The 72089-nt window shown below is 33.4% G+C and overlaps 1 pseudogene; it reads right to left on the bottom strand.

Moving 5' to 3' along the window:
* Positions 1-53821: 53821 nt before the first annotated feature.
* Positions 53822-54570, bottom strand: LOC141519210 (E3 ubiquitin-protein ligase RNF146-like; annotated as a pseudogene).
* Between the last annotated feature and the right edge of the window lie 17519 nt (positions 54571-72089).

Here is a 72089-nt window from a genome sequence, read left to right as displayed (position 1 = left end):
TTAATAAAGATATATTAAGAAACTACTGCAAATGAAATACAATGCTAAAGTCTGGGAGATTATAAAAATAAAAATTTAGATTAAAAATATTACTGCTTACTCAGGGATTGATATCAAAGAAAAGGAAAAAAGAACTATGCAAAGATACATATTAAAATTATACCTAATAAATAAGCACAAGGAAAACACTAGGAAATTATGTTCTACCTAATTGAACTCATTTTTATCATAAATATATGTTTTAGGCATGGAAGTTAGTCTAGTCTTTTGATTTTGCAATTAAGAAAAAGAAGTCAAATGGTCAAAGGATATGCAAAGAAAATTTACAGATGAGGAAATCAAAGTGATCCATAGTCAAATGAAAAATTGCTCTAAATCACTACTTATTAGAGAAATGCAAATTAAAGCATCTCTGAGATACCACCTCACACCTCTCAGACTGGCCAATATGACCAGAAAGGACAATGATCAATGTTGGAAGGAATGTGGGAGATCTGGGACACTAATACATTGTTGGTGGAGCTGTGAATTCATCCAACTTTTCTGGAGAGTATTTTGGAATTATGCCCAAAGGGCAACAAAAATGTGCATACCTTTTGATCCAGCAATAACACTACTGAGTCTATACCCTGAAGAGATTATGAAAAAGTGTAGAAACATCACTTGTACAAAAGTATTAATAGCAGCCCTGTTTGTGGTGGCAAAGAAATGAAAATTAAGTGAATGTCCTTCAGTTGAGGAATTGCTTAACAAGCTGTGGTATATGTATGTGATGTAATACTATTATTCTATTAGAAACCAGGAAAGATGGGAATTCAGGGAAGCCTGGAGGAATTTGCATGAACTGATGCTGAGTGAGATGAGCAGAACCAGAAGAACACTGTATACCCTAACAGCAAAGATCAACCTTGTTGGCCTTGCTCTCCTTCAGATCAGCAATCAGGCACAATTTGGGGGAATCTGCAATGGAGAAAACCATCTGTATCCAGAAAAAGAATTGTGGAGTTTGAAAAAAGACAAAAGACTAATACCTTAAATTTGGGAGGGGGGAGTTATCTTATTATGTAATTTTGCTATCTCTTATACTTTATTTTTCTTCCTTAAGGTTATTATTTCTCTCTCATCACATTCAACTTAGATCAATGTACAGCATGGAAATAATGTAAAGACTAGCAGACTGCCTTCTTGGTGGGGGGAGCAAGAGTAGGGAAAAAATTGTAAAACTCAAAATAAATAAAATCTTTCTTTTATTTAAAAAAAGATAAAGAAGTCAAAGCACAATTTGGTGAAAAATACATATCAGATAGCAAATGACTACACTTAAAAGCATATGAGGTGTTTAAAATGAATAATTTACATCTGTTATGAAGGCTTGCAAGCCATTTTGGGAATGCTCATCTACCTTTGGTATCTACCTTACATTTAACACTCATCTCATCTAAACAGGTTACAAACTCATCTCTGAGATTGGGGGAATGTGGGCTCTAAGCATAGACTGTACCTGCAAGTCCTGGTTTAGTCTTCTGATGAGACATTTTTACCTAGGTCCTGCTGTGCCTGCTACAGATGCTTGGAACCTCAGGTGACAGTTTTGTGAAATGTGGACACAAAATGTGGATGAGTCAAAGTAGATGGCCTAAACCAGGTTAAGGTTTATCTGAGAGACCAGAAACCCATCAGTGAGGTAGGGCACATCTACCTAAAGCAGGTGAAGACTTTTCCTGGAGGAATGAGAAGAGAACAATATATTCCCATGGCCATTAAATGGCTACTAAACATATAGAATTTGGTCAAATATTGAAGACAGCAACATCATTCACTAAATTTAAATTTTAAAATTTCTTTCAATTTATCCTGAATTTTTTTGTTAAATTGTTTTTAAACTGTGTCTAGCTCTTCACAGTCCTATTTGGCACTTTCTTGACAAAGATCGTGAAGTGGTTCGCCATTTTTTACCATCAAACCCAGGTCTTTTCCAGTACTTCTGATTTCTGTCTTAGCACTAGACTTAAATGACTTTGGAAGACACAGTGAGGCTGATGATGTTACAACTCTGCTTCACTTAAATCTAACTCATATAGGAGTTAAGATATCACCTCATGATTTCTTTTGTCCTTTTTGAAAATGAACAGACAACAAAAAAACCAATATTTATAGGTATTTCATTACAGAGTAAGGAGTCAAAGCAAGATAGTCTGACTTCTAATAAGGAATTTTCTCAGTCTCTATTTGCATCTGTCTCTGTCTATATCTGTCTATCTCTCTGTTTTGGCTCTGTCTCTCTCTGTCTCTGTCTCTCTCTCTTTCATACACACACACACACATACACACACACACACACACACACACACACACACACACTCACATACAGATATATACTCTCTCATGCTAGACCCCTACAAAATGTGAGGCATTTTTAATTTTCTAGAATTACATATAATTCTTTTTTGCATCTTCTCTAGGTATTCAATTAGTTAAACTGACTCTGATTTGAAGAATAAGAAAGAGTACAAGGACATGAAACTTAAATTATCTTCATTTCTTCCCATATTATTGATTAGAATTCATTAAAATGCATATAAACCAAAAGTTCTCATATATATGATATATATAATATATTATTTTATATATATGTAATAGAACAAATTAGACTACAAATTTAAATGTGACTTTAAAATGTGGGTTTTCTACCTTTTAGCCACAAAAAGGACTTGCCAATTTCTAATATTTCCCAAAGTGGATTGTGAAAATGTCAGTGAGGTTATATGTTCTGCCTGCTTTCCAATAGTAGCCCCATAAACACTTCCTTAGTAATAAGAAAAGTGCTATCTGGTAGAATATGAATCTTTCTATACACAGTGTATCCAGTTTCTTTTCTAATTATAGGAGTTTCTGTTCTTAATATTTCTTCCAGATTCATTATTGATCATTACATTTAATTTGAGTCAAATGTTATTTTTGTGTTGTTTACAATTAAAAGAATGTCATCAATTCACATAATATCCTATTGGTTCTATACTCTTTATTCTGTATCTCCTTTCTCTATTTCATGGTATTTTTGAAATTTACTCTTTTACTGCCTCTTATTTTAAAGCAGTATTCTATTAGTCACACATACACTAGAGACATAACAATGGGAACTGGGTGGGCTTATCTGGTCCCCATTATTTCTTCTGCCATGTGAAACTGAAATGCTGTGGTCTGTTTGAAAGTTTATGATAGCAAAAACAAGATTCAAATGCACTGGAGAGAATAATGTGGTCAATGAGATTACAGGAGTTCAGAAGACAACTATTTCCCTTTCCTGGAGGAGAGGAAGAAAAATTCATCTTCTATTTTCTCCTTTTATTGAGAAAAAAAGGGTAGTATGATGAAAAAGGATCAACTCCCTGATTAGAACCCCAATGACCTGCCAGTGTATATATTCATTCCACATGCTTATAGGCATGCCTCCATACAGAACATAATCTGATAGTTCTGTTGTCTTTTTATTTCAAAAATTACAAAGCTTGCCATTGTGATTGCTTTCCAGAACATCAGGAGACACTGGTAATCTCAGCATATTTTTAACCATGTCTCAAGAAAGCATATGGATTCCAGCAGTAAAACTCTGCTGTGCTGTGCTTCTAAGAACTAACAAGAGACATTCATATCCCATTAGACTTCCAAAGAATACTACTCTAAGCAACGTTTCCTTAAGTGAATTGATCCTCATTACAATGAATAGGGGAAACCAAAACCACTTGATGGCATTTGTATTCAGGAGCTGTGGCATTTTAATGGCATAAAATGCTTTAAAGTCTAAAATGGAACCACAGTAATTCTATCTCCACAATAAAATGCAAAACTGTTCAATTCTTTCCCTGCTTGGTTGGGCATTTTTACCTTACTAGTCTTTGTGTTAAAATGATATGAACCTGAAAAGTAGAAATTATGTGTTCTAGGATGGTTTTCCCATTATTTACATTAGAAATTATAGGAATTTAGGCTTATCATTTTCATGTTGTCATTCAATTGTTCAGTCATGATCAGTTCTTCATGACCCTGTGGGTCATGGCATGCCAATATTGTCCAAAGGTCTTCTTGGCAAAGATTCTGGAATATTTTCCCATTTTCTTCTCCAATGAATTAAGGGAAAAAAGAGGTTAAGTTACTTGCCCAGGGTACCACAACTAGTGAATGTCTGAGACCCGTTTTGAAACCAGATTTTCTGAATCCAAAATCTAGCATGCAATCTACTGAGTCTTAGATGACCCTTTTACTTCATCTTTTATTATGTCATTATACATTTGTTTGTATATACAATATATATATATATACAGATATCTTTTGTTTTATGTATGCTTTGTTATATCTTTGCGAAAAAATATTATCAAAATTGAGTCCAGTCAATTTCCAGCCAATGTTCCTTTTTCAACTTTTGCTGGTTTGCTTTGTTTAGTTCCAAGATAAGGTAATTTTTATTTAGAATTTAGGTTTATGTTGTTCAAAGGTTCATATTCTTATTCTAGTCAGAATTTATCATTCATTCTTATAAATCTCTAATGTGATACCAATGTATGTTTAAAAATTGATTCAGCAATGAAATGAAAAACTGAAGGGTTGAGGAGATTTAATATTGGAAGCAATATTATCCATTTGAAATATTCTCTGGGGAAGTCTAGAAGACTGTTTACTTAATGTCAAAGCATCTATACAGATAATTATCTGCTTAGGCAATGATCCTAAGAATTCCTTCCTTCCTTCCTTCCTTCCTTCCTTCCTTCCTTCCTTCCTTCCTTCCTTCCTTCCTTCCTTCCTTCTTCCCTTCCTTCCTCATGAATTCTCTCACATTTCTCTGTCTTTCTGTCTCTCTCTCTCTCTCTCTCTCTCTCTCTCTCTCTCAATTTCCTTTAAAGGTTTTAACACAATTGCTGAAGGTTTTTACAATTACTTATACCAGATTCAGAAACACCATTTCATTCCCCATTGAAAGCAAGAACTATCTATCTATCTATCTATCTATCTATCTATCTATCTATCTCTGTCTGTCTGTCTGTCTGTCTATCTATCTATCTATCTATCTATCTATTTAATATCAGAAGCCTTACAGATTTCACCAAAAAAAATTACCAAAACAAGTTTTCAACTCTAGAAATCATAGAGAATCTTCAGTGAAGGGCTGTCTTTTCTGGGGGGAAATGAGAGATACAGCTCAAATAGGCAGGAGAGTGGGAAAAACAATAGGAAGCTTCTAGCCACAGAACAGCCCAGGTTCTGACATCTAGAAAGTAGCCCAGGTCCTGGCAGCTATATAAAAGACCAGCAGCAAGGGCGCCAACCCTTGAGAAGGCATGAACTCTTGAACTCTTGGAAAACTGGGGCAACAGACAGGAATGGGTAGGGAACAAATTACGGCATAGGCAAAGCCTGGACATAAAGGAAGAAACAAACTTCTGCATATGCCACACCTTGGTAGGACAGGAACCAGATGCTAACCCCAACACAAAAAGCTCAGGACTACATTCCCTTATACCCCCAAAGCAGGATTCAACTAACAAAATAAACAGAAAACTCCAAAATGTGTGCAAACCATAGAATATTACTAATTTGATAGAAATGGTAAAAATGCTGTCTCATAAGAGGAAAGTAGTGACGAATTACCAACATATGAAGACTCAAAAAAACCTTATGAATTGTGCTCAAGTCCAAAATCTCATGGAAGAGCTTAAAAAATATAAAAACAAAAGAAAAGAGGATGAAGAAATATGTAAAAAAAAAAAAAAGAAATGAGAGCCACCCAGGAGAATTGTGAAAATTTTACTGAAGAAAATAAACTCTTTTAAAAGTAAAAATGATCAACTGGAAAAAACTCATCAAAAAAAATAAAATAGACCAACTAAAAAGGGAATACAATTCATCAGAAATAGAATCATCTAGCTGGAAAAGGTAAACTACTCATTTAAAAGTAAAAATTACCAAACAAAACTGAACTAAGAAAATAAGCAGTAAAAATTAGAATTGGACAAAAAGACACTATTGCCTAGATGAAATAACAAGATTCCATCAGAAATTGAAAAAAAAATTGAAAAATGTCTAAAGATTCCTTTAGGAAAAACAAATAACCTGAAATATAGTTCCAGGAGAGAGAAAATTTGTGATTTATTTACCTACTTTAAAGCCTAAATTTAAAATATCTTTCAGGAATATATCATGAAAAAAATGGTACTAATATACTACATCAAGAAGACTAAATAATCCTTGAAAGAATACACAGAATACATATAGAAATAGATCCCAGAAAAAAGAAAACTCCAAGGAATTTCATAGTCAAATTACAGAATTCTAAACTTAAAGGAGAACATATTGCAAGCAGTCAAAAAAGTAGTTTATTTTTTAAAGTTTTTTTTTCAAGGCAATGGGATTAAGTGGCTTTCCCAAGGCCACACAGCTAGGTAATTATTAAATGCTTGAGGCTGGATTTGAACTCAGGTACTGGTGACTCCAAGGCTGGTGCTCTATCCATTGTGCCACCTAGCCGCCTCATAAAAGAAGTAATTTAAACACAAAGAAAGCACAATCAAAATTACACAAGACTTATCTGTTATAACATTAAATGATAAGAGGACTGGGATACGATATTTTGATAAGCAGAAGACCAATAATCCAAGAATTAATGAACCCACAAAATTCAACATATTTTGTCAGAGGAAAAGATGGGTTTTCAATGAAATAGAAGTCTTCCAAAATTTTCAGATAGAAAGACCAGAACTGAACAGAAAATCAATCTCCAAGTACAAAACTCAAGGGATGCTTAAAAAGGTAAATTGATGGGGGGGAGGCAAAAGAAATGTTGATCAAGATTTCCCGTTAGAGAAATAGGTAGAGACTATTTAAAGATTCCATACAAAATTATATCAAGATGTGACATGACTATACTAAATATTTTAGTTAAGGTAGTTGTACAATTGGGACAGAAGATAGGAGTGTACATAGAAGGACTGAACACAAATAGATTAGGAAGTGATCTTGCTTTCATAGCGTATTAGAAATTTGGAGCAATTTGGAACTATGCTCAAAGGGCAACCCTTTGCATACCTTTTGATCCAGCATTAAAACTACTGGGTCTATACCCTGAAGAGATGATGAAAAAGGGTAAAAACATCACTTGTAGAAAAATATTCATAGCAGCCCTATTTGTGGTGGCAAAGAATTGGAAATCAAGTAAATGTCCTTCAATTGAGGAATGGCTTAGCAAACTGTGGTATATGTATGTCATGGAACACTATTATTCTATTACAAACCAGGAGGGATGGGAATTCAGGGAATCCTGGAGGGATTTGCATAAACTCATGCTGAGTGAGATGAGCAGAACCAGAAAAACACTGTAAACCCTAACAGCAACTTGAGGGTGATAATCAACCTTGATGGACTCACTCATTCCATCAGTGCAACAATGAGGGATAATTTGGGGCTGCCTGCAATGGAGAATAACATCTATATCCAGAGAATGAACTGTGGAGTTTGAACAAAGACCAAGGAGTAGTAACTTTCATTTAGAAAAAGAAAAAAAATGATGTTTAAGTGTCTGATCTTGCTATCTATTTTAATTTATGTTTCTTCCTTAAGGATATGATTTCTCCCTCATCACATTCAATTTGGATCAATGTATAGCATGGAAATAATGTAAAGACTGGTGAATTGCCTTCTGTGGCAGGTGGGGGAAGGGTAGTAGATAAGGGGAAAAATTGTAAAACTCAAAATGAATAAAATCTTAAAAAAAGAATTTGTTGTGATTTATGACTTTTGAGAAATATATTTCCAATGGGACAGAAAAGGTGTTATACTTAGAGACCATGAGACAGTGCTGCTGCTTATCAACCAAAAAAGCAATCAGTCAATCAGGTATATATATATATATATACATATGTATATACATTTAGAGTTTCTAAGGCAGTTAAGTGGCTTGCCCAAGGCCACACAGCTAGGTAATTATTAAGTGTCTGAGGCCGGATTTGAACTCAGGTACTCCTGACTCCAAGGCCAGTACTCTATCCACTATGCCACATAGCCCCCCCAGGAGTATATTTTCATAAAAGGATTGTAGTTACAAGATAGGGTTAAAACAATAAAGACATTAAAAGAAAGACTATACTAGAAGTCTAGGATAAATAACATCAGTAAAGAACCACAAAAATCTGTTTTAGTAGAAGTAAAATGGTTAGTTCTTGTCCTTCCTTATTGAGGAAAACCCAAATGGCATCACTATGTTTAAGAAAAATTATAGTGTGCCCTATTGTGGCTAATCAAACAAAAATAAGTTTGGAATGCTTTACCACAGGTTGGGCATAAGTAGTCCATGTGAACACCTGGGGTGGGTACTTTAAACTTATGGATGTCACATTTCCTTTGGGCTGCTTCAGTTATTCCTTCCTCATGGAGTGCAGTACCCTCACTGATGATAGCACACCATACTGAACAGTTCTGTGAAAGTGTCTCCCATGCTTTACAATCAATTAGAATGTTCTTCAATGAGACCTTCAGAGTGTCTCTGTATAGCAGATAGAAAGTAGGGAGGGTGTGAACACTGAGTAAGTACAATTCTCAATAAATTTGAGATAAAGAGGAAATAACATAAAAATCTTTTGCATTTAAAATTCTATCCCACTTAGAGGGAAGTAGGGGAAGGAAAAGGAAAGAAACAGAAAGAAGAGACAGATGAAAGGGAAGGGGAAGGTAAAAATAAAAGTAAAGTTAAAGTTAAAATTTAAAATAAAAGTTAAAGGGAAAAGGAAACAAAACATTGGTGAGGAAGAATAAGAGGAAAGGAGAGAATAAGAGAAATAAAAGAAAAGTTTAAATGGGGAAAGATAGCATGGAAACAAATGCAGAATTAATCATCTTAATTATAAATGGGAATGGGAGGAACTTTCCCATAAAATGGAAGTGAATAGCAGAATGGATTACAAACCATAATTTTACAATATGTTATTTACAAGAAACACATTTGAAGCAGAGAGATACACTCAGATAAAGGTAAAAGATGAACAAAATATATTATACTTAAGCAGAATGGGAAAAAGGGGTAGCAATTCAGATCTCAGACAAAACAAAATAAAACTATATCTCATTTAAAGGGATAAGGAAATAAACTAGATCTTCTTAAAAGACACCATAGACAATGAAGTAATATTATATATATATATATACATATATATATATATGTATATATATATATATATATACAAATGGTACAACATCCAAATTCTTTGAGGATATCCTGAACAAATTACAAATTATAAGGAGACATAGAAAGTAAAACTATGACAGTAGGGTATCTCAACCTCCTTCTTAGAGAATTAGATAAATCTAATCACAAAATTAATAATAAGAAAGTTTTGAAGATGAATAAAATCTTAGAAAACTTAGAACTCTGGGGAAAAAAACTGAATGGGGATAGAAAAGAATACACATTTTTCTCTGCAGTACATAGCACCTATTCCAAAACTGACTAAATAATATGGCATAAAAACCTTATAATAAAATGCAGAAAGACAGAAATAATAAGTACACATTTTTCAGATGACAAGGTAATAACAATTCCATGTGTAAAGGGCCATGGAAAGATAAATCAAAATTTAGTTGGAAACTGAATAGCATAATTTTAAAAAATGAGTGAAACAAACAACAAATCATAAAAAATATTCACCTAAGAAATGAGACATTATCCTGGCATTTATTGGATGAAGTCAAAGCATTTTTTTTACTGGGAAATTTTCTATATCTAAATGCTTATATGTATAAAATAAAGAAGAGATCCATTATATGAACATACAATTAACAATGTAGAAAAAGAACAAATTAAAGATCCCCAATTAAATACCCAACTAGAAATTCTGAAAGTCAAAGGAGACATTAATAAAATTGAAGAAAACCATTGATCTAACAAATAAAATTAAGAGTTGACTTTATGAAAAAAATAAAAAAGATAAACCTTTGGTTAATCTGCTTTTCAAAAATAAAGAATATCAAATTGTAATGAGTGAATGAAAAGAGTCAAATTCACCACCAATGAAGAGGAAATTAAAGAGATAATTCAAGGCTATTTTGTCCAACTGTTTGCGAGTTAATTTGAAAAACTAAGTGAAATGGATGAATATTTAAAAAATATAAACTGCCTATATTAACAGGAGAGGACACAAAATACTTGACTCAATTTCAGAAAAAGAAATTGAAGAAACCATCAATAAACTCCTAATTAAAAGGTATCCTGGTCCAGATGAATTTATTTGTCAAACATTTGAACAATTAATTCCATTTCTAAATAAACTATTTTATAAAAATAGGAGAAGAAGGAATTCTTTCAAATTTCTCTTATGACAACAACATGGTGCTGATGCTCAAGCCTGGAAAAAGCAAAGCAGACAAAGAAAATTATCAACCAGTCTCTCTAATAAATGATGATTCAAAAATCTTAAATAAAATTTTAACAAAGAGATTACATCAAATTATTTCTAAGATAATACACCATGATCAGGTAGGATTAATATCAGGAAGCAGAGATTGTTCAATATTAAGATAACAGGTAAAATAATCAAAAATTCCAGTAGCAAAATGAACAGAAATCATATGATTATATTAATAGATGAGAAAAAGTCTTTGACAAAATATAACATTTCCTTATTAAAAACACAAGATAATATAGGAATAAATGGAGCATTACTTAAAATCATAAGCAGTATCCATTTTAAACCATCAACAAACATTATATGTAATGGGCATAAATTAGAAAAATTTTCAATGTTTCTTATCACCATTGCTATACAATATAGTATCAGAAATGTTAACTTTAGTAAAACAAGAAGAAAAAGAAATTGAGGGAATTAGAATTGGCATTGAAGAAGCAAAACTTTCACTCTTTGCAGATGATAAGATGTTAAACATAGAGAACCCTAGAAAACCAATTAAAAACTACTTGATTCAATTAACAACTTCAGCAAAGTAGCAGGATATAAAATAAAACCACATAAATCATCAGAATTTCAATATATGAACAACAAAGCCTAAGAGCAAGAGATAGAAAAAGACATTCTATTAAAAGTAACGACAGGCAGCATAAAATACTTGGCAATCAACTTCCCAAGGCAAAACCAGAATCTGTTTGAACACAATTATAAAACATTTTCCACACAAATATAGTCAATCCATGGTTAGGTTGAACTAATATAATACAATTACATCTCTACTCAAATAAAATTGCAATACCAATCAAATTATCAAAAAAATATTTTACAGGCCCAGACAAAACTGTACCATAATTCATTCAGGGCAACAGAAGATCAAGAATATCAAGGAAATTGCTGAAAAAAATGCAAAGGAAGGTAGCCTAGCTGTCCCAGATTTAAACCATACTAAAAAGCAGTAGTTATCAAAACTGCCTGGTACTGCTTAAGAAATAGAGTAATGGATTAGAATAGTGACAGATGAAACAGAAATAAATGACTATAGTAATCAATTTTTTGATAAACTCAAAGACATTAGCTTCTGGAATAAGAATTCACTATTCATTAAAACTTTCTGGGAAAACTGGAAAATAATATGGCAAAAACTAGCTACAATCTATGTCAAAATAAGGTCAAAATGGATTTATAAATAAAGGATGATACAATAAATTACCCTTAACAGAGCAAGAAATACTCTATCTTCGGCTCTATGGAAAGGGGAGAAAATTATGACCAAATAAGAAATAAAGTACAATATAAATTGCAAAATGGATAATTTTGACAACATTAAATTATAAAAGTTTTTGTTTTAATATAATTAATACAGGCAGGATTAGAAGTAAAACAGAAAACTGGGAAACAATGTTCATGGCTAGGGGTTCTGATAAATGTCTTATTAAAACATATAGAGAACTGAATGAAATATATAATGCTATAGTCATTCCCAAACTGAAAAATGGTTAATGGATTTGAATAGGCACTTTTCAGATAAACAAATTAAGCTAAATATAAACAAATGAAAAAAGATTCCCAATCATTATCAATTAGGGAAATACAAATTAAAACAGCTATGAGATACCATCACATACTTATCAAACTGCCTATGATTACAAAAACGGAAAATAATCTACATTGGAGAGGATGTGGGAACATTAGACATAAACGTATTGTTGGTGGAGTTGTGTAGTAATCCACCCATTCTGGAGGACATAAAGGAACTATACTCAAAGAGCAATAAAAGTTATCATATGCTTTGACCAAGCAATATTAGCTAGACCTATATTCAGAAGACATCATAAAAATGGGAAAAATTCCACATGTTCCAAAATATTCATAGCAGCTTTTTTTTTGTAGTGGCAAAAAACTGGAAATTCAGGGGATGCCCATCAATTGAGGAATGGCTAAACAAGTTATGGCACATGAATTCTATGGAATATTATTGTTCTATAAGAAACTATCATGGTTGGTCTTTGGAGAAGTATGGGGTGAATTACAGGAACTAATGCTGAGTAAATGGAATATCCAAGAGAACACTACATATTACAAACAACACTGTAAGTTGATCAATTATGATGAATGCAGCTCCTCTCAGAAGTTCAGAGATCCAGGACAAACCTGGGAGAACTGTTATAGACAACTCTATCCACATTAATAGGAAAAAATAAAAAAAGAGAAAAGAATCGAAAAGTATTCTATATTCAATTTAAAAAAATTATCATATTTTTCCTTCCTATCTCATGGTTTTCTTTCTTTTCCCTTATTCCTCATACCTAAAATGACAAATATGTAAACATGTTAAATGCAAATATACACATACAACTTTTTTCAGATTGTTTACTGAAAGGAGGGGATTGGGAAAATGTATAGCATAAATATCCAAGTAGATGAATATTGAAAAACTTTCATATCATGTAACAGGAAAAATAAAATAAAATATTAATCTAAAAAATGAAATGGTTTCAATTGCATCAATACATTTTTCTGGCTACAAAACCATATTTTATTTTAAATTTTCGGCAACTCACAAAATTTGTCCCCCAGAGTCTCAATTTAATTTTAGACTATCATTTATATGCATTTGTATGCATTAATGTATGTATTTATGTTTGTGTACACACTTATTTATAAATATCTCTATATTTGTTTTAATCTGGACTATTATAATAACCTCTCAATTTATCTCTGATTATAATCTCTCCCTTTCTCCAATCTATACTCCTCCAAGTTGTCATATTGATATTTCTAAGATGTAAAAGTGATTACTGTCCTGTAATTTGACCTATAACATACTGAGAAAGACTTGTAGATCTCTTTACTTTTTTCTGTTAAAGTAACACAAGCATAGAATATCTGCAAACACACACATAAATATATATGTATATATGTATTTAAATTTGTGAATGGATATTAATGCATGATCTCATTTGAGCCTCATTTGATCCTGTAAAGCAGTAACTACAGAAATTATTTTTATAGTTTTACAGATGAAGCAGCTGAGACTTAAAAATTAAGTGACTTTCCCATATTCCCTCAGTTATTAGATGTTGGCAGTACAAATTGAACATAGGTCAATGCTGACTCTACATCCAACACTTTATAATTATATATACTGTTAATTCCATATTCTGAACAATGGTCAAGCTTATTTCAAAAAACAAAATGTCATTTATGAAAGGTATAACAAGAAGATAATGGAAGTATGCAGGTAGGAGAAAAAAAGTAAGATTATCATCCTTCATATTACTTTCAGCTTTTATTAACTAATTTTATGATTAAGAAACATACAAGTGAAAACTTTAAAATGCTGACCAAATAAAGGCTATGAATTTGTTATTGTGGTCATTGGTAAATTTTAAAGGAATTGAACATTTTCTATTTGTCTTTTGGAAAGTGTGAATTCTAATATATAAAATTATGTGTTTATATAATATATGCATGAATTCTTATATATACATAAATGACTAATATCAAAAAATCAATGAGGAAATTATGTTTCATATACATTGAAAATTGTTACAAAAAGATAGATCCTTACTTTAAAAAGCAAGTTTGTGAAGTCTCAGAAGAGTAGAATTTTCCTCTTTGAAAAAAAGAAAAATTATTTCAATATAATTGGTGTGGGACTGGCAATAATGTGTTGCATCAGTTACTCCTTGGTATATGTCTTTTTTATAGTTTTATTTAAAAGTTTGCATTTTGGGGGTATACTTTGTATGAAATATTTTTAGGAAGAAATATGTGTGGGTAGAAGTAATGATATATCATAAAATGATGTAGGGTTGAATTATGGGAAGATTTTTGGATTTCAAGTCAGGAAATTTGGATTTGACTCTCTTCTTATAGATATTTTAATATTAGAATTTATATCCATGGCTTTGCTGATTTCAAAGCCAGCATCCTCTCATTTGAATCACCCTTTCTATTTAATCTAACTAGATGTTTATTTTTGTCCCATTTAAATATGTTCTAGTTATGAAACTACATAGCTAATCATAGTTTAATCTATTTCTACAATACAACAGTCCTCCAATTCCCCCCCCACCAACAGATCTACATTACGAGGATGGTTGCACTATTTTGTCCTGATTTGTGAAGGAAAGAAACTTAATCTGTAACTTCTGGATTTTTATTGAGTGATTCCTTTCTCACAAATATCTCTCATATTTCTATATAGTCTTCTGATAGAGGAAGAGAGATTGAGAAACATACAGAGACATAGAGAGACACAGAGAGATAGACACAGAGACAGAGCTATAGAGACAGAGAAACAGAAACAGAAACAGATGGACAAAGAGACAGAGAGGCTGACAGAGAAAGAGACATAGACTAGAATCATAGACAGAGATAGAGAGGACATACTTTTTTACAATATATACTAGAAAGTATATTATAAGTAGACAAATAAATGTGAACAGATATTTTATGGAGTCCAGGTTACCTATGAGGGTGAGAGAATGAAGAATTTAAGTATGATGATCTTTAGAAATTGAGGTATTTTAATAGCTTGTCAATCTGGCTAAGATCTCCATCATTTTTTACTTCATCTATTATAATTATTTCTAAATTCATCTCTGATTCCAATTTCTCCCCTCATCCAATTTATACTCTACCCAGTCACCAAATTAAAATTTCTAAAGTGCAAATATGGCTGTAAGTTTGCTCACGGAACCCCTTCATACTCAGAGGCACCTTTAAGACTTTTCTAAAAATTAAGGAAAATAGAAATCTCCATCTTGATAATGAAAGGGTTTTACACTGACTCTACCCTTACTTTTTTTTATTCCATGCATTTCTCTTCAAGTACACTTCTTCAAGTTTAATTGATGAAATCCTGCTATCCATTTAAATGCCATCACAGTTCATCTCTCACCTCCATTATTTTACACAATATTTCCCTGTACTTTGATGGAATTCCTATCATCTAAATTTCAGAGAAAACCTAGCTTCTTTTAGCTCAAGTGCTATAAGAAACCTTTCCTGATTTCCCTGTCATACTGTTAACACTCTTTACCTGTTTGTATTTTATATTATTTTGTATCTATCTTATATTTACTTAGCTATCAAAAATTGTACATCTTCCATTAATTAGAATGTACAACACCTGGAGGACAGGTGCCATAAATTCATTATCAAGTTCAATAACTGAGTTCAATTCTACAAACCTTCATTAAGTGCCTACTCTAAGTGGGCAGTGTGCTAAGTCTAGGGATATGGTGATAATATAAAATAATCCCTGCTATTGATGAGTTTACATTCTCCTAAAAGAGAAATTAACACAGTTGATAATAACCAAAAAATAAACTTAAATGAATCAATGATATTGCTGAAACCTGAATTCATACCGATGCAGATCATAATTTATCTAACTTTGCCCATCCTGAAAGACACTTTTTGTTCATATTCTTCAATAAGCCCCAAACAGCCCAAAATGCTTTGGATTTTCCCTGATATTTCTCTTGAAATCAGGAGGAAAAAAGACTTTATTTGTTATTCCTCACTCTTGCCACATCATAAACCCATTTTACATTTTTTCGTTAAACATTTTTAGTATGTTATTTAATACCCCAATGCCCTTTATTTACTCTTAGGAAATGTTTTGTAGCATTCTCACTTACTTCACATCAGAGCTTCTACACTGTCATCTGTAGGATACTAGATTTGTTTATATTGGTTTGGATATGACATTGACTTAATTGAAGTTTTGCCTACAGATTGCAAGTTATAGAATGTTATATCATGTTTAAGTGTTATTTCTGAAATAATGCAATGTTATAGTGTTTTGTCTGAATGAGAAGTCCACTTTGATCCAGAGAAATATAATAAGCATGCAATAGAAGGTGATGTTTGGTATGACCTTTAAAGGGTATGTAGGAATCCAACTGATGCAGAACAGAAATGATAGAATTCCAGGTACAAGAAATGGAATGAGAAATGACAAGGAGGTGGGAGAATGTGACATGTGTATACTGAAGGCAGAGAATAATTCAAATTGATTAGTTAATTAAATCTGTTAATGAATTTTTATTGAAGAAAATATTTTCCTTTATTGGGCTTGATTTTTTTTTATTATATCTTACAAATGTTAAGTAATTTCAATGACATTTTCTCAGTTCTCCTACACTGATGCACAATTTGATCTCAATTAACATTTCTTTTACGATATTAGAAATTTTTTGTAGAAGACTGTCAGGATCCTTTAGCTTTTGCAAATTTACCTTCATCATTACTGTTGCTAATAAGCCCACTCACAGGCTCAACTTCCTTAACCATTATAGCTCTCTCTCCAACAGATTTTAAAACCAAATATGGGGAAAAAAATCATTCTTTTTATGAGCTCATTATATCTTCAGCTTGGGTAAGACAGCTGTCAACCTTGCCAATTATGCCACCTTTTCTTTCTTCTTCTTTTTCTTCTTTTTCCTCTGCATTATGATCATAAGTAATAGAAAGGCTCTCTCAATTTACTTTGTTTTCTAATAGCTGCCCAGACTTTTTCAAGCCATCCCATTTTGCCTTCCTCTCTAGTCCTCTTAGTTGGCAGCTAGTGTTCCTCTTCATTGTTATAATTTGTCTCTCTATCTTTGATAGATTAAATGCTCTTTATATGTCACAGTCTATGGCTAATGCATACTTCACCTCCACTGTTCAGCATGCTGTTCTACCCTTTACATCTGTAAACTCTTTTTCTATAGCCCAACCTTTTGCAGGCCTTTGAAGTCTTCTCATTTTGTGTCTCACTACCTCAGGTCACACTGATCCATTGAAAAAATGTTTTCTGTCTGCTGCCTAGGCCTTTCTTTGAAGGTATTTTTCTTTTCAATTTTCTAGACAGGTTCTAATTGGAGATGGAGAGAATGTTCATGGAAAGTAGTGCAGGTATCTTTTAAACTGAGGATTTACTAGTCCATTAGTCATATATCTGATGTATTTTTGTTTTTTTTATTGTGTATGCTTTCAAGAAAAAATATGTTTAAGAAGAGGTTTTATATTCATAAAGATATTAAAGGAGAATATAAAAAATTAAATGTAAAAAAGAAAAGTAGACATTTTAAAAAACATATAAATAAAAAACATATTCATTCTCTCTTGTTCTGATAACCAACCAGTGATTCAAACTTGTATATGTAAATTCCAAAAAATCTAGGTACTGAATTTTCACCTAAAGTTATATATTGCAACAAAAGTATAAATACTTAATTTGTTATAAAATATTTGTTATTCCCTATATATTTCACACCCAGCTAAAGTGCTAGGGTTACAGAAAAAAAAATAGAATGATTTCTTGCCATAAGGGCATTAGATTCGATTGAGAAATGAGAAATGTGTGTACATACATGACTATACACATTTTAATTATGTTTGGACTTAGAAATACATTTCTGTATATATATATATTTTGTGTTACAGTTAATTTGTGTATGTATATGTAGGTACATCCACATATATATTTTGTGTGTATGTGTGTATGTGTGTATGTGTGTGTGTGTGTGTGTGAGAGAGAGAGAGAGAGAGAGAGAGAGAGAGAGAGAGAGAGAGAGACAGAGAGAGGAGGGAAGTGAAGAGAATCCTCTATTGGGTTCATAAGGAGGTAGGTTTCTTATATTTTCCTTTTTAAAGCTAGGATCTGAAGAGACCCAAGAAAATAAATCTTACTTCTCCTTCTTTCACATGCTTCTTTGCCTTTCCATTGGCACAGGACATTAATGTATACTAATGAAGAGGGAGTGTCCCACCTCATTAGAACTTGGATTCAGCTTACCTATATTCAGAGTAATATGGAATGTAAGGACATTTTTTCTTAAGCAATTAAGTTAAATGACCTTGAATGTTTTTGATATATTGACAAAAGACATTTGTTTGGGTCAGGATATTCTTCAAATGTGGGGAAAATTTAAAGCACTGAAGCATGAAAGAAGGTAGGGATACAAAAAAAAGAAGAAAAAAAAAGAAAAAGAAGTAGCTGAAACTAGGATTGCATCTCAAGAATTAAGGTTAGTATTATTAAAAAGCATGGCATTATGAGATGTGATACACGTACTAAGGAGGCTGGAAGAAGGGTTACTTGAAGAGAGGGTTGAGCCATAAGCTTAGGAAAGCATATTGAAGCTAAGGTGCTACACTTTAAGACTCAAAAAGACCTATGGGATCAATAATTTGGTTGTTCCTTCAACTACTTAAATAACTCATTCATGGCTTCTTTGTCTGTCTATTGTCCATATCTTCAGAAAGTTTCACCCCAAAGGATTCACCCAACAAACCTGAGGCCTTTTCAAAATGTTCTTTCATTGTAAGAAAGTCAAAGAAACACTCTGACTATTCACCTGTCATCTTTGTCATTGCTGTAAACAATATATCTTCTCTTCTTAATATACATTTCATCTAAATATATGTTCATTCTAGTGAATAAAGTTATGCACTAGACAGGGTTCTCTGCCTTGATTTTCTTTGTATAGACAAAGAACCCAAGTGTTAGAGGTTGCTCAAAATTTCACTGTAGTTTTGTGGGGTTGGGTGCAACTAGTATCATGACATCAATAAAAAGGACATTTGGAAAACATCAACTTTACAAATACCTTTCTAATTTGATTTTTCTGTTGGATCTCTTCTATCACAGAAACAAATATATTTGTCAAATATTCTCCTACTTTTTTCCTTTGGAAAAAGTTTATGATCAGAACATCATTGAACAGGGTTATTTGTTTCTATGTTGTTCAGATTATCTTAATTCTTTTGCTATATTTATGGTAGACATCATGATATAAAAGTATTTTTAGGTGGTATTTTGTTCTTCTGAACAAAATACTTTTCAGTAATAGAATCTTCTAATGTCTTTTAAATGTTATCAATTCAGTTTTGTTCTGTGTGATGCTATTTTGCTATTTGTTCCTCTATGTGCTACACCAAACAAATTTTCCTTTCAAATTACTGTGATTTATAGTCATGACACTGATTTTTACTAGGTCTGCAGACCTTTGGCTTTATTCATCCCTCTTAGTGTAGCAAGCTTCTAGATGTTTCTCACCATACTTATCTTTGCATTAAGAGGATTAATACCATTGTGTATAGATTTAAATAGATTGGGGAGAAGTATTACCAAGTGCTTTTCTCAATTCTTCCAAATTGAATTTCTCAAATTCCTGTTCATCTGTAACTAACTTGGATCATAACCAGATTTAATTTTGTATATCTTGAATATTGGCATATGAAATATACAAATTTCTATAAATATTACTGACTTGTCAACTCCTGTGCCTATTGATGATTTCTTCAATTTCTTTTTCTGAAATGGGGTTAAATATTTAATTTCCTCTTCTCTTAATCTGGGTAGTCTGTATTTTTGTAAAACATTCATTCATTTCACTCAGGTTATCAAATTAATTGGCATACAGTTTGACAAAGTTGCCCCAAATTATCTCTTCTATTTCCTTCTCATTGTTGGTAGGTCACACTTTTCATTTTTGATATTTCATTATTTGATTATCTTCTTTCTTTTTTAAATCATATTAACAAAAGTTTTATTTATTTTATTAGCTTTTTCATAAAACCAACATTTAATTTTATTTATTAGATCAATAGTTTTCTTGTTTTCAGTTTTATTAATCTCTCCCTTGATTTTCAGAATTTCTAATTTGGTATCCAATTAGAGATCTTTAATTTGTTCTTTTTCTAGTTTTTTTTAGTTATATACTAAGTTCATTAATATTTTTAACTATTTTATTCATATAAGCATTTAGAGAAATACATTTTGGTATGATGACACATTATTATCATTTTCTTATATAATTATTTCTACGATTTACTGTTTGAGTCACTCATTATTTAAAATTAAGTTATTTAGCATAAAGGGGGGGAGCCAGGATCACTGTATGAAGGCAGGAATTCCCAGAATCTCATTCCCCCAAAAAACTCCAAATGCCTTCAAATTATTATGACTGTAGCCAAAATTAAGAGGGGAGAATTCGCAGAAAGACTGAATGATACAATGTCTGATTCAAGACAACTTAGAAGTTCCATGGGAAAGGTGTATTCCACCCAGACCAGGGTTTGGAAAAAGCCCTTATAAGGAGAGCTGCAGCCAGGCTGGGTACCTAGATTTATGAGGGTGCCTAGATCCCTGGGGGTGCCTGGGCCCATAGCAGAGGGAATAATTTCCAGACCTCCTGGCCCTGGAATCGCTGGGAACAAATTGAAGTGGTGGTAAGAGGACTCTGCTGCAGCAGAGTGAGTGTGCCAGCCTTAGAGCAGCCATGGGGTAAGAGCTTACAATGGGAATCTGGGAAGTTAGCCTATACCTCCAGAGAGCAGCCATAGATGATAAGGACATCTGGGAAGACTGAAGAGGTCCCTTTCTTCTTCCTGGGGAGGGACTCAGCTGTTTGCCCACACCCAAATCCAGGTTGCAGTTTGGGCTTCCATACTACCATAGACAAGCAGGAACTCTCCTCACAGCTCCAGGGCAGAGGGGAGTGCCTGTGGGCATCCACATTTCAAAGTACGCGAAAGAAAGCAGTCAGAGCATCTAATAAGACCTTGGAGGAATTAAAGTCCCAGTGGGGCATTTCAAACCTCTCCAATGCTTTGGAAGTGTGGAGAATCAGTCATAAGCTGAGGAAATGGGCAAACAATAGGAAAAGAAGAATCTGATCATAGAAAATTACTTTGGTCCCAGGGAGGCTTAAAATACATAATCAGAAGATGACAAAATCAAAGTTTTTATATCCAAAACCTCCAAGAGCAATAGGAAATGAACTTAGGCTATGGATGAGCTCAAAGAAGACTTTGAAAAGCAATTAAAGGAGGTAGAGGAAAAATTGGGAGGAGAAATGAAAGTGATTCAGATAAATCATGAAAACCAAATCAATAGCTTGGTGAAAGAAATATACAAAAAAAAAAAAATACTGAAAAAAATAATATGTTAAAAGCCAGTTTAGGCCAAATGGAAAAAGCAACACAAAAGGCAAATGAGGAGAAGGCCTTAAGAAGCAGAACTGGTCAGCTGGAAAAGGAGATTAAAAAAAGTTCTCTGAAGAAAATAGCTGCTTCAAATGCATAATGGAACTAAAGGAAGCAGGAAAACAGGAATAAATAAAACCATTCCAAAAGAAATTACAAGAAAACGTAAAATATCTCATTGGAAAAACAATTTACTCTGAAAACAGATCCACTAGAAACAATTAAAAAGTTATTGGGCCACCTGAAAGTCATGACCAGGAAAAGAGCCTAGATATCATTTTTTATTCAAGAAATAATACAACAAAATTGCCCTGAGATCCTAGAAGCAGAGGGTAAGATAGAAATTCAGGGATTTCACTTATTACCTCCTGAAACATATACCAAAAGAAAAACTTCCAGGAATATTATAGACAAATTCCAAAATTCCTGAGTAAAAGAGAAAATAAAAGCTGCCAGAAACATTTCACCTATCACAGCTCTATAATCAGGATTACACAGGTTATGGTAGCATCTACATTAAGGGTTCATAGCACTTGGTATATAATATTCTAGAAGGCAGAAGATCTTGTTTTCTTAGTTGTTGTTGTTGTTGTAGTTTTGCAAGGCAAATGGGGTTAAGTGGCTTGCCCAAGGCCACACAGCTAGGTAATTATTAAGTGTCTGAGACCGGATTTGAACCCAGGTACTCCTGACTCCAGGGCCGGTGCTTTATCCACTGTACCACCTAGCCGCTCTGAAGATCTTGTTTTCAACTGAGAATTAATTACCCCAACAAAACTGAACATCCTCTTTCAGGGGAAAAGATGGGCTTTCAATGACACAGCAGATTTTCATACTTTCCTATTGAAATAAGCAGAGATGAACAGAAAGTTTGATATCCAAGTACAGGCATCAGGTTAGCCATATAGGAGGTGGATGAGAAAGATTAACTATGAGGAACTTAATACAAGCAGCTTGTATTCCTGCATGGGAAGAAGATACTGATAATTCACATGAACTTTCTCATTTATAAGAGCAGTTAGAAGGAGTATATATTGACAAGGCACAGGAAGGAGTCGAATAAAATTGTATAATGTAGTAAAAATATTGAGTCAATTGGTGATAAAGGAAAGCACTAGGAGGAAGAAGGGGCTAAGATATTTTGCATAAGAGTCAAGAAAAAAAATTTTTCCATGGAGTGGAATGGGAGAAGGCAAGGGAGAATGAGTGAGCCTTCATTCTCATCAGAAATGGCTCAGAGAGGAAATAACATATACACTTTGTAGGGTATAGAAATCTATCTTACCCTAGAGAAAAATTGAGAAGAAAGGGAAGGGATAAGGGAGAATGGGGTGGAGGGAAGAGGAGGAGTATGTGATAGAAGAGAGGAAAGACTGTGGAAGAGGGTACTCAGATACAACACACTTTTGAATAGGGACAGGGTGAAAGGAAAGAAAGAATAGAATAAATAAGAATGGGAAGGAAAAGAGTGGAGGCAAATACAGCTAGTAATAGCAACTGTGGGAAAAATATTGAAGCAACTCCTTTGGTGGACTTATGATGAAGAAGGCAACTCCCCAGAAATAGAGTCATTGGAATCTGAACACAGACTGAAAGATATTTTTTTCTCTTTTTCCTATTCTTGAGGTTTCTCATCTTCTTGGGGGAGGGTGGATTATGCTACTTAATTTTCAAACAATTTTTGGTTTATCTTTCCATGACCCTTTTTGCATCATGGTCTGAGAAATATTCATTTATTATTTCTTCCTTTCTGCATTTGAGTATATGGTTTTTGAGACCTAGTACATGGCAAATTTTGGTAAAGGTGAACACCACCATTTTCTTAATTCAAGGTCAATGCTGGGATGATATGAGGCACTCATATGACTTTGAATATTCAACCCAAGTTGATTTTCTTTGCCCACTATGGCAAGGACATGCCACAAGGACAGTCACTTATGATTTTAATAAATGTTCCAGTACCAAATAGATGTGAATCAGTTTAGCACAACAAGAGACATGGATTTTGTTTCAGAAATCCACCAAATTCTGAAGAATTTTTTGCATTAGAAGACCAATAATCTGATTCAGGTAAGTCTTATTCTTTCAGATAGCAAGAGTAACCTTGTCCTACCTAGCCTAACCTGTATTGGTTAGGGATATAGGAGGTATGTGGAAGTGCAAGTTAGGCAGTTATAATCAGTGAACCAGGGCTAATCACAAAGGATGACAGGTTCCTTGGGGGGGGCAATTTTGTCTTATTTTTTTAGGTAAAGTCACATTATATTTTCAGTTGGAGAAAATAACTTGTCTCTTATCAAATAGCTAGTCCTATCAAAGATACTCACTAAAAAAAACAAATAAATGAACAAATAAGATTCTTTTTTAAAGTCTTTTATGCTGATTTCATTTTTTATTGAAAATGCTTGATATTATTCAGCTGTTTGACAGGATATTTGTTCAACTATCATCTAAAAAATCTCACATTTAGATTAACTACGGGAAAAATAAATTGTTAGATGGTCGAAAATTGTTGTTGCTAGGTTGCATTATTTCTGACCGTTCACACTATTTACTGTACTTTGTAAGTTCTTTCCTCAAATTATAATTGTAAAATTGAATTTAGGCATGGTCATTGTTATTTTTGCTGTTATTTTTCATTCATCTAGGCATGCCCAACCTGACTCTATGGATAATAGAATGCTGATTCTATCTGTCCTCCACTATCTCCTTATGTCTATTCAGGCTAATATTTGGTGTTTCCATGACATTCTTTATCCATCTCATCCTCTGTCCTCTTCTCCTTTTGCCTTCAATATTTGCAAACATCAGAGTCTTTTCCAGTGAGTACTATTTCCTCATTATGTGACCAAAATATTTAAACTTCAGCTTCATTTGTCCTTCCAATGAATAACCTGAATTAATTTATTTGAGCATTGATTGATTTGAATCCCCTGCTATCCAAAGGACTCTCTAAAGTCCTCCCCAGAACCACAACTGGAAAGCATTGATTATGCAACACTCAGCTTTTCTTATAGTCCAAATCTCAAAGCTATATATTACTATTGGAAAAATCATAGCTTAGTTGAATCTTTAATAGTAAGGTGATGTCTCCTCTTTTTTTTAGTATGCTGTTCATATTTGCCTCAGCTTTCCTTTCAAGAAGTGAGTCTTTTAATTTCATGACTGCAGCCAGAGTCTGCAGTGAAACTTTTTAAAAAATGTTTTAATATTTTATTTTTTCCAATTACATGTATAAAATACTTTTACATTAATTTTATTTTTTTGAATTCTCTACTTCTCTACTTTCTCTTCTCATTGAGAAGACAATCAATTTGATATAGGTTATGTATGCATAGTCATGTGAAACATATTTCTATATTAGTATTGTTGTGAAAGAAAGCAAAGACCAAAACAAAACAAAAGTATGCTTTGATCTGCATCTAGATCTATCAATTCTTTCAATGAAGGTGGATAGTATTTTTCATTATAAGTCATTTGGAACTGTATTAGAACACTGTATTGCAGAGAATAGCATCTACAGTGATCTTTGAGTCCAAGACTATAAAATCTGGCACTGCTTCCATTTTTTCCCCTTCTAATTGTCAAGAAGTGATGGAATCAGTTACCATTATCATAGTTTTTTTTCTTCTTCTGTTATGTTAAACTTCAAACTAGCTTGTAAAATTCCCCTCTTACATTCATTAAGAGACTTCTTAATTCTTCTGCACTTTCCACCATCAGAGATGTATGATCTGCATATCTAAAATTGTTGATATTTCTCCCACCAACATTAATTCAGGCTTTTGTTTCATCCACTCTGGCATTTTACATGATACACTCTGAATATAAGTTAAATAAATAACATGAAATACAAAGCCTTAGTGTACTCCTTTTCTAATCATAAACCAATCAGTTGCCCCAAGTTCAGTTCTAATTGTTGATTCTTGACCCGCATGCAGATTCCTCTGAAGACAAAACGATTTGGTACTCCCATTTCTTTACTGTGGTTCATGGAGTTAAAGGCTTTAATATAGTCAATGAAGTAGAAATAGATTTATTTTTTTCAAATCTCTTATCTCCTCCATAATTCAGTTAATATTTCTTCTGCCTCACAAAATACCAGCCTGAATTTCTGGTAGATGAGGGAGATATTGCAAGCAGATATTGTATAAACCTGCTGGCATGTGAAATGAATGCAAATATCCCATAATTAGAACATTCATTGTCACTGCTCTTCTTTTGGATTGGGGCATAAAATGTTAACATTCTAATCCTGTATGCTCTGTTGGGTCTTCCAAATTTTTTGGTATATATTGTGTGTAGCACTTCAACAACATTATCTTTTAGGATTTTAAATGCTTGAGCTAGAATTCTATTCTATTTCCTGTAATAGATTTTTTGAAGCAATACTTCTTAAAATCTACTTGACTTCTTTCTCTAACATGTATGGCCTTGCAGTTACTGGTTGAGGTTTAAATGTAATTTTTATAGTTTTTCTGAATATTTTTGCCATCTCTTTTAAGTATCTTTTACTTCTTTAAAATCCTATCATTTTGTCTTTCTTCTATTTCTTTACATTCCTCATTGAAGAAAACTTTAACATGTCCTGTTATTCTCTGGAATTCTACATGCAGTTGGCTATATCTCTTGCTTTCTCATTTACTTTTATTTTTTTTCCCCCTTAGCTATACATGAGCCTTATGAGCTGGTCATTTTGCTTCCTTGTTCTTCTTTTACTTTGAGATGTCTTATGTTGATGTCTCCTATAGTTCTTCAGGCATGCTATCTACAAGACCTAATAATTTAAATTTATTCATTACATCAAATTTATATTAGTAAGACATGTTAGTTATATCATGCCTATATGGTTTTATGGTTTTCCCTTCTTTCTTCAACTTAAGTCTGAATTTTACATGAGAAATTTACTATGTTAGGCACAGTCAGTTCCAGGTCTTGTTCTAAATGATTGTATTATAGCTTCCCCATCTTTGGTTACAAAGTATATAATTAATTTGATTTTAGTATTGACCATCTGGTGATATCTACATTTTGGTTTGGTTAAAAAGAATGTTTGCTATAATCATTAAGTTATCTTAAGAAATCTCTATTAATCTCTGTCCTGCTTCATTTTGTACTCCAAGCTCAAACTTGCTGTTATTCTATTTATCTTTTGATTTCCTACTTTAACTTTCCAATCTCCAATGATAGACATCTTTTTGGGGGGTGTCATTCCTAGAAGATCTAAGTGTTCATATAACTGAATCAATCTGACCCCTTTGGCATTGGTGAATGAAATATAGATTTGTAGTATTCTGCTGCTGAACTGATTTACCTTGTATTTTAAAAGATATCATTCTAGGGTTTTTTTGAGATTATACCAAGTGTAACTCAAAAGTGCTTTTCTCACCCTTTAATTAAAAACAAGGGCTATTCTTTTTATAGATGGAATGATCCCCTAAATCATATTTGAGACATTGATCATTAGAGCATCAGACTTTCCTTTCGTGGTCAGACACATGCACAGTTGTGATTCCTTAGGCTTAGGTCCAGTTGCTTAATTCATTCTGGATATACTTGTGGTTGTCCTCCCCACTATCCAAGAAAAGTATTAGATACCTTTTAACCTTAGAAGCTAATACTCCTTATCATTTTAATTCTGTACATGGAGTTTCTTGGCAATGGAATGGATGGGTATTTGATTCTCCAGTGGATTAATTTTTGCTATAAATGTTCACTATGACCAACCCAACTTTGGTAATCCTCCATGTGATACCTCGGAGTATCAATGAGCTACACAAGCTACTCCTGTTCAACAAACAGTAATGTAGAGGGGTATTATTATTAACCATTGCAACTGTTTGGAACTGATCTTGTGGAAAGGTTAATAGGAGAGAATGTAAGAACTAGAGTCAGAAGAGTTAGATTCCACTTGAAGTTCTGATCCCTCCAACTTTGTGATATGTGGCAAATCAATTAACTTTTCATGATTTTTTTTATCTGAAAATGGATCATATGAAACTTTATAACAAATAAACATAATACAAGTGAGTTGCTATTTATCAACATCATTAATAACTAGGGTTAGAAAGTATATTTCAATCTTGCTAGTGTTGAAGAAATTTAAAACTCATTAAGATGATTTGCTAAGGAAACTCACATTTGGGATTTTGTTAAGGGTGAAAAGTATATTTACTCTTAGTGGATTTTTGCTGGAAGAATCAATTTTCCTTTCGAACCTGAGGAGAATCCCTTCTCATATATCAATGTTGACTGCATAGTTTAAGTGAACTTTTTGACTTTGATCATTATATCTATTTCCTTCCTGCCAAATCTCTACCTCATATTGGTTATATAGAGAGACTCATTTAGACTACAACCATATATTAACATGATATTTACATGATTTTCATTTTTAAAGGTTTTTTTATTTTAGCTTTTGCCAAATGAATTGCTTTTCAGGTAGGTAATTTAGAATTGAATATGATACTGTTAATTCTGCAGTTTCTATTTTTCACAAACTCACTATGTAAATACAAGGACAGTCAAACTGGGACCTGATCGATGTGTCAACAATAAAAGTATTTAGGAAAGGTGGTCTGCAGTGGGATTTTCCCAGGAACTATTCCCAATTATCAAAGTATAAAATGTGTGATCCATGAATTGAAACTTTACTTAAAACATCTTATAGCTTATATATCATAGAATATAGCATATATATTAAAGAAAGTTCATGATTATATTTATTAATTTTTTCCTTTTATTTGTATTTTAGATGATACATTTCTCTATGCCTTCTAAGATATGGTGCTCAAGTTCATAGGTGCATTTTAAATATACCAAGATTTCCAAGAAAAGCTAGATGTCTTGCATTTAATGTCAATAAAAGTGAACTGATAAGTTATTTATGAAATTATGAAATGGGTGTAGGAATATCTCATTCTTTGGGTCCACAACAGTAAATATCATTATTGGTAGTGGAGACAAAAGGTGGCAATAGCACTTTAATAAAGCAAAAAGCAAGCAACAAAACGTAAGAAGAGATATGGAGGCACAAACCATAGAAGGGATGAATGCTGAAGGAGGACAAACAGCATAAGGATGATGATGGAGAGGGAAAGAAGCACAGAAAATCATATATTTACCTATGGATAGAACTGGAAACACTGAGCAGCAAAGAACCCATGAAAGATAGAAACGTTTTCAGGTTTTTTCAGGGTTTTTTCAGTTTCAGTATTTTTCAGGTTTTCAGAAAAGTTTCAGGTTTCATTTTTTTAAAGGATATTTTGAAGGGAAAACAAACCAACATCTATCTTGGACCATCTTGGGTTTGTTAATTAATATATCCAAATCATGTCAAAGTTATCAATAAAACTTGCAAGTTGTTATCTCAAAGTTACCTACACTTTTTGGGTGATCTGCTGTTCTGAATCTGTGGAGATCTGAATTTAATTTACATATCATAAACTAGAAGCATGTCTCTTCTACATATTCTACAATTAATTAGTTCATTAAATTGTGCTCCCCCCTGAAAAAAAATCAATATTAGTGGTTGATCTTGTGATAATGAGCGTTTCCAATCTTTCTTAGGTTTAACTTTCTATAACATGCATTTTCCCTACTGTCTCCATGTGAGAAACACTACCTCCTCATCTCCTCCTACTGACTTTCTGGTCGCTCTCCTAAGTTGCATCTCAAATTCAACCTTCTACAAGAGGCTCTTCTCAAATTTCTCCACAAATGTTATTGCCTTCCCTCTGAGATTACCTACCATCTTTTCACTGCTAGATGGCTAATATTAAATAAATGCTTGCTGACTGACTGAACGAGAAATTTAATTTGTTTCCTGGTCAGTACCCTTATGCTCTTGGAAGTCTGTGAAAAGGACTTTGAGTTCCAATGGCCTTTGGGAGGTCATGGTTACATAAATGCCATGATCTTCTACCAGTCAGGTACTTAATTGAGTAATTTGGACAGAATTCCTAAAATGCATTATTGCTTCTTGCAATAGTCATCAAAACATTAACTGTAGTCTTCACAAGTTACCATAAAACCATGCATACTCACACAAAATATCTACTTGCAAATAATTATGCTCCCTTCTGGACTCTAGGATCAATAGATTCCCTCCAAATGCTTTATTTTCTGATGCAAGATAAATCAAACAACTTTAGAGACAAAAAGATCTCAGAGGCCACCTAGTTAGCTTTTAACTGTACATGAATCCATAGCTAATGGCCATTTAGTCTGCCTAGGAAAAAAAAAAAAAACTCTAGTGAAGTCTCACTACCTCAAAAAGAAGTTTGTCATAGATTGTTTGTTATTAAAGAAGTTATATGTACATATGATGTAATTCAGTATCTAATCAATAGTATTAGTGAAAATGAGTCAATGTGCCTGGGAATAAGTTAAACACATTTATTGATTAAGAAATTCATCCTTTTGACTTTTCTGAGAATGATTTAAGAAGGCAGCATAGTTTTCTGAAGAAGCAAGAAAAGTCATTCTGAAATCATAAGAAGTGGTTCAGATTCCAATGTGATTTTTACAGTCTGTCTGACCTTGTCACTTCCTTGGTCTCAGTTTCCTTATTTGTAAAATAAAGAGCTATGACTAGAAAGCTACTAAAACCCTTTCCTATTTGAGATTTTTCATCCTAAAAGATCCATATACCTAATTTGGATTTTATAACATAATATTTGTTTTGGATCTAAACGCAAACATCAGTCAGTAAAGCAATGCTTGTTTATTAAGCTTGCAATTTGTATTAGACCCTCTGCTAAATGATGGGGGACATAAAAAAGTCAATAGAAATAAATAAGAACCTGTTTCTGTTCTCAAGGTGCTCACCATTTCAATATGGTTAAATAACATAAACAACTATATATAATATATATATATATATATATATATATATATACACACGCAAATACAGGATAAATTGAGAATAGTTAAAGAGGCATATTAGTAAAATTAAGGATCTAGGATACTATATTTATGGAATAAATATTATGATCAGAACTACAAAATCAGCAAGTTTTAGAGCTAAAGAGACAAGAGAGATAAACTTCTCTATTCCTTTTATAGATGTGGAAATTGAGATCTACCATTCATAAAACTTTTCAGATATGGAATTTAGGAATAATTTCTTGCCATTCAGAAGATGAAATTTTAGTTAAGTTGAAAGAAGACAATTAAATCAAGGAAGCAAGGATGAGGAAAGAGAACATCCCTGGCATGAGGGCAGTCAGTGAAAATACTTTTGATTTAGGAGAAGAAAGATTAAGCTACAGCAAGAAAGTAAGAAAAGTGAAGAAAATAAAAACATTCATGGAAAAGTATTTGAAAAGATAGAGATGGTATACTTATATATCTCTCACTTTTCCTATAAAGTTAATGGATTTGTTTTAATTTATGTATAAGTAATTTTCCACTAGAAAAATACAAAATCAATAATTCTGAATCCAGGTTTAATATGCATTGGATAATGAAAATAACTTTTTTAGACTGTAAATTTCTTTCTATGTGGGAGTACAAAATTATTCGTGTCTATTATCTTTTAAAATTATTTTTACCACTTCCTATGGGCTAGCATCAATGGATGTATTTTATCCATGTAGTAATAATGACAAAGATCATATTAGGACATAAATACCTCTTGCTTTATTGCAATTTTTTTTAGGTTTTTGCAAGGCAAATGGGGTTAAGTGGCTTGCCCAAGGCCACATAGCTAGGCAATTACTAAGTGTCACAGCTAGGTAGTTATTAAGTTTTCGAGACCGGACCTGAAGCCAGGCACTCCATACACTGCGCTCCATACACTGCGCCACCTAGCCACCCACTTTATAGCCATTTTAACTTCAAAGTTTTAGTGGTAATAAAATAGCACCCATTCTATTAAGAACAGAAGAAAAAAACAATTTACATATTTTCTACGATTATGAAAAATATCCAACCCACATATAATACACAAATTTGAATGTGGTGTGTGTCTGTGTGTGTGAGTGAGTGTGTGTATGTGTGTGTGTGTGTGTGTGTGAGTGTGTGTGAAAGGAAGTGTAAATCATGACAACATGAGTATAGAAATAGACAGAAGTGGTAGCTGAAATTTGGAATTTGTAGAGTTCTTTTAATGACTGTAAGCTTCTCTGTGGGAAAAAAGGTACATTTTTTAACAAAAATATTCTTCTTAAAATAGTAGGACTGTAAATAATCTGTTAGTATATTAATCTATAAAAATGATATTTAAGAAATAGAGAGGCTTATAATGAAAAAGGGAAAAAACTGTAGCAAAACATGTTTTTTTTTTAATTTGAACCTGCAATGTTATATATGTAAAGAAATCTCAGGGTGGCAATTCCATCTCCCTATACAAATGCTCTCTCTGTATGTATCATGTGGCCTTAGAAAGACATAACTAGAATTTGAAACAAGATTTTCATGACTCCACAATCATCCTTCTAGTTAGTACACTACCATGCCTCTCTAAAGAAGAAATTACAGGGGGAAAGTGTTATAAAGACATTTTTGGAGAAAAGTAATAAAGGGAGGAACAACCAATGGGCATCTAATACTCCATTTATCTCCATGTATTGTTAAGATAATTAGAAAAAGATTACCAGGATTTGGGGTGACTTGCCTTGTAGAAGTTTTATTGAAGGACAATAACAAAATTTATAAAGGATAGTCAACCATGAGTGAGTTATTTCCATTATTAGGAGGAATGTCCATATTGATGAAAGAACAAATTCTTGGAGAAATGATATATTGGTGTAGCAAATTTGTTCCTCAGGAAAGTTTATGCATACTGCCATAATATCTGAGTTGCAATAATAATAAAGATGTTTAAATGCTAGGGAGAAAAAGACCTGTCAGAATTTGAACCAAGCAACATGAATTATAAGTGACTCTAGAGAGTAGCTGATTCAAATCTTGGGGTTTCACAATTTTGATATGCATTATGCTTAATTTTGTAGGATAATATGAATATATTTATAAAGTAGTTTCATTAATTTATTTGGCAGCCTGGAAAATGTCTTTATTTTTAAGGGTAAAGCAGTCAGATACAATTATGACACTAACATATCAAATCACTTTCAGATGATTTCTCAACTAAGAAAATAGATTCTCCCACATTAGGAAAATAACCAAAAATGAAGACAGATGCCAAAGCAAGATAAAAAAGCTTAATATTTCTTTTAATAACTTTAGAGGCAGTCAATCAATTGAGGTAAACTTAGAAATGGCAGCTATTTCCCCCTCTATTTTTAGAACAACTTTTGAAGTGCATTTAAGAGTGGGCATTTTAAAAAATTCAATATATAAAGAATGATTTCAATGAAGCAGCTCACCAGGATGACTCCACATTCTTATACCTGCATACTGTGAAATCTAAACTAATTGAGCCAGCTGGAAACTATCCAACTCTCATTAACAAAGTCAAGGACAATGATGGTACATCAAAATTCAATAAAACAAAATACCTTAATCTTGGGAATGAGAGCTTCATCTAAATAGATATTCTCAATTTATCAACCTAGTTTTTGAACAATTAATAGAGTGAAAGGCACAGATATGAGTTCAAGTGGCATTTCTTGTGACACCATTCATATTTCAACAAGTTTTCGAACTGAAAAGATTTTAAAGTATCAATTTCTTTTGATTTTGCATAAAGTTAAACAGAAACAATGATTGATAATTATATAGTTTACAAAGTAGTTTATGTAATTTGTCACTTTGAACAAATATATCTATGAGACAGTCACAACTCTATTAAAATTTTTTTTACAGATAAAGAAACTGAGGCTCAGAAAGGTCAAGGAATTTCACTAGAATCAAAAAACAAGCCAATGTAGAAGTTAATATTTAAATCTAAATACCTTATATACATGTATATATACATAAAATAGATATATTTCTATCAGAACTCAACATGAGTAAGGGATTATAATAATCCAAATGGACAGAGAGAGAGAGAGAGAGAGAGAGAGAGAGAGAGAGAGAGAGAGAAAGGAATAAGGGATGAAATGAGGGAGGAAAAGAAAACTTTCAAACTGAAATATCTTTTAAAGGGAAGAACAACCAATGGGCAGCTCATAGGAAAATCAAAAATTCATGAACTGCTCTCTCTGCACAGGTAGTTTAGCTTGCTTTTAGTTATTTGCTTGTTTCTTCTCATTGGACAAATCTGAAACAAGGGAATGCCTGCTTTGTAATGCCATTGTACATCAATTGTTGATTGTGGAATTAAAATAAAAAGATCTACATAGATGTCATGTTTTATAATAGTTGATATCAAAAGTGAATATAGATTCACTGAATCATATATATGTTCAATCTCAAAATTTATTTATATTTCTCAAAACAAATGAAACAAAAGATGGGAGTACAAAGAACTTTAGAGGTATAAGTAACAAATTAGTGGTGTTCTAGAACAAACCATAGTTTAAAAAAGTAATTTTCTCAACATACTCAAAAAGCATTCTGTCAGCTTTGATTTCCAAAGAGAGAAAATTTCGCAGGGCAGCTCATTTCACTTTGGTGAAATTCTGCTTGTTAGAAAATTTTTCCATACTTCAGACCTAAAATGTTCTTAATCAGTTTTATCCATTGCTCCTAGTTGGCTCTCTAGTACCAAGTAAAGAAAGTCTGCTCTCTCTTTCTTGTGACAATCCTTCAAACACTGTATGTTTTGTCCATCACTCAGGTCTTCTTTTCATACCACTGAGCAGATGAAGTACCACTTTAACTTTTAGGGTCTCCTTTAGAGGTTTTCCCTAAAATGTGAGGCTCAGGACTGAACATAATCCCAAATATATGTCCTGAACTGCACAGAGTACAAAATGAATATTTCTTCTTTATCTCTGACAGCTAACTTTTTCTATTTATTCATTATCACATGCTACCTAAACAACCTTTAAAATAGGAAATTTTCATCAATAAAAGACTTATTTTCAGTAGTTCTTAAGACCACTTATATGATGAATACATACTGGACACCCACATACATGGAATCTAGATAGAAGAGACTCTATAGTTCAATTTTGTTATTATGCAGGGAGCTGCAGATGAAACTGAGAGCTGGATTTTTAGAAGGTCCCACAGCCACCACAGATGAAGGATTTAAACTTGTGGATTTTGAATATGATTCCCTTTGGCCATAATGCTAATTCTCCCACAACACAGCCACCAATGCCTATTGCGAAGACAAGGGATGGATTCTTTTTTATGAGATACCTTTATCAATGATTGTTTTTTTTAGAATGAAATCAGATTTTTATTTGATATTGAGCAAGACTAATAGCTAATAAAGATTGCATCATCTTGCCATTATTTCCTAACCTTACTTCCTTTCCTCAAATCACCCCAAAATAAAGGAAATCATAGGAAATGCTGTCTATAAAAAGATCTTCAGAGCTGTTGCTCCTGCCTTTATATTCAGTATCTCAGGAAGAACTTATGTCAAATACTTAAGTTCGGGCTAACAAAAAAAAATATAAGGATTGCTAACTTCTCACTTTCCTTTATTTAGACATTCTTGAATGATCAGAAGGTTGTTTAACATTAAATAAGAAAGTTTTACTTTTTCCCAGGGTTGTCCTGTAAGCTCAAGCTCATTTAAGTGTTTTCAATAACTAACTTCTGAAGGTTTTTAAGTTAATGGTAGTTCATTTATATATAAGTTTAAGATTTTCTATATGCTTCATAATTGATCCTCATCAAAAAAATGTGAGAAGACACAGTGTGGTAGATAGGATGAAATTTATTTTATTTGTTTTTTGCTTTGTTTGTTTCTTTGTTTAACATACGAAGACTTGATTGTAAGTCCTACATCTGACATATACTGCTTCAATAAATGGTGTTTCCTCAACAGATCCTCCTTGTATCAGTGGAAACACAGGTACAACTCTGTTCCCTAATAATAATGTCAGTGAGATATTGGAACAATCTTCATTTTACAATTGAGGAAACTGATCTGCTTAGAGGTTGATTTATTTGACCATAGTCTCACAGTTACACTAGCATGTGACATTTCAAAAACTCTATGGTTTCTCTCTTTCTACCAACAGAAATCTGAAAGAAAAGGATGACAAATATAACTTGAATGAAAGAAAATTACTATAGAATTGTCACTGAATAACGTTGGAAGATGTGGAAGAAGAAAGCTTTTCTAAGCCAAACTATAAAACATGTTAAATGAACATTTTTCTTATGAATAATGTCCATCAAAGTCTAGATCATTTGTACAAAAGAGTTCTATTCTTCCTGAACTCTGGCTTAAAACAAATTTTGAAAAATACTCATTTAAACAACATGGATCTTAATATTCACTTTGAAATAGAGTTCACCTATCATTTTTATTGCCTTGGATAGGTTCAATAAAAATGCTTCTCATATACTTTAAATTGGATATTCACTGAAGAAAAGTTGACATTTTATTATTCTCAATATGCTCTCAGTTCCATTCTCTATACTGGTCCAAATCTGTTCATTTCTTCCCTTAATTCCACTCTCTATAATGACTGGTCCAAACCTATTCAAGTCTTCCCATAATCCCTCTTCTACTATAAACTGAAGAACTCACCTCATCTTTCACTGAAAAAAAATTGGGTTCCCCAAGAGCTCTTTATTCTACCTTCCATTATACCCTTCTGTTATGTCTCTTCACTCATCATTTACTCTACTATATTTTCCTTTATTCTAGTTTCCAATGAAGAAGTGTTGTTGTTGAGTCATTTCCTTTGTCTCCAATGCTCTGTGAGCCCATTTGGAATTTTCTTGGCAAAGACATTGGAGTGGTTTGCCATTTCCTTTTCATTTTACAGGGAAGGAAATGAGAGCAAGCAGAGCTAAATGACTTGCTCAGGGTCATAGAACAAATAAGTAGCTGAGGCCAGATTTGATCTCAGGTCTTCCTGAGATAAAGTCTGGCTCTCTATCTACTATGTTAGAGAAGTGACCCTTCTCAGTTTCAAGATAAACACCTCAAAATTCATTTCCTTCCACTCCTCCTTTTTCTATGAAATTGCTTCTACTTTTATCCTCACTTTCTTATCTTCATTCTTTTCTGGATATTTCCTACAGACAATAAGATATTTTAACAATTCTCACTTGACACAAATAGTGCTACTACCTATAAACCTATATCTCTTCCACCCTTTAGGTCTAATATCTTTGAAAAAATTATCAAAATTTAATTCTCTACTTCCTGTGATATCTGAATTATACTCTCATCATTCAAGTTAAACTGCTCTCTTCAAATTATCATTGACTGAATTGTATTTTATCCAGGTATTTACAATTATTCTTTGCACATAACAATAACAACAACAATAATAAACATTAGTATTTATAGAGAACTCTAAGGTTTATGGAGGGTTTTATAAATATTCTCACAACAATCTTACAAGGTAGCTGCCATTATTAACCCCATTTTTCAGATAAAGAAATTGAGGCAATTTAAATGAATTTAGGGTCACATAAGTTTCTGAACTCAGTTTTGAACTCTGGTACAATTCTCTAATTCTCTAATAACTTTATCACTGAGCTGTTTCTGCTATTACAGAATGGTTGAATTAGTTCACAATTATACCAGCTATGCATTAATGTCTCATTTTTTCATAACCCCCAAACATTTATCATTTTCCTCTTGTGTTCTATTAGCATATCCAATAGGTATGAGGTGTACTACCCTTAATCTTTAAAAACTTATTATTAAAAGAATAATTAAAAAGCAAATAAGTAAACAAATATTTTTAAAAAGAAGTGAACTTTCTGGAGATCAATTCGAAATAGATTTTTTCCTAGCATTCTACATATGCTTTTCCACTTTAACAAATATGACCAATGTATTATTTTCTATAGGATATTTTAAGAAACACATTTTTGGATGCTATTTCCCTTTTGAGAAAAAGAAAAATAATATTAAGATTACCCTCATATCAGAGCAAGGAAGGTGCTGTTCAATAATTCTTTGTTTGAATGAACTTAAGCCTATATGGTCTGGTGAGGTGAGGGGAAGAGGGAGGGTTCTGACATATTTAGAAAAAGAAGTGAAGTCAGGAGATTTAAAAAAAGGCATTTGTATACTAAGAACCTGACCTATATCTAATCTTTGAAATAACTTTTACTTTTTTCTTGAAGGTTTGTTTAAAACAGATTAAAACGTTCACATGTCTCATCTGGAAATGTTTTACATAACTACACACACACACACACACACACACATATATATAAATTATAGGAAAATAATATATTACTTTAATACTGGAGGTGACTAATATGTTTGAAATCTAAAATATGAAAATAATAATATAATTTTTAAAGTTTATGATTGATAAAATATTTAAATAACTATCAAACATATTTAATAGTTATTTATATCTTTAATAGATAAATCATATATATTTATGATTTATCTGATCCTTATAACAAGCCTATGTACTTCTAATGCTGTTATACCCTTTTAAATAGTTCCCATGGGCTTGTCTACTACCTTACGAATGTTTACTCCCTTTAGAAAGTCTATATGATTTAATGATTAGATTGTAAATTTAAATTGGAAAAACCAGACTTTAAATCACCACCTTGGGCACTAAATGGATGTCTGATATGAGGGGAGTAATTTCACATCTCTGAAGTCCATTTCCTCTTCTATAAAATGAGAATAATAATCTACTGGTACTCAAAAATCATATATATGGTTGTGGTGAGACTACAATGATATAATCTAAAAGCACTTTGAAAACTTCAAAACAATTAATAAATGTGATCAATATAGTGTAGAAACAGTTAGGTGTTGTAGTGGATAGAATGCTAGGGCTAGAAATAAGAAGGCAACCTTAGGCAAGTGACTTATCCTCTCTTTGCCTCAGTTTCTTTTACTATATAAGAAGGCTAATAATAATAATACCTCCTGGAATTGTTGTGAGGATACAATGAGGTATTTGTAAAATGATTAGTACAGAGGTCAGCCTTTATTAGGTTTTATAAAAATGTTAGTCAATATTATTGTAGTTGTCATTGTTTTTATTATTATAATTATTATTATGTCACAAAAGTGTTTAAAGTTAAGTGTTGAAGCATTTTTATACACAGGTCCCTGAAAACAATCTGAAGGTGCATGTCATCCAATTCAAGGGAAATTAGTATGTTAACAATAGCTAGTCACAAATGATGGCCTAGAAATACAAAGGAAGCTCTACATGGAAATGTATCCTGTGGGCCACTGGGACATCAACTGCATGCTGGGTCAGGCAGAGAAATTTACTTCAAAAAAGAAAAAGAGAAATGTTGGTACTCGGTTTGGTTTTTTGGCACCTGTTTGTGTCCTGGTGGGCTCCAAATGGAACCCCTTATTGTTTTTCTCTAATCCATCTTCGGGATGACAGAGGTGCAAGTTGCAAGTCACAGCTTGCATGCTGAGGCAGAGGATGACAACGCTCAATAAAAACAATTATTCCAAAGCCCATGTCTCATCCATTATTAAACCTGTGAAAAGAGTTTTAATTTCCTGTGCAATTACCCAGTGAAATGTCATCCTCTGGATGAAAAAAGATTAATTGCTTTTGATCAAAAACTCTGTATTTTTATTTGACTTTTTGGGGATGGTTGTGTAACTGTCTATCATTCCAATCTCATCTGCTTCATCTCATTCAAAATTAGTATAACTTTCCATGGAAAATGGAGTTTGATTATATTTCTCTATGTCCCACAAAAGGAGGAAAAGTAAAGTATTTACTGTACTTTGACTTCCAGTACCCTCAAGTTCATGTTCACTTTTTAACATATATAGATACACACACACACACACACACACATGCACGCACGCACGCACGCACACACATTCATATGTCTCTCTGTAGAGACTTCTTTACAAATGGGCAACTACAAAAGAAGATAAATGTATCACAAGATTAGCTCAACTAACATTCTGAAACTATGTGTAGCCTCAAATTACATTCTCATCATTTTTGTTTTCTACTTACCATTGATTATTAAGCAATCCATAATAATGACCAGTCAATTCTTTTTTATTAGAAATATGACATCAATTTATTCTCTCAAAATGGATAAACCAATAGGGATGAATGTTTAGGAGAAGGAATTGTCCAAATCTTTCAAGTATCTCTTTGAATAAGTGACAGAGCTATGAAAGCCCTGCAGCGTTGGAGAATCAACTGAGAAACAGCTGACAAGAAGCAGAGTTCAATATTCAGGCGCTTTCGCAACCAGTCCACTGAATTCACAGCAGTCAGAAAATTTGATTATTTTTCTCTACTCTCATGTTCTGACAAACATCTGGATGAGAATTTCTGCAGCAAATTAATGTTGCCATTGTCCTACAAAAAAAGCAGTCTACCTTTAAATTTGGCACTGCTCAATATTCTGATGTCTGGTATGTTCACTTGGGTTAAATACCAAGTGATGGAAAAACAGAATAAATATTTATAGGATTTAAGGAAACAATTATAACATGAGGAAAGCATAGTGGCCTTTATTTGAAACAATTTAGCATGATTGGCAGGCTGGGCAATAGTGAAATATGTTGCAGGTCAGGGAGGAGGTTGATTGGCACATCTGTTTGGGGAAGCTTGCACAGCACCTCATCAGTCAAGAGCTAATGTGGGAAAAATGTAAACCTTACAACAGTATTTATTTTCATGATTACTACTCAAATAGAGGCCTGCTATTTTCAAATTGTACCAACTCCTTACTTGGAAAAAGGAAAAGAGATGAACAATGTATAAGATGACCTTTTCAGGATTATTATATAAAGGGAGAATGTGACACATTCATTCATTCAAGGAACTAAAAATTTTCCAATTCCAAATGGAATTTCAGAAGCATATAATCTAACTCTTGCTCAAAAGAAAAAAAATACTTTCTATATCACATCCAACTAGTACCAATCCAGTACCTGCTTGAATCTCTTTAATCTGGGATTCTAATACCTTCAAGGCATCCCATTTCACTTATGCTTAGGTTTAATTCTTAGGAAATAATATTTATAGTAAATCCTATTGTGGCTCTCTGCATCTTTGACCCATTACTCCTGGTTCTATTCTTCCAAAGGCTAAAAGAATATCTAATTCTTCTTATATTTTACCATTCTTCAAATACTAAAAGCTAGTTTTAATGGTTGTACTGTGTCTTCTTTTCTTCAACATCTTTTAAATGCTCCACTGTCTTCAATATTTTTGTTCTTTATAATGTTATTAATATTGTATAAATTGTTTTAATTATATTTACATGATTTTAAAGAAGCATTGCCAGTTTCCTTTGAAACTATTTATTTAGATCATTTTTCAAGTTGGACACCATATAAGTTTCTTCTTTTTCCTTTATCAAATATAAACATTTCTATTATATATTAATCCTTTTTCTCTTTCCTTGACCTCTTTTGGAATATATAATTAGTAAGAAGATTATTGGGTCAAAGGAGATTTGATCAATTTCTAGTTCTATCAGCAATGCAATGATATGCTAGCTTTTCCAAATTCATCCAATATATATCATTTTTATTTTTTATCATATTTGCCAAGCTAATATTCATGAGGTGGAATTTCAAGTGCCTCAGTTTATATGAATTTCTCTCTTAATGATTCAGAGCACATTGTCTTTTCAATTTCATCCCTAAAATGTGACCCCTATGACATATTACTTCAGATTTGACCCTCACGAATGAATTATTCCAAAGACCAAAGCTTGAAATATTGGTATAGTTTCCTTATGGTCTAATTAAAAAAGACAGCACATGAGGATTTCGAAAAGTCTTCCTCAGCCTCACTTGTAGATTACCATGCCCAGTGCAGAGTCCAAGAAGTTATGCTCAATTGAATCAATGCTGCATCCTTTCTCTGGTATGACTAAGTAAACTTTATTTTTGGTCAGATTACTGGTGCAATTAATTGTTGCAATTCTCCCCTGAAGTATCAGAACTGAAACAAATCAAATCATCAACACCTTACTATATGATAAAGAAATTATATTTCTAGTATTTAGTATCAGTGAACAATGAGTGAAAGTTTTCAGAGGCTAATTTGGGACTCAATCTAAAGGAAGAAACAATAAAGAAAGAAAATACATTCTGATGATGGCTATTTGAAAGTAAATTAGATATCTTCCTTCATCAAGTGATATAATTTAAAGCTAGAATATCATTGTTTATTTACTTGTTGAGGAATTTCCCTTTTATATATGGTTTAGATTAGTTACCACTTGGAGAAGGAAAAAGCAAACTACTCCAGTATCTTTACCAAAAAATCTCAAATGCAGACAGAAAGAATCAGATATGACTGAAAAACATCTGAGAAATAACTTCTTTTTCCTGACTGTGTTCTTCCTACAGATTGTAACACAATACTGTTGCCCTCCAACTTGTCTCTTCCTACTTCTTCTCTAACTCCAAAATTGTCCTAAATGGAAGAAGAAAGGATTTTAGAGTTGTTAGCACTATTTGAGGATTAGGTAGTAGAGGTTTAGGGTGAAGTATCTCTTTGTATATGGGAGTTGCAGTTAGAATCCATGTTTCCTTACTCTCATCCATATTGAATTTTGGCAAGTCTGGAAGTTACAATATTGGATTTTGTGAAGAAGGAAAAGTGGGGAGGAGAATCAGGGAAACTGCAACATATCAATCTGTCTCACCTATTACAAATTAAGAATATGACAATGTAAGTATCATCATATCAGCTGTGGTTTCTTTTCTTATAAAAAGTTATGAATTTTAATAGCTAAATTCAATGCTATAATAGTTAAATTTGATAGAAGCAATTATGAAAAGAAATTCATGTTTACATTTTCAGTCCACTTGTTATGTTCTGTGAACATTCAATTATTTTAATTTGTAAATTTAAATTTATATCTAAAATAATTAGGAGGAGTGGATCACTCCACTAGCCCATTCTCCTTCCCTTTCCCCACACTCATATCTGGCTCCATGGAAATACTACCTAAACTGCAGCAATGTTGCTAAATATTTCATATCCACTGCATATGTGGTACTAAGTGAATAACTAATAAATTCTTATTGAATCAAATATATGTTACTAAAGGAGCAAAAATAGTGAGGAGAAAGGAATGGGAAAGAAATTCTGATTTCCAGAACTCTATTAATCTCAAGAGTTTCACAACAAAGTTCTTCCTGTCTCTACCATTTACTACCAATATGACAAAATGCAAGATATTTCATCTTTTTTTAGTCTTTTTGTTCAAGTGAAAGATGAAGAATTTTATAGTAGATGTCACTTAATGTCCATTCTAGCTTGAAATCTATTATCCTATGAAATATTAACAAATATATGCATACCATAATGAAGTGTCTCTAACTTCATCCTCCTCAGCAACATCATTACATCTTTGCCTTCCCTTTTCAATCCCTTCTTCCCTTATCTTTCCCTCCCTCCTCCCCCTTCCCTGTAGAGTAGGATAGATTTTTAAACTCAAGTGTGAATGTTTCTTATTACTTCTCTGGGTCAAATCAATTGAATAGTATTTGTGTCCTTTTTAAACCCTCCCTTCTTAACCCCCAAATTATAAATCTTTATGTTTCTTCATTTGATGTTATTTATCTCACAAATACTATTCATCAGGTATCAGATAAGCTCAAAGTGTTATCAAAGTATTATCACAGATTGCTTGTTTGCTTGATTGTTTGACAGTAGCATTGTCTCAAAATTACTAAATCCCCTCCCTTCTTCTATCTCATTAGAAGTATACTTTTTCAAGAGTCTTGAATTACATCAAATTATAATTATTTTTTTTTACCTTTCCCCCTTTTCAATACACGACAAGGGGACACAATCATCATAAGCCAAAGTTATCATTCAAAACCAAGTCATTTAAGAGTGTTTTGCACCCCATCCCCCACACTCTCTGGCCTGCCCCAGTCACCCAGGGTACTTATCCATTTGTTAAGGAAAGTAAGGATTAAGAATCGCCCTTTCCCCCCCTCCCCCACCCAAGAGTACTTAACCCCTAGTTAAGTAAAGTCCAACTATGATTTAATTAGCTCTAAGTACCTGAAAGGATTCTAAATACTGGGAAGCTTAACTTCTCACTTAAGTACTTTAAAATTGATTGTAAATGATGGGAGACACTGACTCAGGGCTGCCCAGTTTATGATGCCCTCATCAGAGAAAGTGCTAAGCATTGTGGGCACAGTCGAACAAGAATAGGTCAAAGGAAACTGAGCCACTCAAGTTTAAACACCCCTGTTTTTCATCAAGGCTTTTAGTCTCAAACATATGTCTCTTGAGCATCTTCAATGGAGAGACAAGATCCAACCATACCCATATCCTCTAAATCCAGTCTCTTCAATTATATATAACTCTTTAGTCATCCTAAGAGAAGTACAATTTTCAAGAATTATAATTGTTATATCTTTCCTTTTAGGGTTGTATACAATGTGATGGTCTTGACTAACATGTGTTTCATTTTGCTTTATTTTTTCCTTCCCCTTTCAATTTATCTTTTCATGCATCTCTTGAGTTGTGTATTTAGTGATTGAATTCTCTGTTCAGTTCTGGTCTTTTTGTCAGGAAATTTCAAAAGTCCTCTATTTCTTTAAACATCTGTCTTTTCCCATTAAAGTTTATTCCAACTTTGGAAAGGTGTAAATTCTTCATTCTAATCCTAGGTCCTTTGATTTCTGATATGTGGCATTGCAGGTCCTCTGGTCCTTCATTGCTGATAGGTCCAGTCTAATTTTGTTTCCTTTGTATTTAAATTGTTTCCTTTTTTTCTGCTTGCAGAATTTTTTTCCTTTAATTGAGAGATCTGGAATTTTTCTATAACAGCATTGGGGTTTTTTATTCTTTCCATGGTTATACTGTCTTCTGTTCTAGCAGATTTCAACAGTTTTCCCTGATAATTTCCTCCATGATGTTTTTTCAGGTTCTTTTTTTTTTTTGAAGTAGGCTTTCTAGTAGTCTGATGATTCCTAAATCATTTCTCCTGGATCTATTTTATAGGTCCTTTGTTTTTTTTTTTTTTAATTTATTTTTTTATTCTCATTTTGTACAAATTTTTTTTTACATTAATAAAATATACTTGTTTACAAGTAAACAAAATACCCCTCTTCCCATGAATATAGATAGACTTGCTTGGGTGAAAAAGTAAAGGGGAGAGAAAAAAAATTAAAATAAAAAAATAATAGTAATAATTGTAGATATGGCCAGGTGGTGCAATGGACGAAGCACCAGCCCTGGAGCCACGAACACCCGAGTCCATATCCAGCCTCCTAAACCTAATAATCATCCAGCCATGTGACATGCAAGCCACCCAATCCCCACTGCCCTGCAAAAACCAAAAAGAGGGGGAAAAAAATACCCAAAATAAAATAAAATAGTAATAATAGTAGGGGTGGCTGGGTGGCAGACAGAGCATCGGCCCTTGAGCAAGGATCACCTGGGTCTGAATCCGGCCCCAGACACCCAAAGATCACGCTGCTATGTGGCCCCAGGCAGGCCTCCCAGCCCCACTTGCCCTGCACCCTCCCCCAAATAATAATAACAAAAAATGTGCTTCAGTCTTTGTTCTAACACCATCAACTCTGTCCTGGGTGGATCACGTTCTTTATGATAAGTCCATCACAAAAGTTACTTCCATATTTTTCCAAGGTTGCCATTGCTGATTGCAACTCCCTCCTTTCTTATTTCTCCACTACCATGTACTATATTTTCTCTCTCCTTTCACTCTGACTCTGCTGTAAGGTCACTGAGTGGCGCATCGTACAGATCCCTGATCCTGGGGCCAAGAAGCCCGGAGCCCCCATACCACCCCTTAGGCCCAGAATCCACCTGGCCCTATGGTCCTGAGCAGGCCATCCAATCCCAGCCCCTTGCAAGAAGTAAAAAAGAAAATGTGTTATATCTTACCACTGTCCCCACTATGGTCCCTCTCCTCCTTTATTCACATCCCCACCCCTCCCCCCTGCTCCCCCCTCCTTCTTACTCCAGTTGTCTATACCCCATTGAGTATATTTGCTGTTTCTTTTCCTAGCCATCTCTGATGAGAGCAAAGGTTCCCTCATTCCCCCTTGCCTCCCCCCTTCCATATCATTGCAATAGCTCATTCTAATAAAAAAAAATCTTATTATGTGAAATATCTTGGACTATTCCCCCTCTCCTTTTTCTTTCTCCCATTCCATTTCCCTTTTTTTCCTATTGACTCCATTTTTACACCATATTTTATCTTCTAATTCAGCTTTCTCCTGTGCTTCAACTATAAAAGCTCCCTCTACCTGCTCTATTAACTGAGATGGTTCATATGAATATTATCAGTTTCATTTTTCTATACATGCAGTTCATCCTCATTGAGTCCCTCATATTTCCCCCGCCTCCTCCAATCTCCATGCTTCACCTGAGTCCTGTATCTGAAGATCAAACCTTCTGTTCAGCTCTGGCCATTCCAAAAGGAACCTTTGAAATTCCCCTGGTTCATTGAAAGTCCATCTTTTTCCCTGGAAGAGGACATTCAGCCTTGCTGGGTAGTTTATTCTTGGCTGCATTCCAAGCTCTTTTGCCTTCCAGGATATTGTATTCCAAGCCCTATGAGCTTCGAATGTAGTTGCTGCTAAGTCCTATGTGATCCTGACTGCAGCTCCATGATATTTGAACTGTGTCCTTCTGGCTGCTTGTAATATTTTCTCTTTGACTTTGGAGTTCTGGAACTTGGCTATAATATTCCTGGGGGTTGGTTTTTTGGAATCTCTTTCTTGGGGGGATTGGTGGATTCTCTCCATTTCTATTTTGCCCTCTGCTTCTAGAATATCAGGGAAATTTTCCTGTAGTAATTCTTTGAAAATGATGTCAAGGCTCTTTTCCTGATCATGACTTTCAGGTATTCCAATAATTTTCAAATTATGTTCCCTAAGACTGTTTTCCATATCAGTTGTTTTATCAATGAGACATTTCACATTTTCTTCTAATTTTTCATTTTTTTGTTTTCGAAGTATTGATTCCTGATTTCTGGTAAATTCATCAATCTCCCTGAATTCTATTCTTTGTCTGAAGGATTTGTTCTCCTCAGAGAGTTTTCTTATCTCTTTTTCCATCTGGCCAATATTGCTTTTTAAAGCATTCTTCTCCTCAATAATTTTTTGAACTGTTTTATCCTTTTCACCTAAGCTGGTTTTTAGCATGCTATTTTCCTCAGCATGTTTTTGGATTTCCTTGACTAAACTGCTAACTTCATTTTCATGTTTTTCCTGCATCTCTCTCCTTTCTTTTCCCAGTTTTTCTTCCAACTCCCTCATTTGATTTTCAAAGTCTTTTGTGAGCTCTGTCATATCCTGAGCCCAATTTCTGTTTTTCTTGGAGTCTTTAGATGCAGGAGCTTGTGCTTCCTCATCTTCAGACTGAGTATTTTGATCCTTCTTGGGCTCATTTGCAAAATATTTCTCAATGGTCTTCTTGTTTCTTTGCTTGTTCATTTTTCCCAGCCTAAGCCTGTTTTTTGGGGTGCTTCCTGAGCTTTTGGGACACTCCTACAAAGGTCTCAGTGTGTGAGGTTCTGTCCTCCCTCCTGGTCTGTGAATGACCATAAGCGCCCCCCTCCGCCATGGGGCCGAGGTGGGGGGGGCCTTGTTGTTCTATGGGGGCTCCTAGACTGGGATCAGGATCTGAATGTGGTCAGAGCCCCAGAGTCCTGTTCCAGGGGCACAAGACAGAGCTCAGCAGTCTCTCTCTCTTCACTCCTCTCCCTCAGTTCAATGGGCTCATGCCCTGGGGGCTCCTGCTTAGCAGCTCTGCCTGCTTCTGTTTCAGGGTCTAGGCTGTTGAAAGACCAAGCTGTTTGCTGTGTGCCCTGGGGGCTGGGCTCCATGTGCTCCCTCTGGCAGAGGTCCCCCGCTGTTCCCCCACTTTGTGCCTGGTGCTCCCTGGGGTGCAGCTCAGGAGACTCCCCCACTGCTGTGAGCTGCAGCTCCCAGCGCCCTGGGGCTGCCTCCAGGAGGCTGAACTTCTTTGGCTCTGGCGGGCCACCCCTCTGGTGAGCCACCCCTCCAACCCTGGGGAGCAGAGCCTTTCTGCTCTTTTCCAGGTTACCTTGAGTAGGAAAACTGCCTCATTGGGTCTCTTTGTGGGTTCTGTCTCTTGAAAGTTTAGTTAGAGTCCTTAGTTTATGAGTTTTTGTCAGAGAGCTCCTAAGACTGGATCCCTTCATGTAGCCATCTTGTCTCCGGCCCCTTTGTTTTTTCTAAACTGTACTTGACATTTTCTCCAGTTGTTCAGTCTTTTTATTTTTTTGATGGAATCTTATTGTCTCATACATTCATTGGCTTTTATTTATTCAATTCTAATTTTTAGGGTTTTATTTTCTTCAATTAGTTTTTGTGCTTCCTTTTCCAGTTGATTATTTTACTTTTTAACAGATTGATTTCTTTCGTCAATTTTTCATAATTTTCCTACATGACTGTCATTTCTTTTTTTCCATTTTTCTTCTTCCTCTCTTCTTTAGTTTTTAAAATCTTTTTTTTTACTTCTTCTACAAGTTTTTCAATTTGAGTCCAATTCTTAGACTCTTCAGACTTTTGTGAGTAATTTTTCACTGATTTCTTCTTCTGACATGGCATTGGTATGCTCCTTATCTGCAAAATAGTGTTCTACAATGAGTGCTTTTTTCTGTTTTTGGTTTTTTTTTTGCTCATCTTTGTTGTTTTAGATCTGCTCCTGGGGTATATGTAGTACAGATCCAAGATTTTTATGCTGAGGTTGTGGCCTGATCTCTGACTTGTCAATGACCAAGACATTGCTTATGCAGTCTAGGCCTTGACTTTGCAGAGCTTTGTTTCCTTCTGCTTACACAGTGCTTTGTTCCCAACCCAGTCCTGTCTCTTGCCCTGTTTTCCCTGGGTTCACACGTTGTTTGGGGTTGGGATTCTCCCTGATGACTTGCTACCTATCTGGTAAGACCTCTGCTGTTGTCAAGCTGTTGGGACCTGGCCTGCACTGCGGCTTAAATGCTCCTGTTGGTTTTCCCCCTCAAACCGCATTTGTTTTTATTTCTCCCTTTTTCCCCTTTTCCCCCAAAAGAAACAGACATTCACAGAAGATCTTCCATGATGTCTGTCATTGAAAATTTCTTTGGATCTTCCCTTTTTCTTGGTGGGATATGTAGTTTTAATGTTAGGGCAGAGGATTCATTTATTTTTAGTACAGGAAAGCTCCAGGAGCATGTTATTTTCATGCCATCATCTTGAATTCACCCCAGAAGTCCTTAGTAATTGTATTTCAAAGGGTAAAACATCTAAATTATCTGAGATTACATTTATTTTTCTGTAAAATAAGGATAAGAGTAATCACCATATGTTCTATCTCATAGAACTATTGTTACTCTCAAGTAAGGTAAAATCAAAAGTTTTCAAAAATAAAATTCAAACTATCAGCAGTCACATAAAATATATTCATATCATTTAAATTAAGAAAATTATAGGGAATTGAAGTGAATGGAGATTTGTATGAACTGTTGACAAATAAAATATGGAAACAGAAAATTCACAAAATGAAGACAAATACTGTCAAACTTCAGAATTCTGATCCATCTAGATTGATGTAATGCTTAATAGACTTTTGGTAATGCTTGGCTCTTACCTTTTGCCAGAAAGCTGTGGGCTAGAGGTATGGGTGGAAACACATGCTTTTTGACAATACCAATTATATGTAAAAGAGAGAGAGGATGCTTAAGGTATGTAGATGAATACCAGACAATACATGCTTATTTCTGATTCAATGTATGGAACTTTCAGAATTTGTTTCTAGTGATGACTGACTGAAGATCTGATACTGTATAACAGTGAATGATCTCTAAAAAAAAAAAGATGACTCAGGAATTGCTGAATGGGACATGAGTATACATTATGAATACAGAATATGATAAATGGTGGCAGATGTGGTTAATTGGATTGGTTGACAATGTTTAATTGGCACCCTCCTCCTCCCTTGTTATATCAGGACTTTCCTCTGTGAGGAAAAAAAATGTGGCAACTAAAATGAAATATATCAATGAAATTTCTTTTAAAATTATAGGTGATACCTCCTGTTGCTAAGGTTCATTTAAAGCTAGATTTGGGGTGGAGTGACATATCTTTTTGAATATGTTGACATTATGTTGTAATAAATTGGGGGACATATTTATTGAAACATTGAAATCATTTAACTACAGACCCAAAGAAAAGTCCCTTTCACCTGGGACCATAATTAACATGCTAATTCTCACCTTTCAAATATTACTTCTATAGTGTTAAAATTCCTGTTTGATTTTCATATCATGAACTAAAAGCATGTTCATTGTGTTATAGTTTAACAAGGACAAAAATATTAGCATTTTCTACATTTATTTTTTACTTTCACCTACTCATACATTCAATTAGGGATTCTTTCATTGAGAATAGTGAATTTCATGCCAAGTACAGTACTTGGCTGCAGCTCCAATTATTTAATAATTTTCAAGCCTTCATTGTAAGAAACCATTGGAAACAAGCAGGAAAGTTAAGTCACCTTATTATAATGGGCTGGTTGGAGAAAAAGTTATAGACTAAAATGAAACAACTAAATAACTAAACAACTAAACACTAAAATAACTAAAATTGCCTTCTGAAATCTGATAGTAAGTGAATTTTTCTTGATAAGTATTTATGGATAAATATTGATAAGTATTTATTATGCTCTTACTATGTTGGCACGGGAAAAGAAAGTGAAAAACATCTACAATCAAAGTGCATTCATTTTGTTGGAAGAAACAGCATGTAGAACTGTGATACTTTAAAAGATATACTGTAACAAATGGCTTAATATTGCATCTTAAATTAGAGTATACAAGATGTGCAAAGGACTGAAACAACACAATTAGGATTCAGATGCTGAATATAGAGCAAAGTTACATATATGTTGTTAATGCTGGTTCTGATTCTCCTCATGATCATTAAGTTTGAACACCTTCTTATATATCACTATTCCCCAAGGAGACATCAAATCAAATGGTAACTAGAAGTAGGAAGGATTAGTATGATTTGAGAGAATTTTTAGTAGATATCAGGCCCTCTGAGATGGAAAATTTTATTTGGGAGTGCGAAGAGGGCAAATGACAGATTATTCATCATCAGTGCAAATTTTTGATTCATATATAAAACAGAAACCTTTTTTACTCTAGACAGGCATGGTGGTGCTGCTTATAAGAGCATCTCCTTTTCCCCAGAGATCTATAATTCTATGTGCTCTATAGTCTAGGGATATCCTCTTTGAAATTCTAAATGTACTGTCGAATATGAAACTTGTGAACTCCTCTGGAACTGCTTCATCTCTTTTAATGTATATAGACTTAGGGATGATCTTGTGTGTGCGTATATATAGACATACATGCATAAATGTGCATATATATGATATATATGTGTATGTTGAAGGCAAAGGAAGGTTGCAACAATTGGGGAGATTAGGAAAGATCTTCAGGAGGTAGCATTTGAATTGAATTTTGAAGAAAGCAGGAGAGCAAAGTGAGAAGAAAGACTTTGAGACATAGGGGATGATAGACAGTAGAAAGACATGGATATGGGTGATACCATTTGATTTAAGAAGAACAGAAAGAAGACCAATTTGGATTGATCAGAGACTATGAATTTGGATAAGGTTTAAGAAGACTGGGAAGGTAGGAAAACACCAGATTACAAAAGGTTTTAAATGCCACACAGATGATTTTTAAAAATTGAATGTCACAAATGACTTTATTTGATTTTGTTTTTGTTTTTGTTTTTTTTTAGGTTTTTGCAAGGCAAATGGGGTTAAGTGTTTTGCCCAAGGCCACACAGCTAGGTAATTATTTATTAAGTGTTTGGGCCCGGATTTGAACCCAGGTACTCCTGACTCCATGGCTGGTGCTTTATCCACTATGCCAACTAGCCACCCCTGACTTTATTTGATTTTTTGTCATTTTGGGAATCAGCATATTTTATTAACTATGGTGGGGCTTACAAGATTGGCATTGCACTTTAGAAAAATAACTTCAGGGGTGACTAGATGGCATAGTGGGTAAAGCACCAGCCATGGAGTCAGGAGTACCTGGGTTCAAATCCGGGCCCAGACACTTAATAAATAATTACCTAGCTGTGTGGCCTTGGGCAAAACACTTAACCCCATTTGCCTTGCAAAAACCTAAACAAAAAATAACTTCAGTTGATTCATGAAGTATAAAGCAGAATATAAAGAGTCTTCAGACAAGAGACTGCAATAGTTAAAGTAAGAAATTTCAAGAACCTGATCTAAAAATTGTATGAATCGTTAAGTGATCATATATGAGTGATGGTGTGAAGATAAGAAATAATAAGATTTGACAGTAGACTAAATATGTGGCCTGAGTGAAAGAGAGAGACAGAGGAGATTAGGAAGAAATGAAGGTAATGATGAAACAACCAGTAGAATAATATATCTCCTAAAGATATTATAGAATGAAAGATGTAGGGAAAGATAAGTTCTGTGGGTTAGATTATTTTATGTTTATTGGCTATATAAATATTTTTCAAATGTAGTCAGTGATACAAGAAAAGATATTTACATATGGGAATCATCTACATATGCATTATAATTGAATCCATGGGAATAAAACATGATATAAGAAAATAAAGACATATAGAATAGAGAGAAAATCCCAGGACAGAAGCCTGGGAGACATGTCCAGTTAATGGGTGTCAAAAATTAATATGAAGTTCAAGGAATAGAGCCTGAGAAAAATCAATCATGTTGATAAGATTATGATGAGCGGTGAAGAAAAGCAGGAAGAAGGATTTTTTTTTTAATTTTAGGCCACTGTTTATCAAATATGATCAGGTACCATTTGATCTTTGAAAAGATAGTAGTATTATTGGAGGGAGGAAGGTATCTGGAGCAAATACTCTAAAGATCTACTAGTGAAAGCAGCACAGAATTAACCAGTAGTTTGGTGAATTGGTGAAACAATATACATCTTGGGACAATACAGCTGGAGGCTCTTGCTAGGAAGGCATTGGTGTGAAAGCTGTGATGAGGGAATAACTCATGCCAACCTAACATCTAATAGTGCCTACACTTTGTTTTTAATTGCTAGAGTATTGCAAGCATTTTCAGTGCTCTCTAAATTTGATATTCTTTACCCTGAGACAAATTCCCAAGTACCCTGGGAAAAATTTCCAATCTTAGTGAAAGACCTAGTTTTTAAATAAATTTTATCATGTCACTTGAAGCATTATCATGCATATGGTTTAATATATATCATTAGTTTTTTTTTTTAATTCTTGCAACAAGAGTCATGGTCTTAAACACAATGAGCTGTAGTTATTGGCTTACAGACATTTTTCTTCTCTATCTTCATTCTGCATCTTGAATAATAGGGATAATTTTTTTTTGCAAGGCAATGGGGTTAAGTGACTTGCCCAAGGTCACATAGTTAGGTAATTATTAAGTGTCTGAAGCCAGATTTGAACTCAGGTACTCCTGATTCCAGGGCTGGTGCTCTATCCACTGCACAACCTAGTCACCCCAAAAGGGCTAATTTTTAATCAAATATGATTTCATCTAGCCATTGGTTTTCATTAATGATTGGGGAAATCTCTGTGAGTTAATGGAAAGAGTGTTGAATTTGGAGTCTTAAGAACTCTGGTTTGAAAATTGTATTTGCTATTTGCTATCTGTCTGACATTAGGCAAAATATTTAACATCTTTAGTCCTTCATTGATGAATTTTTTTAAAATAAGAAATTAGGTTGGGTAATCACTGCACACATTTTGGACTCTTGGGTTTTAATTATTCCCAATTCAACCAGCAAATAATCAAAAGAGGTTTTAAGAGTTTCTTTGTTCTTTTACTTACTTTTGTAATGCATTCTATTCAAATGGAAATCTATTATTCTTAACAAACTGTTATTTTTTCCCCCTAATACTGATCTATGAATCTTGGTAATCTTCTATCCTGAAAATCCCCTTTGTTTTGTGAACAGGATAAAAATATTCAAAATTCAAAGTTCATTTCTCACATGAAGATTTTTCATGCCTTAGAAGCTTATGTACTACTATTATTTTGAAACGAATGTGCCTGCAATTGATTGTTATTTTGAACACATTTTTCCTTCTATTTATTGGGTTTATACATATTTCACTAGATCTGAAATCAATATATGTATATCATCCACCAATACACTTGACAGAAAATGGGCAGCCATCAGGTATGCTTCTTCTACTGTAATTAAAACAATGATAGAGGTGGTGGAAAGTGTCAATTGTTTCCAGACTCAATCAAGAGATTAGAGGACAACAACAAGGGTGTGTAAGTAATGCAAAATAAAGTTCTATTTGGGATAATAGCTAGGAAAGCATTAGAATTCTTTAAATTCTTTAAAGTCCTTTGAAGTTCTAAATTCAATGATTCTATGATGCTAGATTTTTGTTACATCTTGGAATCATGTTCTCCACTTTCCCTATTTTTGGTACCCTGCCTTAAGATAGTAATTCTAGGTCTTCCTCTCTCCCAGTGACTCCTTCCAGTCATGCTGTTTCCACTGATTTGCAAGTGAGTCAAAGTGTCTTAGAGAAATGCTTGCATTAAATGAAGGCAGTGCCAGACTTGTTAACTGGACGTCTTTTGAAATTAAGGGTAGAGTCATAGCCCAGCCTAAGTCCAATCACTCCCTTTTTTGGTAGTCTATTATATCCAATATAATTTTCCTATACCATTCATGTTCCTTTCTCCTGTATTGAACCATATCTTCAAGATTAACAACATAAAGGAACCTAGCAATTAACAGTTTAGTGCTTTGTTTACCTTTGAAGAAAGAATCTTCTAGCTCCCTGCTGGTAGTCACCACCCATACCTTCCTTTTATTGCCAGACATATTCTCTATTGCTTCTACTTGCAGCTTTTATTTCCTCTGGTGATAACAAGATGCTTGTCAAGAAAGCCTCAGAAATACCTTGCCAACAGAGTATACATCGTTTTTTCCAAGCCATGAAGCTCCCTTTACACACAAATAGTAGAATTCATGCTTACAAGGATGACTCACTGGGTGAACATGTTTGCAGACAGATGGCACATTCAGGGATAGAAAGAGAAGGTCCAGCAATGGAACAAGGCTCATTTGCCTTTCTGTTTGTGGGAAGCAGGTTCATTGTGTGATTGATTTTACCACAGTCATCCATCTTCAGTCAGGATCCAAGTTCAGGCTCTGACACATAATATCTAGGTAAATAGAAAATCATCACTTATCAATGGGTAGTTTTCTAAGACTACAGGATACATTGGTAAAAGTAGTTTCCTCACTAGAAGCTCCTGAAACTTAGTATTTCTATGATAGATTATAAAACATCCTCTTCACAGGAGTGAGTCAAGTAAACCATTACTTGTTCATTTTTTGTGTTGCAAAAGAGATCCTATTTGCATTAATTTCTCTGTGCACTTCCCAGCTACTGCCACAAAACTTTGCAGTCTTTTCTCTCTGTTGAGTAACTGCAGCAGAAAACCCATAGCCACAGGGAATCATCTCCTATCATCAGGGAGAGGGTACAGTTTTCATATTTCTGTTGAAGCAACACTATTCTTGGAAACTCCAAGTACTGATTTTATTTGTTTATATGGTTTGTATAATCTTCAGTCCTGTGGCATTACATATAACTAATCTTCCATCAAATCCTACCATGTTTCCTTTGAAATATTCTTTAAATAATACTCATTTTATGTCCCTAAACTTTTAGTGAAGTTTTGAACTTTAATAGAATTATCAATAACATCTCTACAGTACAGGGATTTCTCTCCCTTTCTCCAACTCTCTTAGCACAGAAAGAAATCTTTTCCAAACATGAAGTTGGCTATATCTCTTACTCAGTTTTTGTTGTCTACTTCAATCTGTTTCTTCAACTCCTTTTTTATTTGTCTCTTACATTACTTTGAGCACTCATCTTACATGATTTTTTTCATTCTTTTCACAAATAAAAATCAAAATAAGAGAAACTCACATTTATACAGTGCTTTTTAGTTGCAAAGCACTTTTCTCATAGCAACTTTTTTGGTGATTGAAAACATTACTACCCTAGATTTATGTTTGAGGAAACAGTTTGCCATAGAAGAAAGTGCCATAATTTTGGAGTCAGAAGACCAAGGTTCAGTTTTTTTTCCCTCAAAGGCTACTAATTGCTTTGCATTAATTTATTCAATTATATGTAAATTTACATTAACAGGAAAAATGAAGAAGTTTCAACTATACACCCTCCAAAATCCCTTCCTATGAAACTTATTCTATGCTTTTTAATAAATAACTTGTCCAAGATCACATGATTATAAACAGAAAAGTTAGAACTTGACCCCAGGTTTTTATATTGAAATATGTTTTCTCACTAAATTATGATCTTCTTCAATCAGTGATACTGTAATTGGCTCCTTTTATTTCTCATCTTAAGTTCATGTTATTCAATATACTCTTTCTTGATTTTACCTATCTAAATCCTACCCATTTTTAAAGTTCCATCTCTCTTTCTAACCTTACAAATTATAGATTCTAACCTTACAAATTTTAGATTGAGAATCAGGAAACTGGAGTTAAAATCTGGCCTTTTCTACTCTGGGTTATCTCAAATTGTTCAGAAGTTGTTTAAGCTAAAAAATTCATTTTTTTTCTCAATTTATACATTTGCAAATATATATATATATATAGTATATATTGTATATACATTGTATATATATGTATATGTATATGTATATACATTGTATATATATATATATATATATATATATATATATATATATATATATATACATTGAAAAATCTTCACAACTAGGAATTCTGATAAAGGTCTCATTTAAAAAATATAGAGAGAATTTCATCTAATTTATAAGATCACAAGTCATTCCCCAACTGATAAATGGTAAAAGGATATGGACAGTTTTCAAATGAAGAAATTAAAACTATATATAATCATATAAAAATATTATCCAAATCAGTATTGGTTAGAGAAATGAAAATTAAAACAACAAAGAGGGGTCATCTCACACCAATCAGATTTGCCAAGATGAGGAAAAGGGAACATGATCAATATTGATTGATGCCTTCATTGCTGGTGGAGTTATGAATGGACCCAACCTTTCTGGAGAGCAATATGGAACTATGCCCAAAGAGCACTGAAACTATTCATACCCTTTGACCCAGCAATTCAAATTCTAGGTCTATATTCAGAAGAAATTGTAGAAAAAGGGAAAAGTCAGACATGTTCCAAAAAAATTATAGGGGCTCTTTTTGTAGTGGCAAACAATTGGACATTGAAGGGATGCCCATCAAATGGAAATGGCTAAACAATTATGGGGCATGAATACTATGGAATATTATTGTTCTATAAGAAACCATAAATGGTCAGACTCTAGAGAAGCATGGGCTGACTTATGGGATCTGATGCTGAGCGAAGGGAGTAAAATCAAGAGAACAATGTATGTATCAACAAAAACATTGTGAGATGAACAACCTTGATGGAAGCAGCTTCTCTCAGCAATCTGGAGATTAGGACAACTTTATTAGCCTGGTACTAGAATATATTATCCTCATCCAGAGGAAGAAAAACAAAACAAAGCAAAACACACACACACACACACACACACACACACACACACACACAAACATAAACAACCCTCCAGAATCTGATGAACACTTTATAAAAATTATCTCATATATCTCTTTAACTTAATGCTAATTCCTCATACTAAAAATTACTAATCTGTGAACAAAATTTGTATGTACAAAGCTAACCTGACTGTTCACTGCTGAGGGGAGTAGGGTGGGAAGGGAGGGTGGAAGGAAATTTTTTAACCAAAAAATATACATGTGGCATATGGATGATAATTAATAAAAAAATTTTTAAAAAAAGAAATTGCAAGATGTGCAAGGGATTTCAATGTTTCCATTCTGGAATACGCAAATTTATCCAGAATTTAGTTATTTAAATCCTTAAATGGTATGGTCACTTCATTTGATATTTTTCTCTTTATCCATTCAGAAGCATAACGGCATTTCATAAAGGGACAAAGTTTTAGATGTACCTTTCAGAATTAGTTTAACACTTCATGAATATTTTGAGATTGTAATGATTATATGTGGGGGGGTCCATTACTGAGTTCAATGGGTGTACTTCCTACTCTTTTTCTGTATGTTCTCCCACAATGTAATGTAAACTTCTCTAACTAAGGATTTATTCCTTTCTTGTCTTTGCTTTCCTATGTCCTGGTTCAGTTCCCAACTCACAGAAGAAACTAGTGAAATGCTTCCTTGATAGACCATAGATAATCTGATCCAATCATCCCATTTTATAAAAGAAGAAGCAATATTTTGTTAAGATTAAATAACCCTCTGAAGATCATACAGATAACATTAAAAAGAGTTTAGAATTCAATACAGGTCCACTTACTGAAAAAAGAGTCCTCTTTCCACTCTTCTCCTAAAGTGTCAATTTATTATACTGAATTTCAATTTTCTACTCAAGTGTAGGAAGAAAGTAATGTGAGTTAAACCCTAACCTCCTGAAAGCTTTAAGGCCAAAAAATATCTTATTACATTGACTTGTCTAAATGACAGTCTCTGAAAGACAAGCAATGTTGTACAAAAAGGAGATACAATATTTTTGGCTATTCCTATGAATTAGCTGAAAAGTGGCCAAGTTACCCCCGATTGGTTCCTGAATCACTGGTATTCCATTAATGAAGCATGGCCATTTGAAAAGGGCTCTCACATGTGGGCTCACATTTAAAATGTTCCAGAATTCAGAGGCAGAAACTGTTCCTCTGCGTCTATAGTAAAGATAACAGCTTTGCTCTTGTGTCTAATAGCAGTCAGAGTTCAGTCTTCTGCAATGATGGGGAATAATGAAAGGAGAAAGGTAAAATGTATACTTTATGACACTATTACTAGTTACTTAGGCCAAAGGGTAGGTATGGGTTATGTAATCCAGAACACCTTTACTTTACTTATAAAATGAATTATTTTTACGCTCAACTGTTTATATATATATGTATATATAATCTATACATTTATATAACTAAAATATTGTTATAAAATTTTTACTTGAATAATGTAGTTATAAACATGAATTGTTTGCAGAGACACAAAACTTTTGCCCTCTCTGAAATGTATGTCTATTGAACCCATTAACCATCTCTTGCTAAAATCATAATACATATCTAAAAAGAAAAAGTGATTATATGGTAGGATGGAAGTTAATGGATTGGATTATTTCAAAGAGTAGTTTTGTAACATAATTTAGATGTGTGCATCCATGTGCTTAGCAACTATAACTTTTTTTTTTTTTTTGCTTCTGGAGCTCCTCAGTTAGTATTCTTTAGAGACAGACAATAGTTGCAGTGATCCATCTTCTACACTCAAGAAGCCAATTACTTTCCTTTTTTTTCCCTTTTCAGATAGAAATTCAGTTACCCCTTTGCATTCATGCAATTTTATTTGTGAATTCTAAGACATGGGTCTTTATTCTCTTGTACCTGATCTAAGTTGTAGGTTGGTTTCTCAGTTTTTCTAGGTCAGAAAAGTTTATATTTAGCAATGGAGTTCTTATTCAGTGATTCCTAGAGGAAGGACTAGAATAGAGATTTTATGTTTATGAAAAATAATAAGAAAACACCAGATTGAGCCAAATATCTCTCAAGAAAAGAATGGCTGCAAAAATAGAAGATATCCCTTAATAAATTTCAGCAATGGCTCTCACTTACCAATTCTCTGAAGATGTTTTGGTTTCAAACAATAATTCTAGAGAAGTGATTATAGGAAATGGAATGACTTGTAAATAATGGGATGAAATTCTCTTGTCTAATTTGAAAATCAGTCCCATTTCTGTATAAAACCATTTCATTTCAGGGGCTGTGTTAAGTTGCATTAAATTATTTTTCATTCATATCCAAGTCTTATCACTCCATTTAAGGTTTTCTAGGCACAGATACTGGAATAATTTACCATTTCCTTCTCTATTCATTTTATATTTGAGGAAAACTAAGGCAAACAGGGTAAGGAAATTTCACAGGGTGACATAGCAAGTGCCTGAGGTTACATTTGAATTCAGGTCTTCCTGATTCTAGGCTTGTGGCTCTATTCATTGTGCCACATAGCTACCCATATCTTCAAGGAAGGTTGTGTTTTTGTTTCGTTGTTTTATATTTACATATATATGTATATATATATATACATATATATGTAGTATGTGTTTGTGTGTGTATAATATATAAAAACATAAGCCAGATTGAGTCAAATTTCTCTCTAGTAAAGATGGCCTGCAACACACACACACACACACACACACACACACACACACACATGTTTTAGGTTATGGTTTCATTGTGAAATGTTATGTGTAAACAAACTTACATTTTGGGAGACTTTTGACACCTATTCAAAAATTTAATTGATAAAGTCATCCTAGTTAACTTAAAGAGAAATAATTTCTTCACCATATGATTATTTCTAAGTCAGAAGGAAGTCAAAATGAGGGCACAATCCATAAACTGAACAAGATCTGTTTCTACATGTAGGTTTATAATCACTAAGAAAAAATAGTTTTGTATTTTCCTCAGTTTGGGGCAATTCTCTTTCTAGGCTAGCAAGATCTTAACTTATTAATTACTTAGAATGAAAAAAAACCCAAGGAATCTTTGAGTTGCAAAGAGGCTGAATAACTTGTTCAGAGATTTCTAAGTAAGTATAAGAAGAAAGAAGGGCTGGGGAATTCTGGCCAGGATGGTGGAGAAAAGACAGGCACTGTGTTCTCTTTCCCCTCAAAAAATAGCATGAGAGAAACCTCTTAACAGAAATTCTAATGACAAAATCCAGAAAGAGAAGCTAGGAAAAGAACACCTACCAAGAAGGTCTGTCTGAGGGGATGGTGGGTGAACTGGGAAATTAGAGCAGAGGATCAGCAAGGGGAGAGCAGCTAGGGGAAGCCAGATGGCCAGCCTCAGCTATAGAGACTTTGGTGAGTGGCATGTGGGAAATACAACTTTATCTGTACAGTCTTTGGTCTAGGGGAGAGGAGCTACAGGAAGGTGAGTTCCAGCACAGAGTCTCAGGGCATGCCTGGAGAACAACCAGCTGGCCCTGGGACCTGAGCTCCCTACTTTCAGCCAAGCCTTTTGTCCAGAACAAACAATAAACAACCCTCCCTCCCAGGGCCCAGCCAAGTGTTCAAGGTCAGCTCAGTCCCGGCTGCTGCTGGAGACCTGAAACACTCCAGGGAAAGGAACTGGCGACCCCTACTGGCTGACCTTTGGAATTATTAAGCCAAGTGAACAAAGCCTCTAGGATCTTCAAAAGCAAACCTCTGAGAGCCTGCTCCCCCTCTCTCACTCAGGATCCTAGAAAGATGAAAAAAAAGCTAGACAACAGGAGGGTCCATGGAGAAATACTTAGAAGAGAAAGAGTCTAACCCAGAGAGATCTAGCATTGCGGAGGAGAATATGAATTGATCTCCAGTCCAAAAAAAGACTTCCTGGAAGAAATCAGGAAGGAGTTTAAAAATCAATTGGAAAAATTGGGAAAAGAAACTCAGAAGAAAATTAATGCATTGCAAGAGAAAATTTACATCTCTCAAAAAGAAAACAAATCCTTGTAAAATACAATTGGACAAATATAAGATGAGAATAGCTCTCTCAGATCTTCAATTGGGCAAATGCACAAAGAAAATGGTTCTCTCAAATCCTCAATTGGGCAAATACAAAAAGAAAATAATTCTCTCAAAACTATATTTGGGCAAATGGAAAATTTCTTTGAAAATAGATTGATCAACTGGAAAAGGAGTTGCAAAAGATACATGAAGAAAAATCTTTTTCTCTAAACAAATGGAATCAATGAAAACTAATGACTCCATGAGATGACAAGATTGTGTTAAACAAAACAAAAGAAGGAAAAAATAGAAGAAAATGTAAAATACCTCATCAGCAAAATCATTGACCTTGAGAAATGATCAAGACTGGAGAACCTGAGAATTATAAACCTTCCGGAAAACATTGAAGAGAAAAAAAGCCTGGAATTAATATTACAGGATTAATGATGGAAAATTGCCCTGATATCATGGAACCAGAGGGAAAAATAGTGATTGAAAGAATACATCTATTTGCTCTGGAAAGAGATCCTAAAATGAAAACACCAAAGAATGTTGTGGCCAAATTCCAGGACTATCAGATAAAAGAAGAAAGAAAAAAATTTCAATACCAAGGTGCCACAGTAAGGATTACTCAGGACCTGGTAGCAGCAACATTAAGGGTTTGAAGGGCCTGGAATGAGATATTTCAAAGAACAAGGGAACTTGGAAGACAACCAAGAATCCACTACCCAGCAAAGCTAAACCCTCTCTTCTAAGAGAAAAGATGGACATTTAATGAAATGGGAGATTTCCAAGATTTCATGATGAAAAGACCAGAGATAAATAGAAAATGTGGACATCAAACAGGAGGCTCAAGAGACAAATGAAAAGGTAAAACAAAGGGTAAAGAAAAAAACTGCTGTCAATAAGATGAAACTGGTTATACAACCACTTGAGAGAAAGAGTCTCATAACTCTTGAGAATTGAAACAGAATTAGAGAGAATATACATAGCCAGAAGAGATGGACACTCATTACTTTTCTGTGACTAGATAGAGTGATTTCAAAACAATACCTCCTTAAAAAGGGGGACATTAAGGAGATGGGAAGATGGAGGAACCTGAATGGGGTAAATCTCATTACATTAAGAGGTACAAAAGACCTATTGAAATTAAGGGGAAGAATGGAGAAGATGACAACCACCTGAATCTTCACCTCATCAGACTTGGCTTAAACTTAACTTACTTATACATTCAGTTAACTTAAGAAACTTATCTTACCTTTCAAGCATTAGAAGTGGAAAAGGGGAGGGGGTTGGGGGGGAGAAAAGGGGGAGCTAACAGAAGAAAGGGAAGAAGGGGGAAAGGGGGGAGAAAGGGGAGGGGGTTGATATGAGTGTAAACACACTGAAGGTTGTGATATTCAGAAACAAAACATTGCATAATATTGATAAAGGGGAAAGGGGAAAAATACAATCAGAAGGAAGATAGCATGGAGGTCAATCAAGAGTTAGTAATTATAACTCTGAATGGGAATGGGATGAACTCTCCCTTAAAACATAAGCGAATAGCAGACTGGATTAGAAGTCAGAATCCTATGATATGCTGCTTAAAAGAAACTCATTTGAAGAAGAGAGATACATGCAGAGTAAAGATAAAAGTTTGGAGAAAAATACATTTTGCTTCATCTGAAATGAAAAAAGCAGGGGTAGGAATCCTTATCTCAGACAAAACAGCTGCAAAAATAGATAGCATTTAAAGAGATAAGTAAGGAAACTATATCCTCCTAAAAGGTACCATAGACAAGCACCCAATGGCACAACATCCAAATTCTTAGATGACAAGCTGAAAGAGCTACAGGAAGACATAGAAAGCAAAACTCTACTGGTGGGAGACCTCAAACACCCACTCTCAGATTTAGATAAATCAAATCATAAAATAAACAAGAAGGAAGTTAAGGAGGTAAATAGATTCTTGGAAAACCTAGATATGATGGACCTATGTAGGAAATTGAATTGGAGTAGAAAAGAATAAACTTTTTTTTTCTGCAGTACATGGCACTTACACAAAAATTGGCCATGTACTAGGGCATAAAAGCCTAGTGATCAATTGCAGAAAGGCAGAAATAGTGAATACATCTTTCTCAGATCATAATGCAATGAAAATTATATGCAATACTGGGTCAGGGAGATATAGACTCAGAACTAATTGGAAATGAAACAACCTCATTTTAAAGAACAAGCAACAAATTATAGAAAGAATTAATTATTTCATCCAAGATAATGACAATAATGAAACAACATACCAAAACCTATGGGATACATTCAAAGTGGCTGTCAGGGGATATAGTATATCTTGAAATGCTTACATGAATGAATTAAGGAAAGAAGAAATAAATGAAGTAAATATGCAACTAAAAAATTAGAGAAGGAAGAAATTAACCCCCCCTATTAAATACCTATTTAAAAATTCTAAAAAATTAAAGGCGAAATTAATAAAACTGAAAGCAAGAATACTATTGAACTCATAAATAAAACCAAGAGCTGGTTTTATGAAAAAAAACAAAATTGATAAACCTCTGGTCAATTTGATTAAAAAAATGAAAGGAGAAAACAAAAAAGCTAGTATTGTCAATGAAAATGGTTAACACACCACCCATGAGGAGGAAATTAAAGTAATAATTTGGGATTATTTTGCCCAACTCTATACCAATAAATTTGACAATCTAAGTGAAATGGATGAATATTTATAAAACATATAAATTGCGCAGATTAAATGAAGAGGAAATAAGAAACCTAAATAATCCTATCTCAGAAAAAGAAATGCAACAAGTCATTATTGAACTCCCTAAGAAAAAATCTCCAGGGCCAGATGGATTAACAAGTGAATTTCATCAAGCATTTAAGGAACAATTGGTTCCAATTTTATATTAACTTTTTGGAAAAATTGGGGAAGACAGAATTCTACCTAACTCTTTCTATGACACCAATATGATATTGATACCTAAACCAGGAAGAGTTAAAATACAGAAAGAAAATTATAGACTTATCTCCCTGATAAATATAGTTGCAAAAACCTTAAATAAAATCTTAGTAAAATGATTACAACAAGTTATCACTATGATAATACAATATGATCAACTAGGATTTGTCCCAAGAATACAGGGTTGGTTCAATATTAGATAAGTTGTTAGTATAATTAATTATATCAACAACAAACCTAATAGAAATTATATGATTATATCAATAGATGCTGAAAAAGCTTTTGACAAATTACAGCACCCATTCCTACTAAAAAACACTAGAGAGTGTAGGATTAAATGGACTGTTCCTTAGAATAATGAGCAGTAAGTATCTGAAACCATCAACAAGCATTATATGCAATGAGGATAGGCTTGATGAATTCCCAATAAGATCAGGGGTGAAACAGGAATGTCCATTATCACCACTACTATTTAATATCATATTAGAAATATTAGCCTCAGCAATAGGAGAAGAAAAAGAAATTGAAGGAATTAGAATTGGGGAAGTAAGAGACAAAACTCTCACTCTTTGCAGATGACATGTTGGTGTATCTACAGAATCCCAAAAACGTCATCTAAAAAAACTAATAGATATAATTAGCAACTTTAGCAAAGAGTGCAGCTACTAAGATAAAAAAATTTTTTTTTAGATTTTCTAAGGCAATGGGGTTAAGTGGCTTGCCCAAGGCCACACAGCTAGGTAATTATTAAGTGTCTGAGGCCAGATTTGAACTCAGGTACTCCTGACTCCAAGGCCAGTACTCTATCCACTACACCACCTAGCCACCCTAAAAACTTTCTCTTTGATAAAATCTATTGGGAAAATTTGAAGTTAGTATGGAAGAAACTTAGATTAGATCAATACCTCCTATCCTATATGAAGATAAGATGCAAATGGATAGAGGATTTCGATATAAAGAACAATATAATAAGCAATCTGTAAGATCAAGGAGTAGTTTACTTGTCAGATTTATGGAAAGAGAAGCAATTTATGACCAAGGAAGAGATGGAGGACATGATTAAAAACAAACTTGATAATTTTGGTTACATTAAATTAAAATTCTTTTGCACAGATAAAACCACTGTAACCAAGATCCAAAGAAACGCAGTAAATTGGGAAACAATTTTTGCAGCTAGTATTTCTGACAAAGGAATTATTTCTAAAATAGACAGAGAACTGAGTCAAAGTTTCAAAAAGACAAATTTCCCTATTGACAAATGGTCAAAGGATATGCAAAGTCAATTTACAGCTATGGAAATCAAAACAATCCATAGTCATATGACAAACTGCTCCAAATCATTATTTCTTAGATAAATGCAGATTAAAGCATCTCTTAGATACTACCTAACACCTCTCAGACTGGCCAATATGACCAGAAAAGACAATGATCAATGTTGGAAGTGATGCTGGAAATCTGGCACCATTAATGCATTGTTGGTGGAGCTGTGAATTCATCCAAACTTTCTGGGGAGAAATTTGGAATTATGCCCAAAGGGCAACAAAATGTGCATACCCTTTGATCCAGCAATAACACTACTGGGTCTATAACCTGAAGAGATTATGAAAAAGAGTAAAAACATCACTTTTACAAAATATTCATGGCAGCCCTGTTTGTGGTGGCAAAGAATTGCTAATCAAGTAAATGACCTTAAATTGGGGAATGGTTTAGCAAACTGTGGTATATGTATGTTATGGAACAATATTATTCTATTAGAAACAAGGAGGAATGGGAATTCAAGGGATACCTGGAGGGATTTGCATGAACTGATGCTGAATGACATGAGCAGAACCAAAAAAACACTACACACCCTAACAGCAACATGGGGGCGATGATCAACCTTGATGGACTCTCTCATTCTATCAGGGCAACAATCAGGGACAATTTGGGGTCTTCTGCAATGTAGAATATCATCTGTATCCATACAAAGAACTGTGGCATTTGAACAAAAACCAAGTACTATTACCTTTAATTTAGGGGAAAAAACCGCTAATATCTTATTGTCTTATCTTGCTATCTCTTATAATTTATGTTTCTTCTGTAAGGATATAATTTCTCTCTCATCACATTCAATTTGGATCGATGTATACCATGGAAACAATGTAAAGACTGACAAATTGCCTTCTGTGGGGGTGGAGGGAGGGAAGTAAGACTAGGGGAAAAATTGTAAAACTCAAAATAAATAAAATCTTTAAAAAATTTAAAAAAGAAGAAGAAGGATTGCTAACTTCTTCCTTTCTCTATGTTCAGAATCATTTATTATGCTATTCTATTTTTAGGAAGTGCTATGCTTTTAATCACCCTTGCCTCCCCCTCACAACCCTCAGCACATACATAGAAACAGAAAATTTTATTAGGAAAATGGGGGGAGGCTATCCCCTCATACTCTCCTTATTAGCAAGAACATTTTTATCTTCTTGGTCTTCGAACTGTGCTGGTTCAACCTTCTTCCTGGAGCTCACTATCAATGTCTGGCTTACTACATATAGCTGATTGACTTAACCATTTTAAACTCACAACTCCTGAGCTCAAAAGTTCTGCTCTCCTCTGGATGAATTCTAGTCATAAATCTGTATGTAGGATTACAGATTTATGCTACCACACCTTGCTAGGCTCCTTGCATGTAGACTAAGATATACATTCTAAAATCCTTTGCTCTTCTGACTGCTTGTAGATGGGAATTCCATTTGTCAGTGACTGAAATGTGCTTTGGTAGGGGTCTTTCATTGTTTCATTGTTCAAATTGACTATTGAATATCCAACCATATTGAATAATGAAAATTACTAATTTTAAGTGTTTGAGTACCTATTCAAATGAAAAAATCTTTATACTAGTTCCTTTTGGGGAAAAGTGAGCAAAAATCTACGATCTAATGGTAAAGATAATCTGTAATACAGAAATGATTGGTTCAAAGAAAGTCTGTAGCAGTAAACATTTACATCTATTACTTGGCAGTAAGAATATGGCTAATATTAGAGAAAAATATTGATTTAGAGATTATATATGTGTAGATATATATAAATTTATTTTTAAAATACTACTACTATTGAGTAAAAAACAATGTTATCACTTTGGTTAAGTTTTTCTAAATTATTTTAAAGACTTCAAAAAATAATTTTGCTGATTATAAATGAGGCCCTTAAACATTAGGAGAGATAACATATCCAGAGGAGGTGATTGTACCTCTAAACCCTGCTCTGGGCAGATCCTACAAACATGTTGTTTACAATTCTGAATGTCTGAATCTTAGGTAAGATGCTGATAAACTGGTGTATGGGGAGGACATCACATGAAATCACAGCTATGCCTATAAACATCAATTGAGTATTGAAATGGAAATCTTTTACACAATGAAGAGAAGATTCAAAGGACTACACTAGTTAATCTCTGATATTGGAAGGTTTATCCTTTAGAGAAGGATTTATTTGTTATTTTTGGCTCCACAAGCTATAATCAGGAGTTATGTAATGAAGATGAGAAGAGGCAAATTCAACTCTGATGTGAAAAACAATATGAGCAAACAAAATATATAAAAAATATAAATGAAATATAAAAATGTCAGAAGTACAATGGTTCACATACTTTGATCAACAGAGACATTTATTTATGTATTTGATATTTCTAAAGGAATTGGTAAAGAAAAGTATAATCACTTTGTCATGTCAGTCCACTTCTTTTCAAATAATCCAATTATCATCCTTGTACATTGCAATTAATGTAAATATATTTAATAGTTTGCTTTCCAAATTTTATATAAGTAATGAGACAGAGATTTAAAAGGAAGATTTTTTTAAAAAAATAATAACCAATGAATTTCTAATGGGAAAGAGAAATTCTACCCTTTATGAAAGTTCACTCTGAAGTTGTTAGAGTGCACCACAAATTCTTATTTATTGACATAACATTATTAGAGATAAGGATTAGGATTTTTGGAAGTATATATAGTTGCCACTTTAGAATCAAAACAGTAATATACCCCTTCAGATTGCATAAATGTATGCTTTCTACAGTGAAAAATATATGAAGCAGAAGAGAATTTGGATATACATAAATACAAATGCATTTCCAAATTACAAAGGATACTTTTGACAAATCTGTGGACTATTTTAATTTAAAAAATACATTTTATCTATTGAATCATAAGAGAGAGGTTTCAAAATGAGTATGTGACAGCACATTAAAAAAATTGGTTTAATGGAGAGTACTAAAATTCAACCTTGCATTAGTCATTACAATTTTTTGACACTGTCTTAATTTGTGAAGGAAGAACTGAACTTTTGTAGCTGGAAAGGGCATAATTAAAAAGCAAGATTGCCTTTCTATATGACAGATATTCATATTGGATCATCTACTTAGGTAAGAGATAAGTTTTTGAAGTTCAAGAAGGGCAGACTGATGTGCTTGATATTGATCATTTACGTTATCATACTTCCTTTCTCTCTCTCCAGCCCCTTCAAAAGATGTCCTTCTTTCTTTTGCTTCAGGGAAAAAAGTAAATAAGACTAAAGAGCATTTGGTTTTATTTATGAATAGAATTATTAACACCATTATCATCTTCAGAAAACTTAATTTTAAGTATCTTAATTATAATTAAAATTTCAAAACCCCTATTTTTCAGTCTAAAATATGCATTTGGATAGATAGCCTAAAGAATTCATTCATCAGGATAGATCTTAGAGTGGATATTGTAAATGTACAGTATATGGGTCTTAAATTAAACTGAAAAAGGAGGGAGGACTACATACATATATAATCACACAGTACTTTAAATGACAAGTTCCCCTGGAAACAAGATTCCATATATTTAGCACCAAAATTATACTGTTTAATGGAGAATTTTAAAGGCTCCAAAGAATTGTAATTAGGAATCCACTCAAAGGGGCATGAAAAGCATATGATGGGGCATGAATGAGATGAAATGTGTTTCAAACAAGGAATTATTAGGGGAAAAGTGTTTTCATTAAGGAAATATTTCAAAAATAATAAAAAGTATTCAATCATGTAGTCAGACTACAATAACATTTTATTAGAATATGGATAAGATAAGAGTGGTGGAAAGGTGAAATGGCATAGATGGAAAGAGTGTCTTTATCAATAAGCTTACAGATTGATATTACCTATAATTTAGGATTGTATATTCTAAGAGAGATGTAATAAAAATGCACCTGTTAAGCAAGATAGTACAGGACAACCATTAAAAATTCAAAAAAAAAGAAAAAAAACCCAACCGTGAGAGAATTGTAAAATATTCAATTTATGCATATACCAAAAGGAAAATAATTTGTGGATGAAGTTCAAGTGTGAAGATATAATTCAAAGGGAGATAGAAAATGACCATTGAAATATGACATAAAATAGGTGAAAAGTTAACAAAATATGAAACTTCTGAGTAATAAATGCATGGTCTAGAATGAATGCTAATATTCAGTAGAGCATGCTGTTATTCAGGTGTTTGTGAAAACCACTGAGATCAGAAAGGCTAGAAGACAAAACTCATTTTGAGAGGAAATTATGTATTAAAGAAATTTATCACCATACCTGATTTTCAAAAAGTTCTACACTTTTCTACACATAAGAGTTTGCATTTGAGATGCTAGTTATATTTTAAAATGTAATGATCTCATATAAATCTCTAATATAGTTTTGATTGTTTCCTCTATGAACTTACTCTATAGCTTTGTATTATGAATATGGTTAAAAATTAATCTTTAGGCCTTTAATTAAATTATTAGCTGCATTTTGTTTTCTTTTGTACATAGAAGAGATATACTGCTGGGGTTTAGAGAAGAAAAAAAATTACTTTGTTCTCCTTTTTTCATTATCTTCTTTAGTAGCATTGTTAGCTATTAAATCTAGTAGTTTAGTTCAACAAATATCTCTCAAATGCTATATGCAAAGAACTGAGTTTAATTCTGAGGAAGATGTCCAAAAATGGGATGTTTCATAAATGAGTGTTTCTGACTGAAGAAGGATGATAAGATTTGAGCAAAAATAAATATAATATGAAATCAAATATTTTAAGTCCCATGCATTGAAAATGTACTTTCAAAAAATGGCATCCCTGTCTTGAAAGAGCTTAAAATTTGATAGGATATGTAAAGCAAATATCTGAACATATGATAGAAGCAACACAGGAATATTAAATAGGTACCATTAAGAATTCAGTTTCTTAAGAGTCTGAGAATACATAAAAAGAGCATAAATCACAGACAAGTTCTTGATCTGTGTGGCAGATTCCACAATGGAATTTCTGAATAAAAATGAAATTAGAGTGTTTGAAAAATATTAAAAATAAAATTTAAAAGATAAAAATTTATCAGTGCAAATAAAAACTTTGAAGGTGTTAGAAAATATGAGAGAGAAAAAATCTGCTATTTGGGAAAAAAGATGGCTGCATTAAGACTAATTTGAGAATTGAAGAAGTAGGAATGAGGGGAGAATATTTGAAGAGACAATGAACAAAGAAAAAAGTGTGAGCAGTTCAGGGAATTATCATCTGTATTATTTTCTGCATATTAAATAATAATATGTAAAATGTCATGAATTCATCATTAGACTTTGGAGGTTACTAGTATTGGTGATTTTTTTTGTCTGCACACATTGCTTTATTTACAAAGCCTCTGAGGACCATAAACCATTAAGTATAGCACTTAGGCAAGTATGATACATCCTTAATTTTAAGACTTTTGTAATTCAGACCCCAAACCAAGTAGCTATCCTAATTAATTTTTAATAGAAGAATATTCCTGATCACTTTTATATTCCCTAAAGGAAAATATCACCCTATGAACACTCACACTAGAAAGATATGAACTGTCATAATCATTGAATATATTCATGGGAGGATCCAAATTAATATTTAATATTTAATTATGCTATATTTAACATTCCAGCTGTCAGGAAAAGATTTAGTAATCACTTTATAACAGTATTATGTGTCTTTTCTTAAAACTTCTATATAATATTGTCAATTAAGTGTCAAAAAATCCATGATCTCATCAAAAAAATATAGTTCCTGTGGCTGCTTCTTTGATTGTCTCCTATTCTAATTAAATAACAGACTCATCTTGTTTTCTGTTTGTACATATCTCTTGCAAACATAGGTGAGAACCAAGGGAGAAATAGAAACCTTAAAACATATTTTCATTTATTGTATAATGATCCTATGATTAAAAATAATGTAAACAATTATTTAGATAGAGTAGTTATTATCAAAGTAATGTGGCAAGGAGTTTATGGCAAAATAATAGTTTGAAATGGACTCAAACTCAAATAGATCTGTGATCTCATTGATGTAGATCTTACCTAAAACAATAAAGCTCATGACCTGTTCATATCTGTCCCCTCTGTCCATTTCTCCGGATAAATTCACAATAGGAGATCAAGCCAATATGTTTACGTATGCCCCTCATTTCTCCTGACATCATATGAATATCAGTGAAAGTCAAAGGCTTATAAAACACTTTATACCAAACATAACATGTGAACAGTATATTTTTAATCATAAATTTCTTTGATGATGTTCTTTGTGTTTCATTTTAATATCTCATTTTCTGTTGCAGCCTGATAATATTCAAAATATACCTCTCCTTTTCCTGAGCAGCGTGCATTTTTATTTTTCAGTAACTCACAAAATTGATCATAAATAAGGGGCTTCTTTTGTGGGAGAAGTCTGAGATCATTAAGATTCTTCTATTTTTTAAAAATTTTATCCATTTAAGGCTGTGGGGTTAAGTGACTTGCCCAAGGTCACACAGCTAGGCAATTATTAAGTATCTGAAGTCACATTTGAATTCAGGTCCTTCTGACTTCAGGGTCAGTGCTCTATCCACTGCACTACCTAGCTGCCCTTCATCTTTTCTCAATGGCAATTCAGCTGGTCTATTGATCTGATAATGGCATATACACAGATGAAGATCCATGGATTGTCCCTTTAATTGTATGTCATAATTATACAATAGACATGTTTGTTTGCTTGCTTTTTTTCAAGTTTTGATAGGTAAGATGAGCTTGAATGTTTACAGATCCCTTCTAAGATGCTCAGAACATGTTGCAACCAGTTCTATGCTATCCATAAAAAGA

The sequence above is a fragment of the Macrotis lagotis genome, chromosome 3 (assembly GCF_037893015.1).
Source record: "Macrotis lagotis isolate mMagLag1 chromosome 3, bilby.v1.9.chrom.fasta, whole genome shotgun sequence".
In the NCBI taxonomy this organism is placed as follows: Eukaryota; Metazoa; Chordata; class Mammalia; order Peramelemorphia; family Peramelidae; genus Macrotis; species Macrotis lagotis.
The sequence above is the reverse complement of the archived record's forward strand: the minus strand, read 5'-3'. Positions and strand labels throughout refer to the sequence as shown.